This window comes from Musa acuminata, chromosome BXJ2-2 (genome assembly GCF_036884655.1).
Source record: "Musa acuminata AAA Group cultivar baxijiao chromosome BXJ2-2, Cavendish_Baxijiao_AAA, whole genome shotgun sequence".
In the NCBI taxonomy this organism is placed as follows: domain Eukaryota; kingdom Viridiplantae; phylum Streptophyta; class Magnoliopsida; order Zingiberales; family Musaceae; genus Musa; species Musa acuminata.
In genome coordinates, this window is record NC_088339.1 from 1,759,943 (window position 1) to 1,832,031 (window position 72,089).

Here is a 72,089-nt window from a genome sequence, read left to right on the forward strand (position 1 = left end):
GAAAAAGTTCCAAATGAATTGGATCAATATTTAGATATTAGGCTAGATTGAAAAAGGTGGTCAAAGATAATAATAAAAATTGAACCTTCTATCAAAACCAAATTAGAAATACTCTTGTAGTAAGGCTGTTTGTGAATATTGTTATGCTTGAAGTGTTAGCAATGGATACCCTAGCATATATGCTGAAAAGCTGATGATGATTAGATGACAATGGCATAGACTAAGTTTACCGGCAGCCAGAAAGAAAAGGTTAATTATGCACACAGGTAACAAGTAGAAAACCAGCCTGCCTGTACGGCAGTGGCCTGTCCGCACACCAACACATGTGATTAATATTTCTTGACAGAAGGTATCTATCCCTCAACTTCAATGAGAATTCAGTTGTGTGCATTACAATACATCACTTGTGCATGATATAAGCACCAAAAGAAGCATTATGAAAATACAGGCTCAAGACAAGTTTACCCAATGCAAAGTTTTCTGGTCTCTTTAGGTGTTCGATTTTATAGCAATTCGCTGCAGACAAATTAGCAACTAAGGACCTGTTCATCATCAAAAGATGGCATCAGAAAGACAACTACAGCAGATACACATAATGACTTGATAAAACTAAATGTGAAAAGTGAAAAAATGAATGCCGTGCTAGAATCAAGGTGGTCTTGCAATCATCCCAAACTAGACTCTGAAAATTAAAAAAATTACAGGTCACAAATGATAGAAAGATATATGCAGGCAATGCACAACCTTTTGCCATAAAATTCAGCAGCATGTATGCACAAGAAAAAGTATATCATAAAAACACATCCAAATTCCACACTAGAGAAGAATAAGATATGGACACATAATAATCAGTCACCTATCATGCAAGAGATATTCCTTACCATATATGTAGTAAATTTAAATAAGGGGAGAATCATGAACTCACCTCTCACCACCAACAACACAGACTGCACATGTACCAGTGGGGGCAGTTTCATCCTCATAGTAATGAACCTGTGAAATAAAGATTGAAGCAATATTTACTTAAGAATCATACAGAAGAAATACAAACAACAATGGAGGATAACATAAAGGAACAAAGGGTAGACTTACATTAACACCTGCTGCTTTCGAGTTCTTCTTCATTTCCTCTCCAAACTTATCCTTTCCAATGCATCCCATATAACTTGTTGCACCAGGAATTTGAAGCATCCACTATACAAGCATGAAGTAATGAGTTCTTTTCCATAAAGCTATATACAGTGATAACTTGACAATAAAGTATACCTGAGCAACCCTGATTGAATTCTGCGTAGCCCCTGAATAGATACAGTTAAAAAATAACATAGATGTTAACATAATCCTTATGGAAAGAATTGTTATGATTAAACACAATGTATTACCTCCAGCAATATATTCAACATTGTATTTTGTAGATAACTCATCATACCTGGTCCAAACAGGCAAAACTTAGCTCATCATGTTAAACAGCCAAACAGAGAATAAAAGCAAATTTCACATTTTTCTGAAAGCAAAAGGAACCAAAATTAAAAATGAAAAACTAAAAAGTTGCTAGCATCATCATATATACAAAAGTTTAAAAGGAAGAATTTCATGATAATAAACATGACATGTTCCCTGCTATAATAGCTTCAATTCAGTCTAGTATCAAGAAGTTACAGTAATTAATAAGCCCCTTATACAAAGAAAAAAGAAAAAAATAAAATTATTTATGGAAGATAATATGTTATGTGATAAAATATAGAAAGAGTAACAAAGACCTACATTGGCAAATGTTTTTCCTCTGCAAGAATTGCATCATTCAACTTAATGCCAAACCTGAAACATTAAGAAAACATGTCTTCACATCAGATACATCCACAGTATCATATAGTAGAGATGTAAGCTAAACCCACAAATGATCCTTATCAGAGCTGTCTACATAATCATAAAGCAGAAATCTAAGTTACACTCACAAGCAATGGGTTCAACGTCCAGTTTATATGCCAATAAGGCTATGTTTTGGTAAGGCACTGGCCATGGGAACTATTGCAAGCACAAAATATATAAATAATTAGCTGATCAAAAAGAATATCACAATTCAGTTTTGGATGGGGAAAGAAGTGGAAAAGGTGCACTAGAGTATAAGAACCAGATCTTTCAAAAAAAAATAAGCAAAAAAAGTATAAAAATAAATACACTAGCAATATGATCTATGAACTCAGTGCAAAGTAACACAATCTGACCAAACTGAATCTATGATCAGAGCAGAAACATACAATTATAGAACACAACAAAGACAAAATATGTTGACAAACAGTGTTTGGCATGAAAAACGCCCCAAAACCCAAATAAATTATAATGAAAAATTCAATCATCTACGTAAAGATTATATTATGTAACAATGATATACAAACAGAGAAATGGTTGAATCTACAAGTAGGGCAAGGCAGAAACATGTTAACAGTGAAAACCGCATCAAAGTAATGCAAGCATGCCTACATGATTACAGTAGCAATGATCAGATAAAGTAGAAGAAAATAAGTTTTAACTCGCATCAATGAGTCATGTAAATGTCAATCAAGCCATTTCCAAACCCACAATTGGAATGATTTGAACAGTATGAAGTTATTCAAGCTTAATTTCACGATGTAGACCATCGTAAGTTGTAATATAGTGCTACATTTCTAAGGTTGTAGATCTTAAGTTAAAGGTTTTACTGATGATTTCATAACTTGAACAATCTTAAGATTAACAAAAAACCGAAAAATTTTTCTGATTAATTTCATATTAGACACGATCATTTATACACTTAAAAAGTATCAAAAGCACCAAAAGACAGATGCCTTACAGGCTTAATGAGACAGATGCATCACCTAACTTAGTTGATAAGGACCTTGACTCTTAATAGCAAGGTCTTGGAATCAAGCCCTGCCTTCACCACTTACCATTTACCAAAAAAAGAAAAAAGAAGAAATCACATAAAGTACAAATATTCACATGTGAGACAAAAAATTAGGATCTTACTATATAAGGTATTGCGTTATACAAAATAATGAACTTGTCGTTAATAGTATCCAGATACAAAAATCAGTTGTGCGACCGTATAAGGAGGTTTAGATCTGGATTGGGCTTTCCAGGTCGTTAAGATGACAATGAGAAATTTAAGTATTTGCAAAAGTAAAAGAGATTTATGTATTTACGATCAGAAAAAAAAAACCCTTAACAACTCAATGTTAAATTGCAACAAATAATGCATCCAATAACCATGATCTAAAAGCAACACAATACATGTCAAAAGATCTAGGAAGTATTAGCTCTGTACTGCAAACAAAGAGCTAAAATAATCAAGGAAAACATGCTGGGGAATCCAAAACACACGAAATTTCCAGTTTTACGAGGAGAAACAAGGCACAAAACAAACGACGAGGAAACAGCTTCCATCAACAACAAATCACATTCCGAGAAAAGAACGAACCATATCACACAATCTTGCAAAACGGCACGAACATAAAAAAATCCAATCACCTCCACAGAGCAAGATCCAAATATAAGAGTGCTTTCTTACAATACAAAAAACCCCAAACAACAACCCGACAAATGATTCAACATCAAAGACAAGGCAGATCTCACAGAAAGGTTTAAGTTTCACCAGATCCTTGACCAAAGTTAGCTGTCAGATCTCAATACGCTCGAGAACAACAATACTGGAACACAGAACGGCAAGAAGAGTTGGGATCCGCGGGACAATGAGCCAAGATCGGATCAGAGAGCGATATCTATGCTGAACGAAAGGAAAAGGCCAAAAGGCACCACAAAAGAAGAGATCCAATGGAAGGATAGGTTCACCTGCTGAGGAACTCGTCGTCGACGACGGCAGAGATGTCGAGGAGGGGATTCCCCATCCCCAGAAGCACCCCTTCGCAGGCCATTTCCCTGTTCCCAGCAAGCGAACGCGAGCTCGGCAGCGTGCGAAGCGGCGAGGAGCAAAATGGAAGTGTGCGAGGGGGAAGTGTTGTGAGGCTACGATTTATAGAGGAGCCGATGACGGAGAGGGTGATCGTCGACTTTGGATGCTACCCAACCACCCCGGTTCGGGATTAGGTTGGTAGGTGGGTGCGACCCAGACCGGACAGTGTCCGGTTCAATTTCGAACCACAACGCACGTGCCAAACACAACGAGATTGTAACATTTACATACTAAAAATAATAAAATTTTAATAGTGAATTGAGTTCCATATAAATAATATTCTCCAAAGTTTGTGGTTACATATTCATCCCCTTTAATTTTATGTTTAGCGCACATGAAAAACTCAAAAACTTGTAGAGTGACATTTATGATATTGTAACTTAAAATTGACATTAATGTGCTTTCCAAAATGTTATATATCTTTTGATTAATTTTTTTTTTCAATTTTTAGTTTAAATATATAAAAAGTTAAGTGACGTTTGTGATATATCTATCTTATCTAAGACATACTGCCTTTTCAAACTCATGGATAAACAGTGGATATCCCAAGTTTATTGGAAGACACTAATGAGATTGGCATATATGAAGGATTTAAATATTTGAAGGGATATATGTATTAAAGACATACTGCACATTTTTGAACGGATTGAGCTGAATCAAAATCATTTTGTGTATAAATTAACGTAAAGCATATAATGACATGCAAATGCTCTCTAACTAATATGATGATGAATCAAAAGACATATATATTCTTTATAACTTTGCATATTGTTTTAAATAAGATATATATATATAAGTATATATGCATGATAAAATGACCTAAACCCCTTGTGCCACTTGATATTAGTAACAATTATACCAACCAAGATGATGAAAAGTAGGCTAGAATTTGTATCTAACAACTAAAATTTAGAATCTAAACAAAATTTGCAGGTAAATTAATAACACCATAAAGATCATGGGGAGATTGGAGTGGCAAAAGAATACTTCCACAAGAACTTAGATAATATATATGATATCTTAATTTTGTGTAAGGTCAAGTATGTGGCTTTCTTTTTAGGAGTTTAGTGCTAAAGCAAGGATTGGATTCCCTATTTGAATCCAAACAGGGTTCAAGGCCGCACTAAATCTAAACTGAGACGTGGATGGAGATCATGACTTAGTTGATGCTCAAAACACAGGTGCAATAAAAAGCCTTTCCAGTTCCAGTATGCAAATACTGGAACTATGTTGACCATCAAGAAAGTGTGATGATCTTCTATGTTATAACTTGTGTGTTTTCTCGGTAGTCATATATGACCAAAAATGAGGTTTAATATTATAGTTGGAGTCGTCAAAATAATTTTTCTGCGTATAAACACCAGACTATGTTTATCAAAATAAAAATTCAAGTATCGAACAAAGTCATCCAAGGATAGAAAAGAATATTACTTGCAGGATTCTTAAGGTTCGAAGAGATCTAGATTTCTTGCTCCATACAGCCACAGTGACACTAGATAAGGGATTACTTCTACAATTATCTTCTCCTATTTCCCTCGAGAAAATAATTACTGACACACAATGACAGTGTTTACGAGGCTAACTTATGGTTGTGGATCATAATGCCACTGAAATTTGTGTACTATTTGCTTTTTGATTTTATATGCTATTTTAAAACAAAAACTTCTTTTCATTTATGTTTTTAGGAAATCTCAGCACAGTTCCTTCTCATTTTTGTTCAGGCCGCTGTGATTGACTAACTTAAATCAGTATTCCAAAGCTTTAATTCATATATATTCGAAATGGGACCTGTGCTTCAGTGTTGTCCGATTGGTGGCTTCATTTATGGGGCCGGAGCTGGCGGTATAGATCCTCGAGAACGGTGCATGTTCTACTGCCAATACTGATACTAGACGGCAATAACTAGGTTCTTTATGGTTCATGCTTGGGTTAGATGCTGCAAAGTTTAGTATGTGAGCATAAAAACCTTATTATTATATAAAAAAATTTAATATAAAAATTTGACATCAAATAATAATTTATTTAAATTTATAATGTGTATTTTTTATGATTTTTTTTTTCTAATCTATAAATATATCATGCTCTAATCTAAAGGTCACAACGATATCGCTCTATAAAGATAACTAGATGTTTCTTCTTCTTCATCGATGGATTTAGGGATAAAATAGATATTAGAGAATATTTATAATTTCTTATTGATTGATTCGCATGATTAAAGGAAGATAAAAGAATATCTATAATTTCTTAATTATGTCACATATCTATATACTCGTGTATCCGTATATAGTCTTTAGAACGTCATGTCTACAAATATTTATAAACGAGAGAATAAGGTCTAGGATAAATAATTATGAGGGTCCCTCTCATCAAAATCATCTCCTAAATAATTCTATCATAGTTAGACTTCCTTTTCCATTGACTATAACTATAATCAAAACCCATATCATAATATATCTTACTTAATTAGAGAGGGTTACATAATCTAATATTTTTATGTTTGTCTCATTAATTAATAAGATATAAAAGGGTTAAAATTTAAAATATAAATAAAATAAAATTTATTTGAAAATAATTTTACCTAATTAGATTCTAAATTTTAAAAATCATTTATATATGTATAAATTTAAAAAAAATAGGTCAATAAATCTAATAAATATAATAATATCATATTAAGTCTGACTTCTATGTATCACAATACTATTAATCCTTTCTAACATAGTCTAAAATAATCTATATAATTTATCTTATTAAGATAATCATATCATCACATTCAACCATATACATATATAAATATGAACGGATATCATAAATAAATAACTTTAAAAATATAAATAAGAATATCAATTATAATTTTCACTCAAATATGCATCATTATATCTTTTATGCGTTACTCACAAACCCATTTATAAGAATATATTCTTTGTAAGTTTTAAATGAATAACTCAGTAATCAGTATAGTGAAACTCAAGTTAGTAATTAATATTAATTATTTATAAACTTTTTTATCTAATTATTAAGTATTTTATATTATAATGCATAAATCTGTAATGATACTTGTCATTCTTAGATAAGAAAAATATTGTGATATATCACAAAGTATCTTTAGCAACTTGATAATTAAGTTTATTCATACAAAGTCCTGAGATTAAATTTTACGATCATAAAGCTTGATTAGTAGTCTTAAAGTATGTCACAAAATCAACTTCTATTATTAATAATATAATGATGTATTGCTTTATATTTTTCTTGTAAATTACCTCTCAAGTTGATATATATATTAACCGTAAAGTGGACTTTAATAAGGTAATTTTTAAAATTTTTACCTAAAAAATATTATCATTTCAAGCTGATCTAATTTTATACATATGAGCATATAATCCTTCGTCCCTTCCAAATATTTTATTACTTTCTTTACCGTCGTTTAGTTTTCATTCTTGGGTAACTCTAGTATCTACCCAATATTTCAACTAAAATTGATATCTAATTTGGCATAGGTTTAAGCATATAATAAACTTTCAAGCACATAAAGAATATTTTCTTTATTTATTTTTTTCAAGTCATTTTTAAAAAGATTTACTTTGATTAATTTTTTTTATTTTTATCATTTGTTGAATAAGATTGTATACTAAATCTCTTTGAGACTCAGTTAATATATTTATTTTGAGATAAATTTAGAAATTCTTAAGATCTATCCCTAATTATCTCAATACTAATAATATAATATGTCTCATTCATATCAATCATCTTAAAATTATTGGTGAGAGATTTCTTGGTTTAGTATAATAAACTAAGATCACTATTGGTAATTAAATTATTATCTATATATAATTCTAATATAATAAATTTACTCCCATTGATATTTAGATATAAATATTAATTAATAATATTTTTCTTAAACATGAAAGAAGTAATGATATTATCAAACTTTATATACTATTTGTTGGAAGCTTGTTTAAAGTCATAAATGGATTTCTTAAATTTATATACCAAATTTTATATTTTTTTCATTTTCTTTGTGAGTCATTTAAGTTAACACATATAAATCTATATTCCTAATACGAAAATTTATTTTCACACTCTTATGATATAACTCAAAATCATAATGAACCACTAATATAATGATAATTCTTAATGATTTTATTTAAAAAATAAAAAAATATCTCATTATGGTTGGTGCATTCTCTATGAGTAAAATCTTTGATCATAAGTTATAGTCATTATATTATTCGATGTTACCCTTTCAGTAATATTTATATAATAAACTCTTTTATAGTTAGTGGGCAATTTGATGAGTTCTCAAACATTATTCTGGTCATTGATTTTAACTCTTCTTTCATTATATCATAATAATTTTTAGAATCACTATTTTTAATAACTTTATAAAAATAATGAGGAATCCTTTTGATTCTTATATTATAATCTGATTCTCGTAGATATCACATAATAATCAGAAATGATAGGTCTTATTTTTCTTTAAGATATTCTCAAAACTATCGATTATAGTTATTCTAAAAGACCATTAACAGTAGTATCAATATTATATGAGAGTTCATTAATATTATTTTATTATTTGTCTTTACCAAATCAGTTAATGCTTTGGGTAATAATAATCTCTCGAATGATAAAGGAATATCAACTTATATCTTCTCGATATCAATATTAAATTTTAAGATTTTTAATCATATTAATTCAATATTTTCTAAGAATCTTACATTACCAACAATTATCCTCGTACTATGATTAGGATAATAAAATATGTACCCCTTTAAATTTTTTTGGATAAATAATAAAATATCTAAAAATAGTTCTTGAATCCAATTTCTTCAATCTTAAATATGTAAATATCTTCGGTTATGTTTCCTATTAGTAACTCAAAAGAAGTTAATGGAATTGACTTACTATCAACCCTATTCAGAATATATATAATCATCCTTAGAACTTCTCCTCATATAGATTCAGGTATAAAAAAATAACTCATCATGCTCCTAACCAAATTCATAAGAGTATAATTTCATCTTTTAGTGATCCTACTCTATTATAGTACATTTGGTATATTGAGAATTATAATCAGATTCATCATAACTACCATAAAATTTATCACCTTTTATCAAATATGATAATTTTAACTTTTTTTATCTAATTATCTCTTAACTTCATTTATTTACACATAAAGGTGTCAATAGCTCGAGACCTTATATAAATTAGATATATATACATATATATATAGTCATATCTCAATATATTATTTATAAATATGATAAAATATCTCTCTTTACTAAAACAAAAATATGGAGTGTCCCATAAATATAAGCATATACAATTTGAATAAGTTTTTAAAACTATATTTCATCCTAATATTTGATTGTAGGATCATTATAAACTCCATAATCACATTAATTATGTATAGACTATTGAATTCAAAAGTTAACTTTTATTTATTTATACTAATTTTACGACCATCAAGAGAGAGATAATATCCTAACAATTGTATGTAAAGAACATAAATTTCTAAAATTATAAGGACATAACATATATCCTCAATATCTATCAAATGAATCATTTATAGGTATAGGTGATAATTACCAACTATTATTACTTTCGCTTTAAAATGATTGCTTATAATGATAAATATTTTATTATCTTTTAATTTTTATATTAAAATAAATCTTTATTATTGATAACATATATTGAAATATCAAAATTAATCCACTAAGTATTAGAAAATGATTTCTGTAACGTTTAATTTGAAACATACAATGGTCATATTTTTTTTTTTTTCTTTCATACCAAACTTTATAATTCTTCTTCACATGATCTTTCTTGCCATATAAGTAACACTTTACTTTGAATATTTTTTTATAAGTTTATATAGCATTTATAAACTTAGGTGATTTATGTTTTAACTTTATTTTATTGTTACCCATTCTTTGAAACATTATAAATCTTTCATATTTTAATTTTAATTCTTTCTAAACACATATACTTATCAACTCATTTAATTTTTACTTATCCTTAATTTTATTATAGTAAATTTTAAATAAACCAAACTAAGAGAAAACAGAATTAGGAATAAATTATATGAAAAAAAGACTCAAATACATTTATGCCTAAAGTTCTTAACTTATAGCTTTGACAATCATATTGATGATATCATCTTGAATTCTTTAAATATTATCATATTGAATTTGTTAGCCAATGACTTGTCAATAAATTTAAATTAATTTTTAAATATTTCAGTATGCTAATTATATACTATAATGAAGTCTAAATATTATTAGTAATTATCATAAAACTAAGTCTTTTAGACTTTTTTTGATCAATTATCTTAATTATTTATTCCATAAAACTTTCAATAATTAAGTCTAATCAAGGTCTAACACATAGTGTAAATTACATATGCTCAACTCATTTAATCCAAAAAATATATGGACATTTATAAGAATACAATGAAGTACCACTATAATAATATAATATTAATGATTTGAGTTTTTCATGTAATGTTGAACTATTGAAATCATCTCTATTTTACTTCCGGTGAAATATTAACATATCTACTATCCATACAAAATTACTTATAGAGGACTGATATAATCCTTATGGAATAGTATTACTATTTTTGCATATACAATCCTAGACTATAATGATATTCAAAATAATATCATCTTACCCTATCACATAATTATTCGAAGTATATTCTTCTTTGAGATTATCTAAATCTCCTAATTATAAATGTCATTGGGAATATTATTTTTTTGATATTATTTATGATTAATTTCTTAATATAATTTTATAAGTTATTGATCTAGGCCACTTTAGTAGCTATAAGATCAATATGATAATATAATATATAGTTTAAAATATTTAATAAATGATAAGATATTTATTGTAATTCACATCGCACAAGCTTACTATCCTAGACCACTTTGACAACTATCGATCAAATAAACTTTAGAGATATAAGTTACAAATAATATGCACTAATTTTTTAATCTAATTTATGCTAAAATAATTTAATAATAATCATAATAATTATTGAGGATTAATCAACATAAAGAAAAACTCATATGTTAACTATAATCAAAACATAAATCATGACTTTATGTAAAAAATAATTATTATTTTATAATTTTAAATATATATATATATAACCAAAATAAAATCTAAGAATAATAATTAGATTTTTATTTATCATAAGATTTTATCAATAAGTCATTTGAGAAAACTATCAAATAAAATCATATTTTATATTGAGCTACCCATGGGCTTATATATTTGAGCTAACCATTTGTCCAATTAGACCTATTAAAATTAAAAATGATTAAAGTCAATTTTTATTCAAAGTTTCATTTTTCCTCGAATTCGATCTAATTAATCGAATCTGAATATACTTTGTAGTCAAAATATTGATATGATCAAGCTAATCAAAATATTTAATTAACATAAACCAAATTAATCAATTTTAATTTTTAAAGGGTCAAACTATAATTTTAACTTAGGATATATAGGAAATTATTTTAATTTTTGAACATCAAAATTAGAAAGTAAATAAAGGGACACATTATAATTATCTTATTTACGAGGGATAAAACTATCCTTTTGGCAAAAACCATAACTATCCCATTCTGCGCTTGCTACATTAGGTGCAACCACTGCTTACGTGAGGTACCATAGCCATTGTCCATGGTCATTGTGCAAGGCACTACAGCCATTGTCTATGGTGACTTTGTGAGACACGATCGTCGCCATTGTGCACAACCACTGCTTGTGTGCGACCTCTGATGTCTAGTTGACGTTGGCCGCAACCATAAATGCTGTCACAAACGTGCTACTACAACTCCGGTAGGCAACGACAATGCTATTGTAGCCACTGCATGCAATTATTATGTGAAAACCTTTAATGTTAAAATATGAAATCAAATAACAATATATCTAAATTTACGATGTGTACCTTTCGATGGTTAACAGAAACAAAGATTTTAATTTTGAATGATATCGCCTATACCAAGTGGTACGTACCAGTTCGCCAGTAGACTAGTTTGTAGATAGCTCGCTATCCGGGTATCATCGATTGGGACTATTTTTGCCTTGTTATTGCTTGAAATTGGTCGGTAACGGTTAATTTCGACTGTCGTCGCCTACTACTGAGTGATATTAGCCGAGGGGAAAGAAAAAAGAGGGAGAACCTAGAGATTCGATATCACTCTCCCTCGATGATCCCGATCTATCGTCACCCTCCCTCGCCGGATGCCGCATATGAGATGTTGCCTCCTCCTCGTATAAGATAAGGAGGCGTTGGCGTTATCGACGATTTCTCCTCGTTTGCGTAGGAAGAAGAAGAGGCTTCGTTGGGAGAAGCCTTTTAATTTTTAATTATATATATATATACTTGAAAATCTGCACTGTAAAATTTCAACCGCATAGCACTATTTGTTTGATCTTGATACTATATTGTTTCTATCCAAATCTCTACGAAATTTTTATGACAGCTTTGACACTTCCTAATAGTGGATTTTCCTTTGGTTTCATCAAAAAATTCTCAATATAAACCACTGATCTTTTACGTCCAATCTGCTATACATAAAAATCTGTGCTGTAGAAAATTTCAGCCGCATATTGTTGCCTTAACCCATCTATTTGTAATCTTTTTTGAATGAAATTTCTTATATACTTCATAGATCATCTTGGCTTCCATCTAAGATTGATATATTAAGTAATTCATCTCTAAAAACGATTTTATATTGCTGCAAATTTTCGTCGTAGCCTATTGAAAATTTTCGATGAGAATTCTGTAATCGCAATTTGCACCAATTTCCTTGCTGTTATACTGTCGAAATTTTTTTGATTAAATTAGATATCCTTGCTGTCATATAAACTGTGATTTTGCTATCAATTCCCTCCTCAATTCTCTCAAGTTTTTGGTGGAAATTACGTCGAGAAACCGTTGTTTCTTCGACGACAATTCTACCTTTACAAGACAGCACATACTTGCTGCAACTTCCACTTATTTCTATCAAACCTTTGCTATCATCTACCATAGATCCAAAACTTTGATCTACAGTCCTAAAACTCCACCAAACCATACCCTCAAACTGCACCCAAAATAGCTACAAAATAAGCCTAAACCGCAGCCTACATCCACCAATCCACCAACCCTTTCAACCATCACTTCTCTCAACCTATACATGCCTTTAACCCAACAACAAAAGAGAGATTTGGGGGCATATACTATGGCATCTAAGGAGGCAATCAATGCTAAATTCGAAGCCTTGGAGGTGCGAATGGAGGATAAGATTCGGATGCTCTTTACCGAACTCAGATTGGGCCGACCACTAAGCCCGAAGAAATCATATCAAGGAGAGAGCTTTGCCCAATCACACCAAGCCCGAATAGATGACTTCCAAGGGAGGGGAGGCTATATGACTGACCCCAACTATCCATGCATGAGAGTGGACTTCCCTAGATGGGAAGAAGGAGACCCGATTGGTTGGATCTCGTGCGCGGAGCGATATTTTCGGTACCACAAAACCGCGGATGTATCTATGGTGAAAATTGCAGCTATACATCTTGAAGGGGATGCTATACAGTGGTTTGACTGGTTTGAACATACTTATGGAGTCCTTTCATGGCGACAATTCAAAGAAGGACTGTTGATTTGCTTCAGACCAACCGATTACGAGAATATTGACGAACAACTAGCAAAGATCCGACAAACCTCCACCATTCAGGAGTACCAAACCAGGTTTGAAAGGTTATCTAATCAAACTCATGATTGGTCTCAAAAACAGCTATTGAGGGCTTGAAGCCGGAGATCCGAGGAGAAGTTAAAGCGCGACAACTATATACACTTATGGCAGCCATCTCTTTCGCACGACATCAAGAGGAGCAATTGAACCATGAAGCTCGGAGGACTAGGGTCACTCCTCAACCAGTAATATTGAAGCCCTCAGCCCCCCTACTATCGACCAAGTCCCTACACCAAAGAGGTCAACAAGAGAAGAGCTTCGGGAGCGATATGCGAAGGGGTTATGTTGGCATTATGACGAGCCGTGGAGCCATGAGCATCGCTGTAGTAAAGGGAGACTTCTTATGATTGAACCAATAGAAGAAGAGGTCATTGAACATCCAGAAGAGAGCCTTGAACATGAAGAAGAAGATGCAGAAGAAGAGCCACAACCGACTGAAGTTACGGTACATGCACTAGCCGGCTACTCAAACCCGCAAACGATGAAAGTTGGAGGCCTTCTCAAACAACAACTGATCACTGTTCTCATCGACACGGGCAGTTCTAATAACTTTCTAAATAGTAAGGTTACTATCCGGATGGCCTTACCTATTGAGAATTGCAGTAGGTTTGACGTTAAGGTCATCGACGGACGGATTTTGAATTGTGATCGTAGGCGCCCGCAGGAGAAACTATTGTTGCAGGACCAAGAGATAATTGCAGATTTCTTCCTTCTCCCTCTTGATGATCATGAGGCCATGCTCATAATTAAATGGTTGATGACATTATGTGATATTTCTTGGAATTTTATGCAACTAATTATGAAATTTTACAGTAAGGAGAAACAGGTGATACTGAATGGGAAACGTGAGGGCGACATAACGACGATTTGCACACAACAAATGAAGAAGGTTTTACATAAAGCATGCAGCGGCCTTTTGGTACAACTTGAGCAGCAAACTAAGGGAGAGCCAACAAAATTTGAAGATCCAAATCTACTTCCTTTGCTTGCTGAATTTTCAGATATATTTGACGAACCGTGCAACCTACCTCTTACCCGTCGGCATGATCATTGTATAACGATTCTTCCAAGCAAATCTGCAGCAAATGCTCAGCCATATCAGTATCCACATCTCCAGAAGGATGAAATAGAAAGGATTGTAAATGAGATGCTCAAAACAGGAGTTATTCGGCCATGTTGCAGCCCTTACTCTTCACCGGTGCTCCTCATATGAAAGAAGAATGGAATATGCGATTATGTGTTGATTACCGAGCTCTCAATGGCATAACCATCAAGGATAAATATCCTATTCTAGTAGTAGATGAGTTGCTAAGGGAGCACAAATCTTCACAAAGCTGGACCTTCGATCCGGGTATCATCAAATACGACTATGCGAAGAAGACATACCGAAAACCACCTTTTGAACACACAACAACCACTATGAATTTTTGCTTTCTTCAAAAGAAGGTGGAATATCTTGGGCATATCATATCAGAGAAAGGTATGGCAGTAGACCCCTTCAAAATTGGAGCAATGCAAAACTGGCTGACCCCGAGGAACATAAAATTGCTACATGGCTTTCTGGGTTTAACAGGCTACTACTGCAAGTTCATGAAAAACTATGGAGAGATTAGTGCACTAGTTACTTCCTTACTGAAAAAAGATGTCTTCCAATGGTCTGACAGAGCCTCCGCTACCTTCGACAAACTTAAGGCAGCCATGACGACGACGCCGGTGCTAACACTACCAGATTTCAACCGACCCTTCATTATTGAGGCCGACACATCTGGAGTCAGAATTGGAGTCATTCTCATGTAAGATGGTCAACCACTCGCATACACTAGCAAGGCATTATCTCCCTCCTATCAAAATAAGTCAACATATGATAAGGAGATGCTCGCCATTGTGCGCGCAGCAACGCGGTGGAGACCCTACTTGATTGGTCGATGATTTCAAATTAAAACCGACCAAAAAAGCCTTAAGTACTTTTTGGAGCGAAAGATATCATCCCCTAAGCAGCAAAAATGGGTAACAAAACTTCTTAGATTTGATTATGAAACAACTTACAAAAAGGGGAAAGAGAATGTTCTTGCAGATGCGCTTTTGTAGTTACCCGAGCAAGCTGAAGTTTCGGTCATTTCACTTCCGACTAGCGACTTCTTTAAGGATATTAAGATAAAATGGCAGGAAGATTCAGAGACTAGTAAGATTATAAAAAAAAAAAAAAAAAAATGGATGAAGCACCAAGCTCTTGGCTCATTACAATTGGGACTCAAAAGAATTACACTATAAGGGATGCATTATACTTGTGACAAATTTTACTTGCATCTTCACAAGCAGATTTTGGACAAAGTTATTCCATATGCAGGGTATTAAATTGAAAAGGAGTATGGCATATCACCCACAAACCGATGGCCAAATAAAAGTTGTAAATAGGTGCTTGGAGATAGCCCAAAGCCACCTACCAAATATGACTACGCAAGGAGAACTCCAAACCCAACCAAGTGCTATTATTGATCGACGGATTGTGACTCAACGATGACAAACCACTGAAGTGCTAATATAGTGGGCGAACCTATTATCAGAAGATGCCACTTGGGAGAACTATGACGACTTGAAGATCAAATTCCCAGAATTCAAGAATCGTCAGCCTCGAGGACAAGGCTGATTTGAAGAGGGCGGGTCTGTTAGGACTCTAGCTAGGAGAGTCCTAATTGAGAGGGACATTCATGTAAAACCTACCTAAGCCGACCCCTATTAAAGAGGTAAAGAGGTCGGCTAGGGTTAGGAGGTTGTTTCTTAAAGAAGAATTAGGAGTTGTAAAGGAATAGGAGTCTTAAGAATTAGGAGTTGTAAAGGAATAGGAGTCTTAAGTAGGAGTCCTATTAGGAGTTGGTTAGAAGTAGGAGTCTTGAGTAGGAGTCCTATTAGGAGTTAGGGTTTAGAAGCCCTATAAATAGTCATGTATTCCTCCTCTTTTCATAAGCAATAGATGAATCTTTTCTGCAGCCTTTGAGCAGCAACTTGGAGGGAAGAACCCCTATAGAGTTCCAAGGAGGCCGATCCCCTAAAGAGATCAACCCCAAGTTTAGAATCTGCAAAAGTTCTAACACCTGGTATCAGAGCTAATATGCTAGAGTGTACTACTCGGTATGCTCGTACTGTACCGAGCTAAGCTCGATACTTGGGTATGATACAAAATTGTGAACCTTGTTCAGAAAATATTTTCTGATCTACAAGCAAACCATAGTGGAATTCGAAGGCTACAATGATACTGATATATAAAGATAATTAAACTCGTCTTCTCCTCTTTTCCTATCCTTTATAAGACTACTATGAGCGATGGATTTAGAGACAAATGAGATATAAGAGAAGATCTATAATCTCTTATGATTCATGCAGCTAAAGGGAGATGAGAGAAGATATATAATCTTTCAATCATGTCATGTATCTATGGATCAGCGTATCCGTGCATTATGTGTATAGTCTCTAGGAGATTCTGTCTATTTATAGGTGAGAGCAAAAAGTCTAGAATAAATAATTAGAAATCTTTTCTATCAATATCATATAATAAGGAATCCTATCATAATTAAATTTTCTTTGTATTGATCGATAATTATAATCATATTTGTATCTATCAAATGTTCTCATGTTGTTTTCTGAAGCAAACGATAGTCCAATATGTTGAATTGATCCTGTGAATTTTCTGGCATGTACTCTCTGATCTTATGGGAGTTCATAAAGTCAGAAAATGCTCATCTTCACTTTGGCACATTTTTGGAGTAAAATAATTACAAAAGTTCATCATCATAACGTCTCCTGGGCCAGCTTTTCTTGCAGCTGTGTTTCCATCACAAGGCAAAGCATACGTGCAGTGACGCGTCTTTGGAGCACTTGTGCTATTACTTATGGCTGGTTCAAAATCCATTCAATTATGCTGTAGCTCATGCTTGGTTCAGAATCCACCCTACATAGAGGAGTTTGCACGTCAGAAGCCACTTAACTTTTTTCCTCCTATCTTATTCTTGAATTAGTTCTCTCAAATTTTCTTAAATCCTATAACTTAAGAACAAGAACAAAGATGCTGAAAGTAATCCTTGAATTCTCACTTTATCTTGGATTCATAGATCAAATTCTGTTCAAATGAGTTCTTGAATCAATGTTACAAACATGCTCCAAGCTGCTTTGCTTTCTTAAATATATAACGATGGAAACTTTGGAGAAAGGAACAAGCAACAAATTAATGCAGCATTGCAACGTTCACTACACATTTCCCCGCTTCTGCTTAACATACATCGACAGCTATGAGAAGAAGAATTCAAAGAGGAACTAATGCTCCCATCTCTTTCTCAACATATGGGAAGTGGCGCGCCATTCCACTCCTTCAAGCACTCGAGAAGTGGATCGATCAGCGACCCTGCGTTGATGGCCACAAACACCTTGTCGAACTCCTCGCCGGGCGACCTCACCTTCTCGCCGGTGAGGCATGCAGTGCCGAGCTCCTCCCTGACAAACCGGTACAGTGGGTACGATCTGCATTCCTTGATTCGGTTGGCGATGGTCGCGTCGCCGTTCTCGACCTCAGCCCTTGCTCCCTCCGCTGCCTTGGGCAAGACGGCCTTGAGCTCCTCCTCGAACGCGGTGATCTTTTGGAAGATGGAGGTGCTTGCGTCCTTCTCCTTCTCACCGTTGGCCAGGGCATGCTCCACCAGGACCATCCTCAGCTTGGGCATCAGAGCGTACGTGGAGCTGCAGGGGTCGTCGATGTAGCTGAAGACGTGCTCGCGGTCGACGATGGTGATCAGGTCCTTCTCGCAGAACCGCGAGGGTTGGAGCTCGCCGTTGACGTCTGCGGTCAGGACCCTCTTGGCGACTTGGCTCACCGTGTTCTTGACGGCGTTCTTGAGGTTCTCCTCCAGGTGCCTCAGGTCGATGGCTTGGCAGAGCGCGACCAGGTAGGTGGCGGACATGAGCTTCAGGATGTCCACGGCATCCGCCGTCTTCCTGGAAGAGATCAATCCCAAGGAGTTGACGTCTTGGTTGTGCTGCTCGGCGCTCTGGACATGGTTGGTGACCGGGTTGGCGAGGAACTGAAGCTCGGAGCAGTAGGCCGCCATGGCGATCTCGGCGCCCTTGAAGCCGTAGTCCAAGCTCGGGGTGCGCCCGCCGGAGAGGTTCGACGGCAAGCCGTTGTTATAGAAATCGTTGACGAGCTCGGAGAACTGCGCGAACATCAGCTTCCCGATGGCGGCGAGGGCGAGGCGGGTGTTGTCCATGGACACGCCGATGGGTGTGCCCTGGAAGTTGCCGCCGTGGAGGGCCTTGTTCCTGGAGACGTCGATGAGGGGGTTGTCGTTGACGGAGTTGATCTCCCGCTCGATGGACTTGGTGGACGAGCGGATGACCTCGATCTGAGGGCCGAGCCACTGCGGGGAGGTGCGCAAGGCGTAGCGGTCCTGCTTCGGCTTCTGCAAGGGGTCTTGCTCATGGAGCTTCTTCGCTATCTTCATAAACGAGCTTCCGTCGAGGATGTGCTCCATGATGGCGGCGGCCTCGATCTGGCCCGGGTGGTGCTTCAGCTTATGGGTGAGGTGGTCGGTGAACTCCGGCTTCCCCAGCATCACCTCGCAAAAGACCGCCGACAGGACCTCGGCGAGGACGGCGAGGACGTTAGCCTCGTAGAGGACGACCGAGGCGAGGCCGGAGCCGACGGCAGTGCCGTTAACGAGCGCCAGGCCCTCCTTGGGCTGGAGCTCGAAGAAGCCGTGGGGGATGCCGGCGCGGCGGAACGCCTCCGCCGCATCGATGGCCTCCCCGGCGGGGTCGAAAGCCTTCGCGTTGGGGCGGCCAGTGAGCAAGCCGGCGATGTAGGACAAGGGGACGAGGTCGCCGGAGGCGGTGATGGTGCCGCGGAGCGGGAGGCAAGGGGTGATGCCGCAGTTGAGGAGGCCGGCCATGGCCTCCAGGATCTCGAACCGGATGCCGGAGTAGCCCTGGAGGAGGGTGTTGACGCGGACCAGCATCGCGGCCCTGGCCGCCGAGGCCGGCAGCGTGTGGCGAGACTCCCCCCCGGAGCCGAATATTCCGGCATTGAGGAATCTGCAGCAAGGAATCTCGATGGATCAGCTGTCACAGCTCGTGGTTGCCAGTCTCAAGGCAGTGTAGCAGCCATGAGACGAACAAATGATAGGCACAGGGAATATTAAGGATTCATGTACACCACAAAACCTCGAGCCTATCATGCAGTCGCATGCAACATCACAAACATAATGATTCTTGTAGGTAGAATAATAATGGAGGTCAACACCGTTCCAGCTCATAAAATATGAATGCAAACCACATGTTTATTGCCCATGTTAAGCGCCCCACCTACCCCACAAATAATTGATTTCATGATTCCTTCTCCGCCGATTGGGTTGGTCGTGGCAGCATCTACTAATGTGGATCTCATGTATCTTTTTCGTCCTTTGTAGTTGGATCTTGGTCTCTCTCTCTCTCTCTCTCTCTCTCTCTCTCTCTTATTGCATCCGCATGCAACGACAAGGTTGCGTGCAGGGCACTGTGCAAGCGACGAGGACCATGCGACTGTTCCACTGTCTTCCTGGATACAGATTGCACCAGACCATGACAGCTCCTACTCTTCCCTTCTCGACGAATCAGTGGATCAAACAGCCATGGATTCTACCTGTTATGCTTAATGTAACTTGCTCTCCTAGGTATGATGGGAAGAAGGGGTGGGTTACCTGATGAGCTCCTTCTGCAGGGCTCCTCCTTCCTTGGTCCGCCGGTGCGAGGTGGCGCCAAACCCGGTGGTGACGCCGTAGCTGTCGGTCCCTTTGGTCATGCTATCCACCACCCACTGGCTGCTGGCGCGCACCCCGTCCCTCGCCGAGTCCGACAGCTCCACCCGAACCGCTGCCGCCGTAGCGACAGCCGCCACCTGGGAGATCGTGAGCGTCGCGCCCTCCAGCCTCACCAGAGGCCGACGGGACTCCTCCACCATCCGCCTGACCTCGTCGAGGTGGCTCCCTGACAGCGCCTCCGCCGCCGCGGCCCAGTTCAGGGCGTCAGCCTTGATGCACAGCCCATCCGTGGTGCTGTTCGTGTAGTCGCCGTTCTCGACCTCCATTAAGAGAGAGAGAGAGAGAGAGAGAGAGAGAGAGAGAGAGAGAGAGAAAAGTTGCCAGTAGAGATGGAAAGCTTTACTGGGAAAGAGAGAGGTGACAAGAGAAACATTAAATAGAGAGGCAGAGAGGAGGTGGTGGCAATGGCATGGGACAGTTGGGGTGGTTGGAACAGGGGAAGAGTGGGTTAGTTGGCATGGACTGTGGACCGTCGGATTGCGATCGATCGAGATCGTACGGTGAGAAATTAACATTATCATTTCCTCGAAGACGGAGGCGCGAGGCGTTGGTGGGATCGCAAGGGGATGTGTAATCATGCAATCATTTTTCCTCACCATTTCTTCTATCTACTTTGGCTTTTCTTCTATGTTTTTTGTTTTCGTGGTATAATGAATTTTAGAAATAGTATAATTAAAAAAATAATCACCTCTAAAATATAAATAAATAAATAAATAAATAAATATATATATATATATATATATATATATATATATATATATATATATATATATATAACATATAGTATCGTATTGATCGAAGACGATGACACCAATTAACTTAGCCGGTTAACACTCCATGACATGATTTAGGCACTGAATCTCACCCTCACATTTTATCATTCAGATCAAATTTAGATATCCATTGCCATTCCGTTTGCTTAAACTGAATCATGGTCTTTATTAATAAAATTTGATACAGAATTAATAAATAAGTGGATACTTAAATTATTAATTAATAATAAAGTGAAATTAGTTGGGAAAAAAAGGAAAAGGCTCCGAGCATTGTTGAGCTACCACATATGTCATTGTCTACACCAACCTCTCTTTGTCTCTCTTTCCTCTCCATGTAGTAGGTGAGAGATGGCTGCCAAATTGCTTTGGATCGAAGGGGATGTAACAATCAAGACGAGATCCAATTGATGGAGCTAATTATGCTCACATGCTCGTGTGGGGAATGGCATACGTGTCTCATCTTAACCATGCGATTGATTCCATAAGCTCACCGAGTTTTTTATACAGCTCGTTCCTGAATCTTTGGACCGTAGCTTCAGTCTAGTTGTAAGATTAACCTGAATCTTTGACGGTCAAAAGTCACTTAAACAAGGATTGATTGAATTACTCATAGTTCATATGTACCAATTATTGAATTACTCATGATCGTGGTTGAGCTTTCGATCTCGATAAGTTGCGATGACATTTTCATGATTAAGTTATTTTAGTACGATGATGATGATGATGGGTTTGATTCTTGATGGGAGTTCTTTCGAATGATAAATCATCGGTCACCTAATAAAAGATAGTTAGTCGAGAAATTATTGTTCAAAATTGATCTTTTATGCTATCAATCAATAATCATGATCTTTACTAACATCTTCTTCTCATTAGATACTTAGCACGATGATAAGTGCACAACTACGACAAGGTTTCTGCCCCCTCTTTGGGATCTGTCACAATAAAATGGCGATCAACGTTCCATTTGGGATCAGTAACAAAGGAATTCAGACATCCCAATGGAAGATTCTCCTCGTACTTCTTGTTTCTACAGAATAAGAAAAAGGGATTTTAATGTTCATGTTTGGAACGTCTCCGTCATCTGGTTTTGATCCCATCGGACATTGAATTATCGACCACATAGTTATCGATAGTTTTGATGCATGATTTTATTTTCAAGTCAGAAAGTTTAAGCAGCATGCTGCCGAACTTCCTGCCAACTCAAATCTTCTGAATCACATCCCTTTGTTATGCTCAGTACAAATTTCCTCCCATCTTAACTCAAAATATTTATAGTCAAATTAATAGTAATCGATGTTAAAAATAGATAAAAAGAAGAGATAAAACTATTACACAAACATTCTTTACAACTTCAAAGTACTTTACCAAACATATGATTTATATTGTTCCATAGATACATTAATTATATTTAAAATAATTTTTTTTTTTTAAATTCAAGAGTCAATAGTCAATTTGGTTTGTCCTTCTATAAGCATTTAATTTATTTCTCCTCTTGATATAATAAATCTCTCTCAAGTTTAATTTGAATGTTCTCTCCCCTTAAACTTATTCTAGCTAACATACTAAGTTTCTTTCAAAGTTATTGAAATATTTTAAATTTGAGAGGTTTTATAAGTATATCGACCACTTGTTAACTTGTCTTGACATAAAGTAGCTCCACTTTTTTATTTTTGACATGAATCTCTTATAAATGAAATCTTATATTAATATGCTTCGATCTTTCATGATAGACTGGAATTCTTAGCTAAAGCAATAACTAATTTATTATTAACATAATCTTAATTGATTTCTCACATATGAAGTTTTTGGAGTAGTCCTCTTAGTCATATTACATAATAAATATAAAAAAAGCTATTATATATTCTACTTCACAATTTGATATAGCAACAATATGCTTTTTTTTTTTTAAGATTATATGAATGTTTCACCAAAATAAAATATAAATCCAATTGTACTCTTTCGATCATCGTAGCTTCTCGCTCAATTATTATCACTATATCCAATGAGCTTGATTCTTTTAGATGATAAATAAAATATTTTATACTCAATTACTATCTCCTTTGCATAATTTTCTTATGAGATGAAAATTCCTTCATTGTTTTGTATAACTTCAATACCGAGGAAATAAGTCATTAGGCCCAAGTCAGTCATCTCAAACTCCTTCTTCATATAGTGCTTAAAATCTTTAATCATGGAGATATTATTACTTGTAAAAATTAAATCATCTATATATAAGCATACAAATATGATATCTCCAACAAAATTAAATTTCATATAGAGAGCATGTTCATGTGGACATTTAGAAAAATTATTTTGAATAAAATAAATATTTATCTGAGAATTTCATGCTCATGGGGCTTGTTTAAGCCCATAAAGAGCTCTTTTAACTTATATATAATATCTTCTTGTTCATAAGTAATAAAACCATGAGGTTGTTGAACATATATCTATTCTTCAAAATCTTCATTAAAAAATTACTAATTTAATATCCATTTGTAAATTTTTTATTTTATTTGAGTCGCTAGGGAAATAAGAAATCTTATAATCTCCTATCGAATAACTAATGTGAATACTTCTCGATCCCATATTATCATTTGTACTCTTTTGCAACTAATTAGATATTATATTTCTCCGCTTCCCTTTGTTTATTTCTTTTTATTTTAAAAATTTACTTAACACCGACCACTTTGTGATCTTTTGGAAGTGTAGTAAGCTCCTATGTATTATTTTTGTTAATAGCATGAATATTCTCATTCATAGCTTCTTTGAAGGTTAATGAGTCATCTCTTATAAAAAAAAAAAAAAAAAAGTTTATTATTGTTAGTATTAATCCTTTGAGTCACATGCTCCTAAATCATTCTTGTCCTTCTTATAGTTGGATTTCTTGAATCATGTGACCTAATCGATCTAGGTTATGATTTAGACAAAAACTCTTCGATACTTGCTTATATTATATCATCCTTTTCTGAATATATAACTTTCTTATGTGCTCGTTATTTTTCCAATTCCGATTCTGTTATTCATGAAACTCAACATTGACATTATAACTTTACCTGTGATAAGATTACGGAGTTTATAACCAAACAAGACATATTTCTAACTTTTATCCTCAATGTTTGTTCTCTTTTCTTTTGGTATCTTAGCAAATATAACACTTTAAAAAATTCTCAAATGATCGACTCTTCATTTATGTAAGCTTCATATTTCTTCTAGTGTAATATTATCAATTCATCTTATTAAAAATATGTTAAATAAATAAACTGTACAAGAAATAGCATCTCCCCAAAATTCTTTAGGAATTCTTTTTTCCTTTAACATGCATCGGATCATATTAAGTATAGTCATATTTTTTCTTTCTAAGATGTCATTTTATTGAGGTGTGTAGGAATGATGAATTAATGTAAAATTTTATTATTTCTATAAAAGCTTTTAAATTTATTTGATATATATTCACCATTCTATTTTTTCGTAAATATTTAATTTTACAACCATTTTGACTTTTAACCAAATTCTTAAATTCTTTGAATTTGCCTAAAGTTTCTTTATTTTTCTTTAACATATATAAAGCTTCTTTATTTTTCTTTAACATATAAACTTAAGTTTTGTCACTATGATCATTAGTGAATGTAAGAAAATACATGTTTCTTAGTGAATGTAAGAAAATACTAGACTAATATGGCCACAAACATTTAAGTGCACTGGATCAAGTGGATGCTTTATTTTTTTGTGCTTTTGACTTTGAAAGACTTTCTTTCTTACTTACCCATAACATATATTTCATATAATTTTAATGGGGGATCAATTCTTAGCATTTATGTCATCATATTATACTTTTATAAAAGTTTTAAAGCCTTCAAATTTAAATGAGTATATCTAAGATGTCATAAGGTAGAAATATCCTTAATATCAATTTTAAAATAATTTGACTAATCAAAAATACATAAATACAAATGAAACATTTTGTTCTTCCCTATTTTCATATATGAGATTAATGTTTTATTTTTATCATGAATTGAAAGAGTCATATCTTTCATCTTAATAGTCTATACATATCTTTGATTCACCTTTGTATTCAAGAGTAAGCTTGGTTTATAGTGCTTGCTCTATAGATTTTTCTTCTCCTCTTTTTGTAAGTTGAAGAGAACTCATTAGTTGTTTTAAGATATTTGTTCTAAATCTTTAGACTCTTCAATCGCTATAGCAATAAAATCAAACTTTGGATTTAGAAATTTTAGTATTTTTTATTATTTTTTGATTATTTATTTGTTCACCATTTCATCTCATGAACAATAGAAATGATTTTTGAGAAGCAATTAGAAATAGATTCAGAAGTACCTTATTATAATTTTCCAAACACGGCTCGTAAAACTTGTAGACGAAGGTTTCTTACCTTATTCACACTACTAAATATTTTTTGAAGTATTTCCTAAACCTCTTTTGAAGTATTTGATAGAGCGATGATCTCGAATATTGTATCATCCAAGTACTTGGTAGATCGTGAATAAAACATTTTTCTCCTTCCTTTTTCTATCTTTGAGTTGTTTTCTTGCTTTGTATTCATTGCCCTTTCTTCTACTAGATTTGATTCAACAAATCAATTTTTTATAAACTCACATATATTTTGGGAGCCTAGAAGTATCTTCATTTGGATGCATCATATATCATAATTTTTTTTTGTTAATCTAGGAATTTAAAGTTAAATGGTGCGTGGGGAAGAAGTCATACCAAATGTTGAAATAGATAGGAATAAGAGATAGAACTATCATGTAACGGAAGATTAGGAAAAAGCATAATATTCTATTTTTTACTTAAAAGTTTTTACAACTTCAAAAACTCTACATTAGGTTTATATAGTTTTCATAAATTTATTATATTAATTACTTTTTTTTTCTAAAAAATCAATTTGGTTTATCCTTCTCTAAGTATTTAATTTATTTTTCCTCCTGATGTAATAATTCTCTCGAACTTTTTATGATGACTTTAATTCCTCATCTGACCATATAAACCAACCATCTCAATTCGTTTCCAGCTGCATCTTGGTTGTCTTTGCTATTTAAGTTTCTCATTAGCATTAGCTTTGATGTCATTTATCATGATTTGACAATAGAATAGAATAGCTATCCATTGACTTAATAATCCTAAAACTCTACTCCTTTTAAGCCCACATTTCATAAACTTTAGAGTAGTCAAAAGGTGAAAAAAATTGCTTGTGAATAGCATTGCTATGTTTGAGCATTCAAAAGTGCATGTGAATAACATTGCTATCTTTGAACATTCATCATTTGGAAAATTTCCACCAAACGAGCTATCACGATCCAACGTGAAGAGATAATTGACTCGTTAATTTGATGAATCTGAATTAGTGACTCAAAATATTTATCATCAAATTAATAATAATAGATTCATCAAGCCATATAAATCATCTCAAATCCCCTTCAGTAGTTCTTAGACACTTACATCCCTCACCGACGACAATTTTGATGTTATTTATCATATGACCCGACTCAATAAAATAACTGAATTATTAATTTAATAGATCTGAAACACGCATAAAAAAAAAAAATTGAAGTCCAAATTACACAAATCTTGACCTGGTGAAGGGCGAGAGAAATTATCCATGGATAGTATTATTGTGTTAAGAATTCATGCTTTGAAAAATCTTTGTGGCCTTGAGAAATTCCCACCAACCAAGCAATTTAGGTACAGAGTCAAGGTTTGAGAAAGGTTAGCTTCCAATTTCCAAGTGGTAGGAGTTTGGTGTGCAAAGCTGCTCACCAACAGAAGGAAAATAATGGCAGGGACAATTTCTTCTCCCCCACCCCCACCACACTATAAACCTAACAATGGGTCCCTTTGATCCCACCACTTGTAATATAAAATGTTAAACAGGAGTAGTAGACAACTTGTTGGTGATTAGATAACAACCTCCCATTTGTGCCATGAATGAGTTGAGTCTTTGACAATGTGGTTGGTTGGCATGAGGGAAGAAGGAGAGATGGCAGGGAGTGGGAGGAGCTGACTCTCATGGATAAGGTCAGCTCCATTTGCAGTCCAAAAACCAGTGTGCACATGAATGAGGATTGGCAGGTCATTTGCAAATTGGAGAGGAGAAGATGTACATCAAAAAAGAAAGAGATGAGGGGCTACCAAATGCCACAACAAAACTACTTCAGCTTTGCATGCTACAAATAGGAAACTCCAAATGACAATTATAAGTAATTAGCCTTAGATGAGAGATGAGTAATTTTAATAGGAATTAAGAATATTTTGATATATTTTTAAAAATATATATAAGATGATAAAATCTTGATTTTTTTTTTCTCACTTAGCCTTAGACTCGTGTGATATTTGTCTTTATTTATTATGAAATAATGATAATTAGAAAAAAGACGAGTCATGACATGGTTATTGATATGGTTACCAATTTCGTTAGATAGATTTCGATAGAAAATTTTTTTTTATCAGATGATATTTTGGATATTCGAAAAGGATAAAACCTCACTATCAGTATTATTATTTATATAGAGGACGATATTTGTGAAAATTCTAAAATATAAAAATTTTTCTCCTGAAGCCATTTCCTATTATGCAAAACACAAATTTATGTCATGAATCTTACTATATATATATATATATAATATATACATGTATATGTATATATATACATGTATATGTATATATATACATGTATATGTATATATATACATGTATATGTATATATGTATATATATGTATATGTATATATATGTATATGTATATATATATATATGTATATATATGTATATGTATATATATATATATGTATATATATATATATATATATGTATATATATATATATATATATGTATATATATATATATATATATGTATATATATATATATATATATATATATATATATATATATATATTCTTTTTCTTCTTCTTCAAAATGTATTGGGCTTTTAGCTGCTTCTTATGACTGGTTGTTAGCATCTGAGCAAAGCACCGACTGTTAGCTGGAGCGGAATGGTTTGGGAGGTAGTTGGTGCGAGATCAAGATTCATATTTGAGCTGCATGTCATCTGCGTCATTTTGATTCACTTCTTCTTGTAGCCTCTGATGGATCCACCATCTCCTGCTCCTTTTGATCCCGAGGTGCCATTCCTCCCACCTGCACCACCACCACCACCACCACCAGCAGGCATTCTGGATTCATGGTGAGTATTATTGTACCACACTACCAGTCGCTCTTCATCTTTCTGGCATACCATGTGGACATTTTGCTCATTTGGTTGGTCTCTTCCTCCAAAAACAAAAAACAAAAAATTGCAGCCTGTGGTGTCTTTGCTGCTGTGGATTGTTTACGAGTTGCTGCCCACCACTGTTTCAGCCTGGACCCCCTCCTCCACTCTGAATCCATGATGTGGAGAAATCGGATGGATGCTTTTTAGTGTGTGTCTCCTCCACCTGTGATCGAAAAGAGGGATTGGAATGGGATGTTTTGATATGATTAGAACCGCGACTTAATTTTTCCTTCATTTGTGGCCAAAAGTGGACTCTTCATGTTCTTCCAATCCACTCCATGCTTTGCGTTTCTATCAGCAGCGAAGCTCCGAGCTTCTTATCTCCGATACGATAAACAAGGTTTTGTGCAGAGGGATACGATACGATAAACAAAGGGTGTGTAATGTTGTTCGTTTGTCTGTACAACATACATTATGACACACGTCCTGAATATAATGCAACTCAATAACAGTGGTCTTTCCTGTGATACAATGACCATTTAACAAACAATTTCAACGCTTTTATCCTTTTTCTCTGTTGTCAATTAATGTTACCATAATAAGCCATTCCAAAATCCAACTGACCGCCTCTTATAATTGACCATTATTCTGCCTGACGATGTGATAGATAACACAACCTAATTTGCTTCATGCAAATCCAATTTGTCGGCCATCTCTAGGAAACAATACCAAATCTGTGTTGCCATGAAAGTATTATTTGTCACTTCAGACTACTCATGCTACCTTATCGAGAACAATCTGCCATCACTCTCCGAGGAATGACGGACAAAACTGCGATTTCCATGAACATTAAAGAGTATCATCATGCAAGTCATCAGCAGATGCACCGGGGTGGTGATGAAGAATCTGCATCATAACAAATCATCATTAAAAAAATATATATATAATCGGCATCCATAGCAAATCATCATTTTGATCTCTGAGTCCACTCTCATCTACTGTATTCAACACAGTACATTAAAAAAAAAGATTCAGCACATTAAAAGTTTGTTTTATCTTCTAGCCAGCCCCAAAGCAAGCTAACAGTTCCAGACATCCTTCTCTTACCGTACAAACTTATCAGTACCTGATAATATGCACTACATGACATGCCATTCCCTCATTGAATCTCAGATCCTCACTTGGGATTCCTGAGTACAATGATGACAGAGTCCCCTCGAAGGAACATCTTACTGATGAATCTATCCTTGTTGACTGGAAGTGCTTTCTTCTTTCCCTTGCCTGTCTTGGGTATCTGCAATGATTAAAAAAAAAAGTTATAGAAAATGCTGGAATGAGACGACTGGTGAAATTATTTAGTAAGTTACCTCGGTCCACATTTCCCTAACATTTTCAAGAACCATGTTACAGTGGCGATCAAAAGCTCTTACACGGCCAAGTAGCTTCTTGTTGTTCCTGCAATTGATAAGCACCTGTTGCAGCAAAGTTTCAGTATAGCTGCCTAATTACATGCTAAATTCTAAAATAAGATATTATTCATGACAAGCATTCGATGCCAACTGAAGACGTTCTGTAACTAAAAGTCAGTAAACAAAATAAAAAAGGATGATATTTTGGTTGTCTTGCATTTAAACAATTGCCAAATAATGTGCCCCATCATTTGCCATCATCTGCAACCAAACTTTTCCTAGAAAGGTAATGCTGTCAAGATATCCGCAAATTCTTTCTACATAATCTTGTACAATGCAGAAGAATAACTCAATTATGCATCAATTTAAATAGCCTCATCTATGAAACAAGTTACCAACATACACTAATACAAGTGATCTATAATTACAAAAATAGTTCTCTTCCCTACCCCCACATTAACAAAAATAGTTCTCCTCGTACCTGTGTATTATTTTTGACACTCATCATCAGAACAGAGAGAGGTCCTGTGTTGAATTCCTCCTCTTCTTTCTTGGCCTGAACATATAAGTTTAAAATGTTAAAATAACTAATCAAACACCTTTGCCAGTGAAAAGATGTAATTTATTAGCAAGCAAACTTAAAGACCATCTATGAATGACATCATAGTTTCAAAACTCTGGTTCTGGAATGTGAAAGATCATGCAAGAGACACAGCTTGTCAATTCCAGCTATACTAGTCGAGGGGAGGAAATTGATGTAGGAAGTCACAAAAAAATCACTAGTCAGTCCTACAAGCTTTTAAGCTGTAATCACATTTTACGGTGACCTGTATCAACAAAATGCATGAATTATGTGATTTTTCAACATCAATGATATTTGAGCTCAATAGATTAGAAGCTGTGTTGCCATTTGCCTAAAAACACACATAAAGACCATTTACCCTCTGTATTCCCTGCATCATGCTCATCTTAAGGAAATGATACTGCAGATAATATTCACAAATGAATCATAAATCACGCTGCTGGATCTAGCAATTTTTGATGTCATCTTATTCAGACAAGCAAACGAAGTTGAAAACACATAAAAGATCCCTGACTAGCTGCATTTACAAAAGTACCTATATCATTTCTGTAATTGGTAAAATATTGCCTAGACCTTCCACCTAGACCTGCATTTATTAGCAAATTCACTCTGAACCAAGCATACTGTTGTAGGCATAGTAATACTAGCATACAAGAGGACACGTTGTCACGGACTTAGCTGGAATTGCCTAAGTCGTAAGGCACCCTTGCGGCAAAGATACGAACTTAGCTTGCGTTGCCTAAGTTGCGAGGCACCCTTGCGGCAAAGACGCGAACTTAGCTTGCGTTGCCTAAGTCGTGCTTCGCCCTTACGATTTGTGTCCGCAAAGATCAACCCACTTGCAACCTCTTGCAGGTCTTGAAGGACCTGTAAAAGAAAAAGTTGATTAGTTCAAAGAACGAGCAACAGACAAGTCCCAACGTCTCGCGAAAAAGGGAAGCTTTACAAGCAATTCAGCGAGCACCTTACGTGCACAAGAGAAAAGAGGGAGAGGAGGAAAACAAGGACTTTAGAGGGTTGAACGAACAGCTGCAAGTCCTCAAACAGCTGCTCACCGGGTGCCGGGCGCGACAACAAGTTCCCGTCAAGGTAACGTGCGAACTTGCGAAAGATTGTTCAACGCCCGACACTATACAAAAGCCCCATCCCCCATGGTGCCACCCGGGTGGTTCCAGGGTGCTGAGATGGCTGACGTTTCGCGTGAAGCAGCAGGCAGCAGAAAACAGCATGTGGCACGCGAAAACGGAGCTGTTTTGGGCTGTTTTGCTCGGTTCGGTGAGCGATCGCACTGTAGCGCTGCAACTTATTCGAACTTACATTTTTACAAGCAAAAGGACTTAAAACCAAGCCAAAACATGCTGCTAAGCAGCTGTACATATAGATGAGAGCGACGAACGGTTCGTTGAACGGAGTTGTTGTGGGTGCACGATGACCGTTCGTGACATTCTCCCCCACTCAAACTGTCGGCGCCCTCGTCGATGCTTGTTGATAGTTGTTGACGATTGCTTCTTCATGTCGTAGGGTGTCTTCAGGCTCCCAACCGGCTTCAGTTCGGGGAAGCTTTCGCCACTTCACCAAGTACTTGGTCTGCTCAGCTCCAGTGGGTAGCTTTATCTTGCGGTCCGCCAAAATGGTTTCAACTCGCTTCTCGCAGGAGGCTGTGGTGGGGGGTAACCGAGTTGGAACACTTCGGGAAGCATCTTGCGGATCCGAGTGGTAGGCTTTCAAGTTGCTGGCGTGAAGAACATTGTGAATTTTGAACCACGCCGGCAGTTACAACTGCCGACATGGTTGAAGCTTGACCAACACCAAATCGCCGATTTTGAACTCTTCAGGTCGCCTTCCCAAGTCTGCCCACTTCTTCATTCTTTTTGCCGCTTTCTCCAAGTAAGCCCGCGCAATATCTGCATTTCGGTGCCACTCCCTTGCAAAGTGGTAGGCTGACGGACTACTCCCAGTATACCCAATTACCATGGTGTAAGGAGTTGACGGTTGTTGCTCTGTAATGATCTCGAAGGGGCTTTTATTGGATGCAAAGCTCCGCTGCAAGTTGTAGGAGAATTGGGCAATGTCCAACAACTTCACCCAATCTCGTTGGTTGGCACTCACGTGATGCCGAAGATATTGCTCTAGGAGCGAATTTATCCTTTCTGTCTGGCCATCCGTCTGGGGGTGGAGGCTGGTGAAGAAGTATAGCTTCGACCCCAACAATTTGAATAGCTCGGTCCAGAATCGTCCTAGGAACCGAGCGTCTCGATCACTAATGATATTGTGCGGGACTCCCCAATACTTCACCACATTCTTCATCATCAGCTTGGCCGCTTCCTCTGCTGAGCGGTGTAGGGGAGCAGCAATGAAAGTTGCATACTTCGAAAATCGATCGACCACCACGAGTATCGATCTGAGTCCCCCTACTGCGGGCAAGCTTGATATGAAGTTCAAGGAAATGCTCTCCCGCGGCTTTTCTGGTATGGGCAACGGCTCCAAAAGTCCCACAGGCTTCCGTTGCTCCACCTTGTCTTGTTGGCAAGTGAGGCACGTTCGAATATATTCCTCCACATCAGTCCCCATCTTCGACCAATAGAAGGCCCTCTCCACGAGAGCCAAGGTTCTATGAATGCCTGGGTGTCTAGCCCAAAGGGAATCGTGACACTCTCTTAAGAGTTCATGTCTCAGATTGTCCACTCGAGGAACATAGACTCTATTCCCTTTGGTGTAAACGAGTTCCTCCTGGACCCAAAACCGTCGTGTCTTGCCTTCTTTAATGAGCTGTATCAGGGCTTCTGTCTGGAGATCACTGTAAAGTCCATCCCTGATCCTGGAAAGGAAGTTGGAGTGCAACTGACTTGCTTGGCCTCTGCCCTCCAATTGTACGATATTCATACGCTTCACTTTCCGACTCAATGCATCGGCCACGACATTCGCCTTTTCGGGCTTATACTCCATTGCCATATCAAACTCAATCAGGAAGTCCTGCCATTGTGCCTGCTTTGGGGAGAGTTTCTTCTGAGTTTGGAAATAGCTCAAAGCGATGTTGTTTGTCCTTAGTACAAATCGCGATCCAAGAAGGTAGTGTCGCCAAACTCGTAGGTAGTGGATCACCGTTGTCATCTCGTTCTCGTGCACCGGATACCGCTGCTCGGTCTCATTGAGTTTGCGGCTCTCATAGGCCACCGGATGACCCTCCTGCATGAGTACTCCCCCAATAGCGAAATCTGAAGCATATGTATGGACTTCGAAGGGCTCCCCATAGTCTGACAATTTGAGCACTAGTTCTTCCAACACAGCAGCCTTCAGATCTTGAAATGCAATTTCACATTTATCAAACCACCTCCAAGGCTACTCATTCAGGAACTCCGTCAGTGGAGTTGCACGCTTCGTATACCCCGCTATGAAGCGTCGATAGTAGTTGACGAAACCAAGGAAGGATCTCAACTCTGGCACCTTCTTTGGAGTTTGCCATTCCGCAACCGCTTGTACCTTCGATTTGTCCATCCGAATAGAGCAATCACCGATTTGATGCCCTAAGAATAAGATCACCGTTTGAGCAAAGTAGCATTTCTCCCTTTTCACGAACAAAGTGTTCTCCCTGAGAACCTTGAAGATTGTCCGAAGGTGCTTGACATCCTCCTCGAGCGTTTAACTGTAGACGACGATATCGTCTAAGTAGACACTACGAACTTATCCAAATACTCCTTGAATAGCTGGTTCATGAGAGTGCAGAACGTGGTTAGAGCGTTGGTTAAGCCGAAAGGCATCACCAAGAACTCAAACGCTCCATACTTGGTCACGCAGGTAGTCTTCGCTTCGTCGCCTTTAGCAATGCGCACCTGCCAATACCCCGACCGAAGGTCGAGTTTTGAGAAATACTTAGCTTTACCCAACTGGTCGAACAAGTCTGCGATGAGCGGGATGGGATACTTGTTCTTTACTGTCACTTTGTTGAGAGCCTGGTAATCAACAAATAGTCGGAGGCTCCCATCTTGTTTCTTCTGGAAGAGAACTGGAACTCTGAATGGTGCTTTAGAACTGCGGATGAGACCACCACTTAGCAGTTCACCTAACTGCTTTATGAGTTCTGCCAACCCTGGCTGGGGCATGCGGTAGAGTGGTCTCGCTGGAGGCTTCACTCCCGGCTCCAGCTCGATATTGTGATCCACGCCTCTGCATGGCAAAAGAGTCTTTGGCAACTCGGGTGGCATAACGTCATTGAATTCTTTCAGGATGTTCGCCACCACAGCAAGTTCATGAATGGCCTTCTCGTCGAGTGGCTCTAGCTCCATAGCAGCCACGAATGTTAATTCATCTTTTCGCACCCCTTTCTTCAATTGTAATGCCGATATATGTTGGGGTTCCCTGGCTCCTCTCCGAGAGATGGGAACCACACAGGGATCGTCACCTCCCATCACACATAGGGAGTTAAGGAACGACATTGGCACCAACTTCGCCGCGTGCATAAATTACATTCCAAGAATCACTTGGAAGTCATCTAGTGGCACCGCCATCATGTTTGTGCTCCTGCTCCATGTTCCGATCTTGATGGGAACTCCCTTTGCCAACCCGAAGATTTGCTTGGCCTCCGAGTTCGGTTGTTTGGCCATTGAGCTTGATGTCTACGTACATCAGCTCACCACTTCCTGCTTTTTGTAGCCTTGTCTTCGTGTTCTCCCCCACTTGACCCCGCATGACATTCAACAAACGCATTGCTCCCATCCGGAGTCTTTGTGACTCCTCACCGTCGTTGCTGGATTCAGAACTACTTGAATAAAGAGCGACAGCCTTGCCCTTGTCCGATCTGGGGGGTGGATGAAAGCTGTTAAAGCATCGAGTGCCTGTTTTTGTGGGCACTCCCTTACCATGTGCGGCCCTCCGCATAAGAAGCATCCACCAGGTTTTGGGGCCTTGTCTTTCAGGCTTAGTCCTTTGTGGGACCTCTTCTTCCTTTGTTCGCCCCCGAGCTCATTCTCTCGAGAATATTTTGGAGGGCGATTGCTCGAAGATTGTTTCCTTTTTCCCGGGTCTTCAGAGGAAACAAAGTCGGTGAGCCTTTCTACGGCAGCAATTGCCCCGATCACATCGGCGACATTCCTTCAATGTAGTTCTTGTTGAGCCCATGACTTCAAACCATCGAGGAAGCTGAACAGCTTATCCTTCTCGGACATGTCCTGTATGTCCAGCATTAGCGCAGAAAATTGCTTCACGTAGTCTCGAATGAAAGTACTCTGGCGGAGCTGTCTCAACTTCCTTCTTGCGACAAACTCTATGTCCTCTGGTAGGAACTGAGTTCTCAACTCCCGTTTCAAGTCCTCCCATGTGTCAACTCGACACCGACCTTGTTGGATCTCCTACCAACGGGTTCGCCACCAAAGTTTTGCATCTCCGTTTAGATACATTGTTGCTATAAAAACCTTGGTTTCTTCAGAATCAGGCCTCGTAGCTCGAAGTATTGTTCCATGTCGAACAGAAAATTCTCGAGCTCTTTGGCATCTCTGGCCCCTCCATAACCATGAGGCTCAGGTGCCCTCAAGTTTTGTGGCGACGCAACGCGGGTGTTGCTTCCTCCCGCATTTAGTGCTCTTGTGAGCATGGTCACCCTTGAAGTGAGTTCTGCCACAACTTCCTGCAGGTGTTGCACGGAGTCTTTGGCGTCATCTGACAATCGATCGACTAGGGCCTCAACCTTATCAATCCTGGACTCCGCTTCTTCTTGCGAGCTTTCTACCCCAATAAGCCTTCGTTGGCCATAGTAGAGTTCCTCCAAGCTCGCTTCAAAAACATCCAAGCGGGGGTTTCCGCCGTTGTGAGTCTCTCGTTATGACTCTTTTTCCCGGTTGGCGCTCCAGATTGCGCTTCCTCCGCTCGCGGAGAGCAGCCAACTTCTCGCTCATTATGTTCGCTGCCGCGCTCCTCCTGAGCGGCTCCAACAGCATGAGAGCGAGTGTGCACTTGCAGCCCACCTACGGCTGCTTGGGGCAAGGGTCCGATTTGCCCCGTCTTGCTTGATTCACTACGATGCTTTGCCATGGCGAAATTGCGAAGTTCCTTCGCTGCTCGCTCGAAGTGCTTGCCCGCTCTGATACCACAATGTCACGGACTTAGCTAGAATTGCCTAAGTCGTGAAGCACCCTTGTAGCAAAGACGCGAACTTAGCTTGCGTTGCCTAAGTCGCAAGGCACCCTTGTAGCAAAGACGCGAACTTAGCTTGCGTTGCCTAAGTCGCGCTTCGCCCTTGCGATTTACATCCGCAAAGATCAGCCCACTTGCAACCTCTCGCAGGTCCCGAAGGACCTGTAAAAGAGAAAGTTGATTAGTTCGAAGAACGAGCGACGGACAAGTCCCGACGTCTCGTGAAAAGAAGAAGCTTTACAAGCAATTCAACGAGCACCTTGCATGCATAAGAGAAAAGAGGGAGAGGAGAAAAACAAGGACTTTAGAGGGTTGAACGAATAGCTCCAAGTCCACAAACAACTGCTCACCGGATGCCGGGCGCGACAACAAGTCCCGTCAATATAACGTACGAACTTGTGAAAGATTGTTCAACGCCCGACACTATACCGAAGCCCCATCCCCCATGGTGTCACCCGAGTGGTTCCAGGGTGCTGAGATGGCTGACGTTTCGCGTGCAGCAACGGGCTACATAAAACAGCCCGTGGCACGCGAAAACGGGGCTGTTTTGCTCGGTTCGGTGAGCGGTTGCACTGTAGCGCTGCAACTTGTTCGAACTTATATTTTTACAAGCAAAAGGACTTAAAACCAAGCCAAAACATTCTGCCAAGCAACTGTACATGTAGATGAGAGCGACGAACGGTTCGTTGAACGGAGTTGTTGTGGGTGCACAACGACCGTTCGTGACAACGCGGAACATAAAATATTCTCAACACATTCAACTGAATTTAGAGCCAAAACATGCCAGACCTTGAAACACATATATTAAGTTAAATTACATTGGTTCACCGCAGATGGATAATAGCTTAGGATCATATACTTGGAATAACTAATTCTAAAGATGAGCATAAGTATTCTATGTTTCAACCATGGAATTTGCCATCAAACAAAAGAATATTCTACATACTTAGAAGAAGTAATAGACAAAATCATGTATGCAAATTCTATCATATATCTATTATTTGAAGCTCTTCAAAATATCTTAGTTATTATGCAAATTTATAGATAGCATGAAGACTATCATCTCCCAGCTCAATATTCAAATGCCCTAAAACAAAATGAGTAATATCAAACTTTGATAAGCCTTAGATAACATAAAACAACGATAAGTTCGGGAAGATGCCATGCTGTATAAATATCCATGCAAGAAAAGACAAAGTGCAGAAACTTCAGAATAGAAAACATACATTAGTTTCATCCTCCATTGGCCTACTGCAAAATGAAACAGGAAGGGCAAATCAAAACAAATAAAAGAAGATTAACTAATAATTTGCAGCAGTATAATAACAATTAAAAGCTTGATCTTCATGAATAGGGAACTTACATAAAACATTAAATAAAAACCCCAAACGAATTTTAAAAGATAAACTTAAAACAGAATGAATCAATTGTAGACCTAAGATTTAACTTGAACTAACTGAAACCCAAGAGGACCTATCTGCACTTAAAATTATGCAAAAATTTCCTCAAAACATTCTTGAGGTACTTAAGAAGCTAAATCTGAGATAGAAAAGGAGGCCGGGTTTCAGGTGAAAATGAAATAGTCTGGAACAACTTGATCCATTTCGACTGAAATTGATTGATATTAATCAGAATTGACCAAAATTCGACAAATAGTCTTCGAGAGTTTGCTACTTATAGGATTTTGAAATTTTCAAGCAAATGGCAATTTGAGAAGATTTGACATATATTCAGTGGTTTCAGCTATTGAGTGAAATAACGAATACATGGCTATAATACTATTACATATTTGGGGATTTAGTACAGATTTTTTGGTTATTCACTTACATATAATAGGTTACATGACTACTTAAAGCACTTCTACATCCATATAATTTTTTTTTTAAAAAGAAAAGTTATTGATATTCTAATCCTATCAAAAAAGTAGAAACAGAACATTGCACAGACCATTTAAAGTTTTAAAGTTTGAGTTATCCGAGTGACTAGCATAAATATGGAACTTGTGGTTGTATGGCATTAATTTTTAAAGCAATCTAAATGAAAAACATAGATAAGATAAGGTATGTTCTTCACATACAATATGGGTAAATCAGTTCAAAAGCTAATTACGACTCTGGTTCTTGTTCATATTTTCTGCCTCAAACAACCAGATATGTTTTCTAAACAATGGAGTGTATCACTTCCTTCCACTCACTTTTTTTCGTCTCACTAGTTTTACATGTTTCATAAGGCTAATTACATTTTTGGTTTAAACAGATTAATATCATGATCAGGTTCAGGTTTCGATTCTCAATTTTTCTGTGCATGTTTACAAAGGATCACCAGAATAGATAACTTTAGATTATTTGAAACACATGTCACAGAATAAGACCATGCACCTGTTTGAATCTCAAAATGCTTACAGGATTAACTTAGCATAAGTAACTTTGAATTCTTCAAATCACATGCACAGCAGTCACAATGTAGAAAAGGCTGCCAAACCTATTTAGTGTTCAAGTAAGTTTAATACCTTAGATGAAAGTAAAAGTAAAAAAAAATTCCAATGAAGTAGTTGGATCAAGTTTTCATGTCTTTTGAGCTTCATGAATTATTACCGTACTTTTTCTGTAAGTTAAAATATAAATTGTTCAGATAATAGAAACACTGGAGTTCACAATCATGATATGATCAAATGTATGTCTTTCATAATAAAGTTAAATGCAAGAAAGCTAATAAATTCAAAAAAGTATTCAGAAATTAAGTTTTGGTGGACACCGACCAACAAATTTCCCAGAAAAAAACCCCAAAAAGTGAGATAGAAATTCTAAGCAATGTAACTTCTAGTTTAGAAGCATATCCTGAACTGTTTTTGTTTTTTATCAGTTAGGACATATAGACCAAAGTTCATTCAAACTAGACAATTTAGAAACCAACCAAGATTATAGGTTACAATGGATCAGGTTTCTTTTCCAAGTACTTAGGCCTATCCGACTCGCTAAATCCGGCTTTGGTTAACCTTTAATTAGGTGGTGATGGACTTGAGTCGCAGGGTACCTGAGTCTTGATTTAGATATTTGACAAGTTAGTTGATCAGGTTTAATTCCAGGTGCCAACGTAGCTGGATTCAAGAATTAATAGTGTAAAATTTGTTGGCACCTTATACGTTGTCACTCTACTGTTAAAAAACAATGGCAGCAGATATGTGATGGGAGAATGACCCGCTTAAACTGGAGAATGACCACCCTTCAGTCAAGTTCCAAAAGGTTTGGATTAAAATATATGTGATTGTTTCAGATTCAGGTAACTCGTAGTTGGTTAAATCAGGTGAAATCATACCTTGCCCATTATTATCATTCCTAACCAAGATCAACTAAACCAAAAAAGTCTTTGGTAAATATGCACTCCAAAAACCAATGATATTGCTGATCTAAAACAGTCAACATCCATTGTAAAGAACGATAAAGTTTTTATTAGAAAAAAAGTACAACTTTGGGTTTGGTAGAAGAGGATACTTAAGAACACCTTTTTACACCAACAACACTCCTAGTTGGTCTATATCTGATCCACATGGTCACAATATCTACTCTAATGTCCTAATCAAATCCAACTGATCGCAGGTGACATAAGATTACGCTACAAGATCTATTTCGAATCATATACTCTTGAAGCACATTAAAGGAACATAAAGTCCTTATGTGCATCCCATCGATAAGGCAATCAAAATAATGTTTCCACGTGCACAATTTTTACGGCTCAAATTTCATGTCTTGGGGGAACAGAAAGACGCCGAGACATTCCTGGCTCATTTGATAGCTTCACCTCCCGAATAAACCTTACGCATCTTGCGTCTTCATGCAAGTCTCACTCCCAACTCATCAATCAGCAAAAACGACCGCCCGGGAGTACTTAGCCGAACGAACGGGAAGATCAATTGACACGCAAAAGAAGTATCCTATACACTCCACCGCGAACAAATGCAAAAGAATCAGCAGTTCAGCAAAGAATCCAGAATAAGAGTGTGCCGATCGCACAATGCAAGAGAACGTAAGGTACACAAAGATCCAATCTTCGGGAATAAAAAGCAAAAAATACCACAGCGGGAAGAGTAAAACGTCAGGGTACTCGAACCTTAAAACCCTAACTCCTAAACAGTTAGAAAAAGCCGCGAGTTTTCCACAATAAAAGTGTGCCAATCGCACAATGCAGAAGAACATAAAGATCCGATCTTCAAGAAGAAAACAGAGAGAATAAAACCTCAGGCAGTTCGAATCGCGCTTCGGGTTCTGTCGACTCTCGCTGACTCTTCCCGACGAAACCCTAGAGTGAGAAAGAGAGAACAGGACGCGCTGAGAGCTTCCACTTGAGCCAAGTCCGGGCCGGGGGTTCGGCCGCTTTTGTATCAGTCGGCCCGTCACGGTTCTGTATCGGTCGAGTTAAGACGAACCACCCGATACCGATATTTGGATTGACTACATCGGGAACAAATGACATTAATTATCCATCATAAAACCTTCACGCACAATTTTGCATAAAAAATCCAAATCATAATGTATATATATATATATATATATATATATATATATATATATATATATAGAAAATAGAAGGGCCCAAGCGGGACCCATTGGTGAGGCCATTTCTTATATCTAATTTAATAAAATACCTCCAATCGATTTGAATTTTAGATAAATATATAAATACTTAAAACGATATAATTTGATAATCGAAATCTTATTTGAGTAAGTTGCTAATGTAAAATTTTATACACCCGATTGACTTATTGTTCTTTATTGTGAGTGGATAGAGAGAGGGCCCACGTGGGACCCACTGGTAAGGCCCATCTCCAGCTCCAAATCATTATGGGGGTAAGCGAGATAAGTATTCTATGAGTATACAAAAAAGGTACTTTTGTTCAAAGTTATTTGGCGTGTTTTCTATATAATATATATATAAATATATAGTAATTGATCTAATTTTCTATACTAAAATATAAATTATTGAACCACATTATAATCTAATGTAAAATTTCTTACAACTGATTTATCTAACGTTGTTTATTGATATTGGGACTATGCAATCTATTTTAGTTTGGGAAGAGATATAAAAAAGAAAGATCACATTTCATGGTCTCTCTTATGCTCCCATTGCTAAAGGAATAAGATAAGATGTTTCTTATTAATTCGTTTTTTTTTTCTGCGAATTATGTATCGTATGATACACGTTAAATTTATTTTTTGTATGGCGAATGAGCATACCACTACAAAGATAGCATTTGACATTTTATATAGCTTATAACACAACACAATTCAGTACTCAATATTTTTTGCAATTAAGCATACTAATTTACACTAGGATAGATTCTTGAGAGATAATAATTCATAGGAAAAACATTTGGATGTGAATTTTTTTCTCATTTGCTTGTTCTGCTGATCAGATTATGACTCCAGTGATAGTTTTCCAAAAAAAAAAAAAAAAAAGGTCTTGTTCTCTGTCGTCCCTTTTTTGAAATATTATATTTTTGGAGAGAAATAATCTTAGTTCTAAAACCAATTTTATAAAATACTTACCAAAGTTTATTCATTTACGATCTATAGATCAAGATTCTAGTCACAAAAATAATCTGTTTAGTAAAATTGTATATATTATCTCTCTATATTCAATATCGATCGGAGCCTCTCGTGTATTTGATGCACGAAACATACCCTTTTTTATCAAAAATAAATAATATCATATTTAAGAAAAAAAATAACCTGATAAAATAACAGGGCACACAATAAAATAAATATGGGCCTAAAACTACAGGTAGGAAGAAGTGAGCCATTGACTTTGATGTTGTAAGAATCTAAGGAGGAAGAGGACCACACGTTATCATACTAATAACAAGAATTCATTCCCAAATATGGGAGCTAACCTTTTGGTCAATGATTTAGCACCTACCACTTTGCTATTTTTGACCGAGGAGACCAGCTCATTAGTGTCCCTCGTTACCCATTCCCTGATATTTATTGCCTAAATAAACTCAAAGACTTTTTCCACCACTAAAATTTAGTGATCAAAATGTAGCAGTACATTGCATTGCACAGCAAACAAATGATCCATCAAGGATGATTCGATTTCGTCTTTTAACACACAACACCCATGTAAGCCTTCATGTATTGATTGCGACAAGAAAGAGGAAGCAGAGTACATGTCTTCCGACTCTAGAATCTAGTAGTGTGTCAGAATGTTACCAGTACAAAGAAGCCATTTATTTATTTATACACAAAATTAAGGATAGAAAAGATTTTAGTGGAAGGAGATTCATCGGAAGATCCACGAAGAGGACTTTTAGACTGGTCTAAGTTTGATAGAATTTTTGTGGAAGGTCAGATGAAACAATAAAGTCATGTTATTTTTTGAAAATTTAGAAGCAACACGAGTATTTTCAAGTAAAAAAGTCAAAAGAGTTTTATTGCATCACATAGTACACATATTCCTAAGAAGAAAAGAGCCCATGTCAACTTTGAAGGTTGAGAGGCTGCTGAGAGAGATAAAAAATGTAGCTACCTGTTTGAGTTATAATTGAAGAACATAAAAAGAAGAGCAATTCTAGGATGGATGCTGAATCCTGTTCATCCAAATGGTGGGACATTGCAGTCTTGATTTGATATTGTCACAGTTAATATGCCAAATAAAAGCAATAGTCGTATGAGGATGGCACCACGGCCAACTCATGGTTTGCCTCAGGAGCTCCTACAATTGTGTGGCTTTTTTTGAAGCAGACAGAGGAGGACAACAAGTTTAGAGAGAGAGAGAGAGAGAGAGAGAGAGAGAGAGAGAGAGAGAGAGAGAGAGAGAGAGAGAGAAGGAGAATTGGTTGTATTGCTTTGAGCAATTCAAGGAAGGGAGGAGGAGAGGAGCTTAAGAAGGGTTGGTGGTGGTGTAGGAAGTGGTGGAGGTGGTGGGAATTTGGAGTTAATTGGGCCTCCTCTGAGTCCCCTCTCTCGTTCTCTGAGACGAGGGGAAAGGTGGCGTCAGACATCACCGACATATATATACTACTACTACTGCTACTACAACGACACCTCCCGCCCTCCTTCCCTCTTTGTAATTCTTACAAGATTACATGTTTATCACAACCACCACCGGCAAGGCGGAAACACATATTGTAATCGAACATTGATTCGCTTCCCGCAGCTGCCAACTTCAACATTTACTACGGTCGCTGCTGCTGCTAAGGATTTGCTACCTCCTACATCTTCCTCGGCGGTAGGAGAATATAAAAAAGGTCGCACCTTTCTGAGGCATTTGAGCTCGGAAAGAGAGAGAGAGAGAGAGGGAGGGATTTCCAAGGTGTATCTTTAAGAGGGACGAAGGGGATCGAAACATGGAGGGGTGGCTGCAGCTCGTCCGGTGCAATCGTCTGGGACTGCATTACACCCGGAAAAGATACTTCGTCCTCGAAGGTAACGCCCTCAATTGCTACAAAGGCGTGCCGGCGTCCGACAGAGAGGTACTCGGGACCCCTCCCCCTCGCATCTCCCCACTGATTTCTTGGTTTGTCTTGTCGTACTCGTTCCGTCCATTTCGTTCAAGAAAAGAAAGAAACATGCGTTTTTGCTTGTTTCGTTTGGATAAAGAACGAGAAAGAAAGATTTTTTAGCTGTTGGTTTGTTTGTTAGGGAAAAAGATGGGATCTTTTAATCTTTTCTTCGATTGGTTGAATACGAAGCGTTGGGTCTGTTGGAAAGAGAGATGTTTGGGGCACTGCTCTTCTTTCTATGATGGACATTTTTGTTTCTTCTTGTTCTTTGTCGGAGTTCTGTTTGATTTCTGATTGTGTTGAATTTAATGTCGCCGAATGGAAAACGGCATTTGCCGGCATTCAAAGGAACATGTGCTCTAAATCCATACGATTGAACAACCAATTCAGAGACAAAGATGCTTTTTTTGTTCTCTAGTAAGTGCCTCTTGATTAATTTCTTGGTTGAATGATATTTAAAGCAAAAGATAACAAGAGGAAGAAGCGCTGTGAAGTCGGAGTTTTGACAATGTTGTTAGAAGTTCAAGTTTGATTATTACTGGTAGCGGAAGTAAGTGTTAGGGTCAGTGTGTTATTGCATGAATCTCTTTTCTAGACTCTTTTCTATCATGTGAAGTTTCCATTTGGATACTGCATAGGCTCATAACTGTTTGACTATTAAGCATTGTATTCATGAAAAGGCATAATGATCATGCTAAAATTCTCATCAGTTCTCATTATGTGCATCTGTTGTACTCTCAGGTTCCTCTAAGAAGTGTATTGATTTGTTCCAGCACGCGTATCACAGACAATGGTCGAGAGAGCATACAGAGAAATGTAAAGGCGATCCCTGATTATCTTTACTTGCAGAACATACTTTTACCTTTTCCAGTTCATTTCACAATTTCAAAATTTTACAAAGCTTGTTTCTTGGTTGTAAATGTTATTGGTTGTTGCCAGGTCTTATATATATTTACCATCTGTAGCACTTCCAATCCCAGCAATCAATTAAAGGTACATGAGTTTGTGCCTAGAGCGACAAGTACCAGTAGTTGGTTCTTGGTTTCTGGTTCTGATTTTGGTCATTTGGCAATGGTCTGAGATTATTTTAATACTGCAGTTGGGCGCAAGGAGCTCTGAAGAAGCAGCTAGGTGGATCAGAAACATAATTGAAGCTGCATTTATGGTTTGGTGCCTTCTCTGGTTGCTTTGATATTTGTTAACATATATATCATAACATATTTTGGTGTTTGCAGGAGAACCCAAACAAAGAAGAAAACAATGTGGCTTGTACAAAGAGAAGACGACAATCCTTTAGGTCATACGTCACTATTTCTTTACATTTAGCTAGTTTCATGTTGGACAATAGTAGTTCAATTTTGACAAGCGTGCTAATCTTATTGGTTCATTGTGGTCATATAAACATTGCTCTCTTGTCGCATGGTCGAAGCTACAGTTTTTTTAGGTTACATGCCCAATTTGTCTAGCATTTAGCAGTCCCTATGATGCTCTACATGCTACAAGTGGCTATTAGATCAGCATCATCATGAAATTTATGAGATTATACAGGAAGAGGAAGAAAATAAGGGGGAAGAGACAATGTTGTGTGCGTTTGGCCTTGTGACTGCATTAGCCTAACTTCCTAAGTAGTGCCTAGACTGTCAAGGAGACCAGCCAATGGACTTTAGGTGGCACATCTAAAAAGTTCAAAAAAAATATCTCAATGACAAAATAACCACCTTATTTTCTTATTTTCTTATTTTCATTCATGTAGTTGACCAAACAAAAAAGGTGCAAAAGCGAGGCCAGATTGTTGTAGCTGTGCCAATAGATGTTACTTCATTAAGAAAACAAAAATGCAATTGCTTGACTATCTATGAAAAATATAATAATTAGGAAGCAGTATCTCTTAAGTCTCAAGTGCAAAAAAGAAAACAGGAAAAGAACAAATAAAAAAATTATTATGTAATTGCACAAAAAGAGAAAGATATGAGAAAGTGACATCAATTATATGACTCAGAAAACAAGAGGATGCAATAATATGCCATGATACAGAAACAGTAACAGCACAACTAAAAGAAATGAGAAGCACTTAAGCACCAGCAGCAGAATTAGTAGCAAATCATGATAAAACACATAAAATAATAGAAATCATTTCAGTGGTAGAAGCAAACGGAAAGGAAAAGAAGAAGTATAGCCTAAAACAAAAAAAACTGAATTTTAAAAAATAAAAGTGAAATGGTGAGACAAAAGATATTGAAATTAAATGAAAATATTGATGGTAGGTAGCAACAAATATAGTTTAACAATAGCAGGAGCAATAGGTCAAGAGATAACTGAAAGGAAAACAAAAAACAAAATAAAGTGAACTTTGATGACAACATGGGTCCAGACCAAAATGCACTGCATAAGGAGAAGGAACAAGAAAATGGAGGAAATAAAAAAGGACAGAAGCTAGACAATGTTTGCATATCATGCTTTCAAGGTTCAACAATATCAATCATGATAAATTATACAGGCTGACATGAGCCAGTTATTTGGTTTTTCGGTCTTCCGTAAGTTTAACAACTGTGAGTGTAGATATGGAAGAAGCATTACATTAACAATATTGAAGTGATGGAAAAAGATTTTTCACAGACTTCAGTCAAATTGGTTATATTTCAGCGTCAAGTTAGATATGTTTATATACATATATATTGTGTCAGATTAAATTATGGATATACAAAACTTTATCCAATATGAAGTTGAAAGTTAAGCTGCTTTGCTTTATGGTTGACAAAATAAATTTAAAATCGGAAGGCTACTTAGTGGGGAATGCCATATGTTATATAAGGGTGGTTTTTAGTAACTTGAAGGTTCTCTGTGTTGAGTGATAGCCAATTCTGATTTATATAAGCTTCAGTTTTCACGTTGAATTGTCCGGAAGGACTAGGATAAAATGAGTTTCGCATAGATCGACAAAAGATTCTCAACCAACATGGGGCTACTTGTTTGGTTTCCTTTAGTTGTTATTTATTGGTTCATATTTATTATTAAGATAGATCTAGTACCTGGACTGTTAAACTTTGATGATCTTTTGTCAAAACAAATGAAACAAATTTTTATTCATTTCTCTCTAGGTCTCCTTTTGTGTTATAAACAGGGTAACAGATCATTATGGCCTTTATCCTTCCATGAGTTGGAATTATTTTGTAGTGGCTACATGAAAGAAATGTTCCATAGATGAAGGTTTGTGGCAGTACTTGTGATCTTAATCTAGGTTGTCTTCCAGACCAGTCTCTGTTAAAAGTTTCAAGATCCTTATGGTGCCAAATATTACGTAGGCTAGAACTGTGCACTCCAGGACATGTGCATACATGGTTCTTTTGTGTCTCATGAAGCATGATGGTTGACTCTAACCTTTGCTTCCTAATGTTATAAGTCAGCTTTTTGTTTTAGGATATATGCTGCTAAAGCATTTGTTTATGCAGTTCTCATTGACTAGTATCATAATATCCAGGTTGAACCACAGGAATGTGAGGAGTCGCATGCACTCCATAGGTAAGCCTGGTTTTATTGGCTTGGTCCGATCTATTTTTCACACAAAATAGTTCATATTATTTTGTCAATCCCTTAGCAGGTTTTATTGGCTTGATCCAATCTCTTTCTACCTAGTTGTTATACTTTCTTACCTTGTTCAAACTCTCTAGATTGGACAGTTCACTCATGTATCCATGCTGATCCACTGATATTTGATGCCATCTCTCCTTCCATGTGGATGATAATTGGCTGTAAAAATGGTAATATCTTGGAATTTTCTTTTATTTTTCTAATTGAAGTTCTAGAAGACATAAATATTTTTTTTCATATAGGCTTACGGCTGTTTAAAGAAGAAAAAGATGTTGGTTCTCCTACCAAGGTATCTATATCACTCCAAAAGAGGCATGATCATGGGTTTCTTGGTGAACTAAAAAAAATTCTACATTCCTCAGCATAGGGATGATCATCCAGGTATGATGGCAGTCGGTGTCATTGATGCATCTTCTGAGGCCATTTTCCAGACAGTGATGTCTCTTGGACAGTCAAGATCAGAGTAAGATTGCAACTTTCTAACTGTCCAGAGCTTTATGTCATATGACATCATGTGTGCTCTTTTATTCGTGCCATGGTGATTTACTATTTGATTCAAGTAAAACACTGGACAGAAAAATTTGCAATTCGACAAAATCATTGCCCTCTGTGATAATATAATCAGAGGATTCTTTAGTCCACAGGTATACAATGCAAACCACAGTTATGTATAACAGGCAGATTTAGAGCAATCTGGTACCAGGTCTTCAAAATTTAAGAAAGCTATGTGACTGTCAGTCAAAGAGGGACGAATAACGGAAATCAAATTCATAATTGAGTCATGCAATTTACTAAACATAGGTTTTACTGTACTTTTTCTAATAAACGAAGCATTTAAATATCTTGCAGATGGGATTTTTGCCTGTTGGAGGGTAATGTGGTTGAGAGCTTGGATGAACACACTGATATTATCCACAAGAAGCTGCGTGGTGATTGGCTACCATGGTTAGATATGGTTTCCAATATTTTTAAAGATTGAGTTGTCTGCTAGTAACCGATCACCTCTTGCTCAATACTATTGGATTGATTTTTCAGGGGAATGAAAAGAAGGGATTTAATATTAAAGCGTTCCTGGAGGAAGGAAGATGATGGAACATATGGTATTGCAATTTATTAATTCTTGAAAAATTTCATGACCAGAGTTTTACCATGGACTAATTATTACTTTTTTAAAATTTTGAACAGTTATCCTATATCACTCAGTGATCCACTATAAATGCCAACCTGAAAGAGGCTATGTCCGTGCTTGTCTTAAAAGTAACGTATGCTTACTATTTAGCAATGAAACTTTGGTGAAGACTGGGTTAAATTGCCATAAGTATGCAAGATTAATTATAGTCAATATTTGAGGTTGTTCTTTGTTCTGCCTGTTGTAGGTGGAGGCTACGAAATATCTCCCGTGAACCAAGGAAAACAATCAGTTGTGAAGCATATGCTTGCAATTGATTGGAAATTTTGGAAATCAAATATGTTTACCTCATATGCAAGTATTACAATGAAGATGCTAGGAAGGGTTGCAGGTATTGTTTTTATCATGAGAAATACTTTTGTGATTTTCCAATAACATATCCTCTATCTTATGATTTCTGATTGTGTGTTGAATGTGAATTTCAATTATGTACTGAGCAGCTCTTCGAGAATTCTTCCGTGCAAAACTTGGTAACTGTGCATTCTCAGATTTCACATTAGATGGTCTGACAAGAGAGATTATATTGCCACAGATTGAGGAACAAATTAAACTAGACATGCAAACAGTGGATGAGAATAGTAAAATTGAAAACTTCGTAGAAGAGTCACAAATGTCTCCTCCCAGACATACTGGAAATGGATCATCAAATCAACTGAATGATGCAGCTGATGAATTCTTTGATGTTCTTACTGAATCAGAGTATGATCAAACAGAAAACTATTGTCCTTCTGATGAAGGCATGCAATCCCAGGTTAGACTTTTGTCATGTGATGTTTTTTTGCTGGAAAGCAGATAATGCTTCTCTACCATTCTATTTTTGTTCCTCGTCCACCTCTCTGGGAATTAGTAAATATTGAGATTTTCTGATTTCCTTCTCAAACAGATTAATTGTTCGATCCATTTAAACCTAGCATCTATGTCCCTAGTAATTGTTCGTACTTTGTAGTTTCTTTTTGGGCTTGGCTGTAGTTTAATTTGCTGACCAGAAGTAATGAAAGAAATCCAAATCAGCCGTGATGAAGATAATGATGTAGTTATTGATTTAGTGATTACTAGCACAGGTATGGTGATAACTAGGAGGTGCTTCATGCCATCCATATGCTATCCATACAATGACACAGTGAGTTCTGTGCTTCATATCTTCATGCCACATCATGCTGTTGCTCATATGAATTTCATAGATATATCCATAGTGATACCCTTCCCATGTTCTGGTTTCATGCTAAAATAATAAATTCCATGTTAATTATTATTGACTGCCATGGTCATATTTTATATACTTGAACATGTTGAATGCAACTTATCATGAATCTCATCGAGTACTTAAAGGAATTGAGCTGCTATTGACTGGTAGCCTTGGACCATTCCAAAAACTGACAGTGTTCACTGAAGATCTAATATGATATGTAAAGTATATTGCATTAGTGACCTAGAGAAGTCTGATAGAAAGATGAATGCCTCGTGGTTCTCATGTATGTAACTGCACTTTAATCTTTGATTGTAAAAAAGTCCAGTTTATTCAGTATTGAAATGATTCACTTGCAAAACTTAATGGCTATATAATTCCTGATCACATGTGGTACATGTTTTGTGGGCATTCACAAGCATCATGTACTTGAAGATCAACCAAGTAAGATAAGTTAATTGTACATTTATGTTATTAGACTGCACATATCTTAAACCATGATGGCTGAAATAACAATGTTATATACTCCAGAAAATTATGAAGTTGCACAAACATGTTTTCTTGGTTCATGCTGCTCTCTTCTTGGGAAATCATGTTATTTATAGCATGATATTTTTTTTCTCAGTTAATTCAGGACCAATGCCAAGACAAGTTACCTACAACTGCAGTTTTCATAAAGAAGTTGCATGATATCACAGGTTCCACACTATTATTTTAGATTTTTATGAGACTGATATCATTGTTTTATCCTAATAGTTGCTGTTGCATTTTATGTAATTTACTTGTTATTTCTATGCTGAATTAGAAGATGAATCTATTGGAGATAGCATGCCATGTAGCTATGGGACCACTCTTCCAAAAGATCCAAGTTGTAGAATGGCTTGTAGTTGGGCAATGGCAGATCCTTCTACATTCGCAATTCGTGGTGAATCTTACTTGCACGACCATCAAAAGGTGCCTATTTAGTTACATGTTCATATTGTTTCACTTAAAACTGAAGAAATGACATGTTCTTTGCTTAAAATTGCTAGGCAATTGGCGAAACTTAGTGCATGATCATCACATGCTTAAGACTACATTTTCCTAGCATCAGTTGGGAAATAACTTAAGGAATTCTAAATCTTCTGCAGATTCCTTTAAATCTTAGGTTTGTGGTTATTCTAATCAAAGCAGTATCATATAAATTAAGTACCATCATCCTTAGTGATCATAAATTGAGAGGATACCATTGTTTTATTTTCTGTTTGATAGTCAATTACATTAGTCAAGATCATATTTCCTTGGGAAACAGAAAATCCAAGTAATGTGCTTGAAAATTTGTTTCCTTCAAACAAATATTTGGACAAGATGAGAAAGCACTCAAAACTTTTGGGCTAAAGATATCAAAGTAATGCTTACCTGTAAAATATTGGCCACCCAACTTTTCCTGCTTATCAGCATATGCCCCTTCTTTGTTCACATGCTATGATTCAGTGATGATCCCTTCTTTCAGAACACTATTTTGGAACTCAGTACTGTCAGTAGCTGTCAGCTACCTGTCCTCAACAAGGTCTGAAATATATGATCATTAGCTAAGCAGCTGGAGGCTTAGGGGATTATCTAGACTGTCTTACAGTTTAGGCAGTGATTTAGATCATCTATTCTACACACACGATAACTTATGTGCACTCATGTGTTTACCAGTTCTTTTACACATCAAATTGCCATTATCAAAGCCTCCTCAACTTTAGACTCATAACAGAACTTCCAAATAATGCACATGATACCACTTATCATCACACACATTAAACAACAAGAAGGCTTTCCTCTCTGCATGCTCAAAGCATTCAATCACATCCTACAGCAAGCACCACTAGTGTGCACTATCATCATTGAATTGTGACAGTTCTTCTAGATTCGTCTAATATAACATGCTGAAACTTGTTATCACGTATGTTTTATGAATTTGATTTGTTGCAAGAGTATTTATCAATTTAACTTTTATGTAGGTAAAAGCCAATACTACCTTGATGCAGATGGTAGCTGCTGATTGGCTGAAATCAGACAAGCGTGAAGATAATCTTGGTAATCGAACCGGGGGGATTGTTCAGGTATCTCTAGATATCACTTATAATACACAATAGTTATACTCTTATTGGAATTTCTTTGTCATAAAAGCTAAACTTTAAATCTTGCAGAAATATGCAGCACAAGGTGGCAGCGAGTTTTTCTTTGTTGTGCACATGCAGGTATGTTACTTGATTTTTCTAAATTCATGGAGGTGATACCAGTCTCCTGTGCCAAAAAGTAAATCCTTAATATCCATGTTTCTGATCATAGTCTATGCAAATAGGTCCCAGGTTTGACCACATACAGTCTAGCTTTATATTATATGATGGACACTCCATTGGAAAATGTTCCCTTTCTTAAAAATTTTGTGAGAGGAGATGATTCATATAGGAACTCAAGGTTTAAACTAATCCCATGTATATCAAAGGTATGCACGCATGCTATCATCTGTTTGGTTATTATAATTATACATAATTTTTTTCTTATATGTTTGATTTTTTTTTTGGTGCTTCAGGGTTCATGGTTAGTGAAGCAAAGTGTCGGTAAGAAAGCATGTCTAATCGGTCAAGCGCTTGAAATCAATTATTTTCACGGGAGCAACTACATTGAGGTAAGCTTACATATGCTGCTAGCTACATCAAAGTTTCGCACAATGCCAATTAGAGCTTTTTGCATTAGGTAATTCCCTTTTGACACTAGGGAAACATCAAGGTGTTTACAACTGGTACTATTGAGTTATAAATGAGAATATGATATCATTAATGCATATATTTGTTGACAACTTCTGCATATGTTGTGTTATGAGTGACTCTAGCAATCATCCATGGAGTGTTTGTTGATTCATTATACTCGCTGGGCATGATTCCCATTGCAATTTAAATCATCAATTCCCATTTCAAAAATTAATGATTAAGATCAACAAATGCAATTTCAGGTACTGATCAAAATCCATGAATGTAATTTCAGATATCAAACCTATGCCGGTCCATGGTCGGACTAGTATAAGTTTGGTCCAATCTAGTGTATCTACACATGGTATTCTAGAATATACCATGATAACGAATGCTGAGGAGGAGGGAAAAAGAAGAACGGAGATAAAGGAAGAAGGGAGGCGGTGGAGGAAGAGGAGGAGAAAGTGTACCTGCAAAGAGGTCCATGGGAGGCAGTAAGTGTGTTGGTGGCAGTGAATGAGAGCTGGCGCGATGCTTTGTGCATTGAAATGGAGTGGAGGGCTCATGATTTTGATGCTCCAAACATCGAAATGGAGAGGATATATATATATATATATATATATATATATATATATATATATATATATATTAATTGGACCGAACCGAATGGCCTGAAATGGGAGTGGTCCATGTACTGGATAATTATCGGTACCAATTTGTTTGGGCAAAATCGCAAACCATGATTAAGAATTTCTTGGATCTATTCAAATATTAGCAACAGAAAGGTTACTTGGATAAACTTTATTGCCAAAAGCATAAGCTTTAACCGTCAAGTCTAGATGAAAACCAAACTTAACTGTTCAAAATTCTTGGAAAATAGCTATATTTAGTAATATGTGTGGGTATTTAACCTATTGCTAAGTTTAATTCTCTTGGATGGTTGGAAACTAAAATTCTTGGAGCCAAAGGTAATATTGCTACTCAAAGATGGTGTGGGAATAGTGGGTGCATCCAATTTAGGTTACATGATGTAATGCAGTATGACCTGCAATAATCTTTGCCAATATGTGGTAGAAATGTTTTTCCTACCTTATTAAACAATCTAAGACGACATCCATGCATGTACTGTAAAACTGGTTAAAAATGTCGTCTATCTAAGCATGCCTCTTTTTTCTTCAAATGATCATCACCTTGAGAATATGTTACAAATCCTCTGAGATGGGATGACTTGATGCACATTTTAAAGGTACTCCATCTTGGATTATTATTTCTAGGAGCTTATACTTTGTATAAATGTGAATATCCAGCTCGCGATCGATGTTGGTTCATCATCAATCGCCAAGGGTGTTGTCAGTCTCGTTGTTGGTTACTTGAATAGTTTGGTGATCGAAATGGCATTCCTGATTCAGGTATGCATTCTTTCTTATCAAATTGCCTGGATCAGGTTATATATGTTAATTTGGCACCAATGTCAGATCATGTCTATGACCAAAGAAACAAGCAACAAAACAATCAAAAGTTTAATTTGAATATGATGAAACTAATATTCTTCAAGGCATGTGAGGAGAAAAATAATTTTCTTTTGCATCAAAAACCTTTTCATGTTGGTAACATGCAGGGTGATACACAAGAAGAGCTTCCAGAGGTCCTTCTTGGAACTTGTCGGTTGAACCATCTTGATATCTCCCAAGCTGTTCAGATTAGTTCATGGTGATATTAAGATGAACTTGTTGCCTAATTTTGATTTTTTATGAGATTTTATTCCATCAAAAACTTGGCTAGGTATGTTTATTCTCATCGTTTTGTTGATTGGCAGATCAATTTCATTGGATGATTCTTCCTAACGGTGTCAAATCAATGTATAATTTCCTTTAGAATCGTGGGGGGGAAAGACAATGTTGAATACGGAACCCAAGGATTTTTGATGTTCTAACTTCACTGAAAAGCAAATGATGAAAAAAGCTTAAAGTTCTCGAGCAAGCAGGAGAACTACATTAATCCTGTGCTTGTGAAGAAACGTGATGTTCTGCAGCTGCTGGCCACAACTTGTCTATCTGACAATGTTCTCCATCCTCATCTCCGCAAGGTCTGTTGTGTGTTTACACCAAGACCCAGTTGTGAACTTGGAGCATGTGATTAGTTTGTCATACAATGCATGCTTGATCTCTTCCTGCTATGTTTGACATCATCAGGAAGTCATTCACATATATGAATCTCTATCTTCAATAGCTGTTCAACTGTGCCTCTGGTTGTTGGCACACATCTGCCAGCCATTTTGCTAAAACCTCAGAGATTGGATTCATCTGTGTTGTTTGCAAACTGAAGTTTTCAGAATCCCTGCTTGCAAAAACTTGTCCTTTGGAGGAAGATTAAATTGGTCTTCGGTGCCGGTCTCAGATTAGATTACATTATGAAGATTGCACTAAATGCCTCTCCTCGATGCTGTTATTTATTTATTTCTCGTAAGTTCACATACTTTTTCAAGTCAAAGTCAAGTTCCAAAAAGTCTCAAGAACTTGACCCCCATTGGTTTCAGCCACTCCACTGAATGGCCAAAAGCACACTCTATACGGTTGTATCACCCCCTTCATCAGTCTTTAGTATAGGTTCTATTAACTTCGTTAAATTTAAATTCTTAATTTAAAATGTTTATGCTAACAGTATATTCATCGGTATCCTTATAACTAAATAAATTGGTATAATATTGTTAAATCTCGGATTTTGATGATGAAATCAATTGATGTGTTTGTGATCTAATGAGCGTTTTGAGTAACCCAGGGCTAACGTCGATCAGAAAAGATAAATTGATTAAAGCAGGAGAAATCGAACATTGGGCCGAAGCAAATATGTCAGAAGATTGGACGTCGGGTCGGAGGAACGGTCGACGTATTGGCAGAAGGCTTCGAGCTGTGAATTCGGGTATCGAGCCAAGAAGATCAGACATTGCGCCAAGAAGATTGGATGTTGCGAGAAGACAATATGCCGATTAGGCAATACACCAAATGAGAGGATGATGCGCCAAAGGATCGGACAGCGCCGGATGAACTAATGAAATGTCGGATAACAAGAATTCGCTTATAATCGATTATATCTAGATCGAGTTAGTTTAGAGTCTAATTGAGTTGGTTTAGAATATAATTAAACCAACTCAATTAGGGGCAAACTAAGTGTTGGGCCAAATAAAAGGCTCAAATAGTGACCAAATATGTGAAACTGTCATAGCATAGTCTCCGAGACTATGTCAGGCGGTGATACCGCCAGTTTAGGCGATGGTACCGCCCAGACACAGTCTCCGGGAGACTATCAAGCGGTGGTACCACTAGACTGGGCAATGGTATCGCCCAATGTTAGGTTGCAGGCGGTGGTACCGCCCGTACCCCGAAATCTCAGGGATTTAAATCTTGGCTCCAAGTTTTGAAGCCATTATGGGTCTATAAATACCCCAGTTATTCCTGCATGGAGTAGGAAGAAAGATTGAGCAAAACTCTATTGTAAACCCTATTAGAAAGTTGAGTTCCCTCATCCTAAAGCTTAGAGAGAGTTCTAAGGGAGGTGTGTGAGGGATACCTTATAAAAGAGGATGGTAAAAGGTTGTCTCCTGTGAAAAGGAGAAGAGGGGTATAAAAGGGTAGTTGGTCTTTGCCCATCGAAGGAAGATTGCTAGTGGATGCTGGTGGCCTCTACAGAAGAGGAATTGGTGGAGTGGATGCAGGTCACAACGACCGAACCACTATAAAAATCTGGTTTGCATTTCTTTTGAGCAATTTACTTTAAATTGCAAACTGCCTTACTTATTTACTTTCTTATTACACTCTTCCGTACGCTTTTAAAGTTTAGCATTTCTGATATTGGTTTTTATCGAACGTACGAAAATTTCAGAATCGATGTAATTTTATCCGCTGCACTAATTCCCCCCCCCTTTTAGTGCCGACTCGTTCCTAACAATTGGTATCGGAGCCTTATTTTTCTCATTTGGTTTAACACCAAAGAGAAATGACTCTTTTCGGCTTTCAAGAGACTCACTCTCTCATTCGTCTTCCCATGTTCAATGGGACGGACTACACATATTGCAAAATTCGAATGAGAGTTTTCTTGCTTTTGTTGAATCTCGATTTATAGAATATAGTCGAATTTGGTTTTCAAATATCTTCTCTTCCAATGAACAATTGGAATGACTTGGAGAAGAAGACTTTTTCTTTAAACAAAATAGGCTATGAATGCCTTATTTTGTGCCTTAGACAAAAATAAATTTAATCGGGTTTCTATTTGTAAAGCAGCTTTTAACATTTGATATATACTTAAAATCACACACGAAAGCACTAGTAAAGTTAAAGATTCGAAAATCAATTTTTTTATACATGATTTTGAATTGTTTCAGATGGAACCAAGCGAAACTATTATTGACATGTATACCCATTTTATGGATATTGTCAATAGTTTTAAAGCACTTGGTAAAAGTTTTTTGAATTTCAAACTTGTTAATAAAGTTTTACGTTCACTTTCTAAAAATTGGGATTAAAAAATAATGACAATACAAGAATCAAAGAACTTGAACTATTTTTTGATCGAAGAACTTATTGAGTCTTTAATGACCTATGAAATGAATCGTATGGTACAAAATGAACTTGAAAACAACATTCAAAAGAATAGAAAGAATTTTGTACTTAGAACAAAAAGGGACCACTCAAGCGAAAGCTCAAGTAATGATGAACTTGAACTTCTCATAATCAAGCTTAAAAAGTTTTTAAAATAAGAATTAAAAAACAAAAATAAACTTAAAAAGAACGTAACTACTTGCTATGAACACAAGAAGAAGGGAGCACTTTGGGTTGAATCGAGCTCATCCGATGATGAGGAGCAAACTGATGAAGATGAAACGACGAACTTCGTCTCAACGGCTCTAGACGATGAGGTAAATGACTCACCCGAAACCCCCTTAATTTATTTTGAAATTACTTGATGCATTTCATATGTTATTTTTAAATTAGTATATAAAATATAAAAAAATAAATAAATAAAAGGGGATCATGCTTTTCTTTTTCTAGCTAATTTTTAAAATAATAATAAAAATTACATATTTTATGATAAAGGAACAAAATGTTAGATTTAAATCTAATGATTAATCCTATGTATATTTTTAAGAAAAAATAATGTGTATCTAAATTGATGATTTTCGATTGTGATTAAAAATGCTTCATGTTTAATGAAATCATGCTTGATGATTTAATGATGTAATGAAAATATTAAATGTTTTGATACCATGATTGATAATTTTATTCTATGCATGAGATTTTGAAGTTATATATGATGATTTTTGTGATTTTTTGGTCTTGATGATTTTTATGACATAATTTATTTTTCGATCCTGAACGTTAATGCATGTTTTTATTTGACATAAAAAGAAAAAGGCATGTTTGTATGAAACAAACAACTTAAAATAAAACACATAAAAAAAGAATACATTTTCCATCTCTATCTTATTAATTTTTCAATAAAAGACTAATGAATCCATGTATATTATGTTTTTGTGAATCTCTTGGACTATGAAAATGAATTTGAATGAGTTTTATCGAAATCATAATTTCTTATGATTTATAATATGAAATCTTTTATGAATCAAGATCTCTTATTTGATCTCTTATGTTTCTCTTTGCCATTTGCTAAAGAGAAAAATAATCCAATTCATGATCTTGATTTCTCGATATTTGATACTTAAAATCTTTCTATGAATTAAGATCATTTTCTCCTTATTTCTTTTTGTAATTCACCAAAAAAAAAGGAGACTTATCCTAACAAACCATGATATGCTACTTGATATCTTGAAAATTTATGACAGTTTTGTTATGTATTTCTTCCCTTCTTCGTTCTTGTTTACAATGACAAAAGAGAGAAAGAAAATCGCTAGCATCTCAAGAGATTGATAAATCAATTAATATCATTTTGAATCTCTTATGATTTTAATGATTTGATGATTTGAATCTAAATGAGATTTTTCCAATCGAATCATGAACCTTCTCTTGACTTCTTAACTTAAGATTTTCTTTTATGAATCAAGATTTCTTACTCTTTATTTTCATATGATTTTTGCATTTTGAGAAAATTTTCTATATGAATCATGTCTCTTGGTATTCATATAATCTTATCTTTCATGTTATGATTTTTATGTATAATTAATTGTATTCATGACGTGTTTATCTCATCATTTAATTAATTTTTTTTGATATTCTTCATGTGATTTTTTGAAATGATGCATGAAATACTCATGAATTTATATCGATACATACAAATGAGAAGTTATGATCATGCATCGTAGGATGTAATGTAATTTGATATTTTGATACTATAATGATTTGAATTATTTATGATTTGAAATGATGCATGCAATACTATGATTTGTTACTAAAATAATATATCATGAATGCTTGAGTATCATCTATGATCTAGCCATAGTGATGATTTATCTTTGGTATCATGCATAAAGTAAGGATGATATGTAAGCTTTTAAAATTGTATATATTTTAATTTAAAACTATAATGATATACAAATGTATTGAAATAAGATTGATACTTTACCTTTGTCATAATTTAAAAATTATTATAAAGGGAAAAAAATTACAAAATTATATTCTTCCCTCCTTTTTGACAATGACAAAGGGGGAGAAAAATTGATAACTTGTTATCATGAACATCTCAAAATTTTGCTAGCTTGCATATTCGAAAATAATGTAAAACTTGCCAAAGTTGCTAGCTTGCATGTTGCAATATTTGTAAAATTTTGCTAGCTTACGCTTTCCAAAGGAAGCAAAAAAATCATATTTCTCAAAAGAAAAGAAAGAAATTGTTATCTTAAACATCACTAAAAATTGCTAGCTTGCCTATCTTAAGAAGCAAAAATATAAACTTGCAAAATTTACAATCTTGCAAATCTTTAAAATTAATGATGATTTGGTGATTATGCATGTTGTAAAGTAATGAAAAAATTTGCTAGCTTGTATGATAAAAACTTACATATTGTAAAAATTGCTAGCTTGTAATCGAAAGAGGAGCAAAAAGTAAGTTGGTATCTCAAGAAAAGCAAACATGCTAAACTTGCACATCTCTAATCGTTGCTAGCTTGCATGATGATAAAACTTGATATTATATGAAACTTGCTAAATGCACTTCTCCTTTTTGTTGATGTTAAAGGGGTAGAAGTTATGATAATGATCATGCATGGAATGATTTATTGTAACCTTGATTATGAATGATTTTATGATGCATGCAATGATATGATAAATTGGTAATTTCAATACTCACGTTGCATGCAATGTTGAAATACTAAGATTTCAAAGTTTCTATCAATATGACATAATGATAGGGGGAGTTTATTTAAACTCCAGGAGTTTATTTAAACTCCAGGAGTTTATTTAAACTCCGTCATCAATTGGTTGTCATCATAAAAAAGGGGAAGATTATTGAATCTCGGATTTTGATTATGAAATCAATTGATGTGTTTGTGATCTAGTGAGTGTTTTGAGTAACGCATCGCTAACATCGATCAGAAAAGATAAATTGATTAAAGCAGGAGGAATCGAATGTTGGGCCGAAGCAAACATGTCAGAAGATTGGACGTCGGGCTAGAGGAACGGTCGATGTATCAGCAAAAGGCTTCAGGCCATGAATTCGGGCATCAGACCAAGAAGATCAGACATTGTGCTAAGAAGATTAGATGTTGCAAGAAGACAATATGCCGATTGAGCAATACACCGAAGGAGAGGACGATGCGTCGAAAGATTGCACGAAGCGTCGGAGGATCGGACGAAGCATCGGATAAACCAATGATATATCGGACAATATGGATTTGCTTGTAATTGATTATGTCTAGATCGAGTTAGTTTAGAGTCTAATTGAGTTAGTTTAGAATGTAATTAAGCTAACTCAATTAGGGGCCAACTGGGCCCAAGTTTGGGCTATGTTGGGCCAAGTGGAAGGCCCAAACAGTGACCAAACAGATGAAACCGTCATGGCACAGTCTTCGAGACTGTGTCATGTGGTGGTACCAACCAAACACAGTCTCCGAGAGACTATCAGGTAGTGGTACCGCCCAGTGTCAGGTTGCAGGCGATGGTACCGCCCGTACCCTGAAATCTCAGGGATTTGAATTCTGGCTCCAAGTTTTGAAGCCATTTGAGGTCTATAAATACCCCAGCAATTCCTGTATGGAGTAGGAAGAAAGATTGAGCAAAACTCTGTTGTAAACCCTATTAGAAAGTTGAGTTCCCTCCTCCTAAAGCTTAGAGAGAGTTCTAAGAGAGGTGTGTGAGGGATATCTTGTAAAAGAGGGTTGTAAAAGGTTGTCTCCTAAACCCGTGAAAAGGAGAAGAGGGGTGTAAAAGGATAGTTAGTCTTCGTTCATTAAAGGAAGACCGCTAGTAGATGCTAGTGGTCTCTATGGAAGGGGAATCGGTGGAATGGATGTAGGTTACGATGACCGAACCACTATAAAAATCTGATTTATATTTTTTTGAGTAATTTACTTGAAACGGTAAACTGTCTTACTTGTTTACTTTCTTATTACACTCTTCCATATGCTTTCAAAGTTTAGCATTTCTGATATTAGTTTTCATCGAATGTACGAAAATTTTAAAATCGACGTAATTTTATCCGTTGTACTAATTCACCCCCTCTCTTAGTGCCGACTCGTTCCTAATAGTTGGTATCAAAGCTTTTTTTTTCTCATTTGGTTTAACACCCAAGAGAAATGACTCTTTTCGGCTTTCAAGTGGGTCACTCTTTCATTCGTCCTCTTATATTCAATGGGGCAGACTACACATATTGAAAAACTCGAATGAGAGTTTTCTTGCTTTCGTTGAATCTCGATTTATAGAATATAGTCGAATTTGGTTTTCAAAGGTCTTCTCTTTCAATGAACAACTCGAATGATTTGGAGAAGAGGACTTTTTCTTTAAATGCAAAGGCTATAAATGCCTTATTTTGCACCTTAGATAAAAATGAATTCAATCGGGTTTCTATTTGTGAAACAACTTTTGACATTTGGCATACACTTTAAATCACACACGAAGGCACTAGTAAAGTTAAAGATTCGAAAATTAATTTTTTGATACATGGTTTTGAATTGTTTTGGATGGAACCAAGCGAAACTATTATTGACATGTACACCCGTTTTACGGATGTTATCAATATTTTAAAAGCTCTTGGTAAAAGTTTTTCGAATTTCGAACTTGTTAATAAAGTTTTACGTTCATTTTCTAAAATTTGGGATTAAAAAATAACGGCAATACAAAAATCAAAGAACTTGAACTATTTCCCAATCGAAGAAATTATTGGGTCTTTAATGACCTATGAAATGAATTGTATGGCACAAAACAAACTTGAGAACCGCCTTTCAAAAAATAGGAAGGATTTTGCACTTATAACAAAAAGAGACCACTCGAGCTAAAGCTTAAGTGATGTTGAACTTAAACTTCTCACAATCAAGCTTAAAAAGTTTTTAAAACAAGAATCAAAGAATAAAAATAAACTTAAAAAGAATGCAACTACTTGCTATGAACACCAGAAGAAGGAAGTACTTTGGATTGAATTGAGCTCATCCAATGACAAGGAGCAAACCAATGAAGACGAAATGACAAACTTCGCCTTAACGACTCTAGACGATGAGGTAAATGACTCACCCGAAACCCCATTAATTTATTTTGAAATTACTTGATTCATTTCATATGTTGTTTTTAAATTAGTATATAAAATACAAAAAATAAATAAATAAAAGGGGATCATGCTTTTCTTTTTTAGCTAAATTTTAAAATGATAATAAAAATTACATGTTTTATAATAAAGGAAAAAAATACTAGATTTAAATATAATGATTAATCCTATGTATGTTTTTAAGAAAAAATAATGTTTATCTAAATTGATGATTTCCGATTGTGATTAAAAATGCTTCACGTTTAATGAAATCATGCTTGATGATTTAACGATGTAATGAAAATATTAAATATTTTGATACCATGATTGATGATTTTATTCTATGTATGAGATTTTGAAATTATATATGATGATTTTTGTGATTTTTTGGTCTTGATGGTTTTTACGACAAAATTTATTTTTCGATCCTAAACGTTGATGCATATTTTTATTTGGCATAAAAAGAAAAAGGCATGCTTGTATGAAACAAACAACTTAAAATAAAACATATAAAAAAGGAATACATTTTCCATCTCTTTCTTATTGATTTTTCGATAAAAGACTAATGAATCCATGTATATTATGCTTTTGTGAATCTCTTGGACTATGAAAATGAATTTGAATGAGTTTTATCAAAATCATAATTTCTTGAGATTTATAACATGAAATCTTTTATGAATAAAGATCTCTTATTTGATCTCTTATGTTTCTCTTTGCCATTTGCTAAATAGGAAAATAATCCAACTCATGATCTTAATTTCTCGATATTTGATACTAAAAATCTTTCTATGAATTAAGATCATTTTCTCCTTGTTTCTTTTTGCTATTCGCGACAAAAAAGGAGACTTATCCTAACAAACCATGATATGCTACTTACATCTTGAAAATTGATGACTTGAGTTTTGTTATGCATTTCTTCCTTCTTCCTTCTTGTTTACAATGACAAAAGGGAGAAAGAAAATTGCTAGCATATCAAGAGATTGATAAATCATTTAATGTCATTTTGAATCGCTTATGATTTTAATGATTTGATGATTTGAATCTAAATGAGATTTAATCATGAACCTTCTCTTGATTTCTTAACTTGAGATTTTTTTTTATGAACCAAGATTTCTTACTCTTTATTTTCATATGATTCTTACATTTTAAGAAAGTTTTCTATATGAATCATGTCTCTTTGTATTCACATGATCTTATCTTTCATGTTATAATTTTTATGTATAATTCAGTGTATTCATGAAGTGTTTATCTCTTCATTCAATTAATTTTTCCTGATATTCTTCATGTGATGTTTTGAAATGATGAATGAAATTCTCATGAATTTATGTTGATGCATATAAATAAGAAGTTATGATCATGCATAGTAGGATGTAATGTAATTTGATACCATAATAATTTGAATTATTTATAATTTAAAATTATGCATGAAATACTATGATTTTTTGCTAAAATAATGTATCATGAATGCTTGAGTATCATGTATGATATATCGATAGTTATGATTTATCTTTGGTATCATGCATAAAGTAAGGATGATATGGAAGGTTTTGAAATTGTATATATATTAATTTAAAACTATAAGGATGCACAAACATATTGAAATAAGATTGATACTTTACCTTTGTCATAATTTAAAAATTATTGTGAAGGGAAAAAAATATAAAATTATATATTTTTTTTCTTTTTGACAATGACAAAGGGGGAGAAAAATTGATAACTTGTTATCATGAACATCTCAAAAATTTGCTAGCTTGTATATTCGAAAATAATGTAAAACTTACTAAAGTTACTAGCTTGCAGTTGCAATATTTGTAAAATTTTGTTAGCTTACGCTTTGCAAAGGAAGCAAAAAAATCATACTTCTCAAAAGAGAAGAAAAAACTTGCTATATTGAATATCACCAAAAATTACTAGCTTACTTATCTTAGGAAGCAAAAATGCAAACTTGTAAAATTTGTAATCTTGCAAATTTGTAAAATTAATGATGATTTGATGATTATACATGTTGTAAAGTAATTAAAAAATTTGCTAGGCTATATATTGTTAAACTTGCATATTGTAAAAATTGCTAGCTTGTAATCGAAAAAGAAGCAAAAAGTAAGTTGGTATCTCAAGAAAAGCAAACATGCTAAACTTGCACATCTCTAATCATTGCTAGCTTGCATGATGATAAAAATTGATATTATATGAAACATGCTAAATGCACTTCTCCTTTTTGTTGATGACAAAGGGGGAGAAGTTATGATAATGATCATGCATGGAATGATGTATTGTAACCTTGATTATGAATGATTTTATGATGTATGCAATGATGTGATAAATTGGTTATTTCAATACTCATGTTGCATGCAATGTTGAAATACTATGATTTCTAAGTTTCTATCAATATGGCATATTGATAGGGGGAGTTTGTTTAAACTTCGGGAGTATATTTAAACTCTATCGTGAATTGGTTATCATCATCAAAAAGGGGGAGATTGTTGAATCTCAGATTTTGATTATGAAATCAATTGATGTGTTTGTGATCTAATGAGCGTTTTGAGTAACGTAGGGCTAACGTCGATCAGAAAAGTAAAATTGATTAAAGCAAGAGGAATCGTACGTTGAGCCGGAGCACACATATCAGAAGATTAGATATCAGGCCGGAGGAATGATCGACGTATCGGAAGAAAGCTTCGGACCGTGAATTCGGGCATCGAGCCAAGATGATCGGACATTGCACCATGAAGATCGAATGTTGCGAGAAGACAACATGTCAATTGGGTAATACACCGAAGGAGAAGACGATATGCCGAAGGATCGGACAACGCCAGATGAACCAATGACATACCGGACAACAAGGATTCGCTTGTAATCGATTATGTCTAAATCGAGTTAGTTTAGAATGTAATTAAGCCGACTCAATTAGGGTCAACTAGGCCTAAGTTTGGGTTGTGTTGAGCCAAATAAAAGGCCCAAATAGTGACTAAACATGTGAAACTGTCGTGGCACAATCTCTAAGACTATGTCAAGCAGTGGTACCGCCAATATAGGGTGTGGTACCGCTAGTCTGAGTGATGGTACCGCCCAGACATAGTATCTGAGAGACTGTCAAGTGGTGGTACCGCTAGACTGAGCGGTGGTACCGCCTAATGCAGGTGGTGGTACCGCCCTGTACCTCGAAATCTCGTGGATTTGAATTTTGGCTCTAAGTTTTGAAGCCATTTGGGGTCTATAAATACCCCAACTATTCCTGCATGGAGTAGGAAGAAAGATTGAGCAAAACTCTATTGTAAACCCTATTAGAAAGTTGAGTTCCCTCCTCTTAAAGCTTAGAGAGAGTTCTAATGGAGATGTGTGAGGGATACCTTGTAAAAGAGGGTTGTAAAAGGTTGTCTCCTAAACCTGTGAAAAGGAGAAGAGGGGTGTAAAAGGGTAATTGGTCTTCACCCATTGAAGGAAGACCATTAGTGGATGCTGGTGGCCTCTATGGAAGAGGAATCGGTAGAGTGGATGTAGGCCACGATGACTGAACTACTATAAAAATCTGGTTTGCATTTCTTTTGTGCAATTTACTTTAACCTGCAAACTGCCTTACTTGTTTACTTTCTTATTATACTCTTCAGTACGCTTTCAAAGTTTAGCATTTCCAATATTGGTTTTCATCGAATGTACGAAAATTTTAGAATCGACGTAATTTTATCCACTGCATTAATTCACCCCCCTCTCTTAGTGCCGACTAATTCCTAACAATTATTTTTTTATCCATATTTTCTAACAAATGTTTAGTTTTCTGAGGATTAATTTGAACATGTTCAAGTCGATATAAAAAAAGCTACACTTGTCCTACCTGTGTCCAAAACAAAATCCGACACAATCTATGTGGCCTCATCTAAGCTTACGTTTACGTAGCGTGCTAAATTCTCAACTTGCACAATGTCTATGTTTTTTTTAAAAAAATATGATATACTTATGTTATCGATTTTAATGTTAAAATATATATTTATATTATACATAAAATTCTTTAAAATTTTAATTAAAATATATAAAAATATTAATATCTATGTTAAGTATATTTTATAATGAAAATGCATAGTCCTTCGACTTAATAAGCTTAAGTGTGCTAAGATTAAGTCATGATAATAAATATATATACGGTGATTATAAATGATATTTGAATTGTGACAAATCTTAGGTGATTCATAAGGCTTGAATAAGTTTAATCATACCTAAAGTATCTTAAGTAAATTTGAGGTTTAAACATCATATATATATGAAAAATAATGGAAGAAGTAATAGATAATTAAGAGGAGAGAAAATAAAAAATATTAAGATACATCAATAAGATTGAAGTATGAATTTATATTAAAATATTATTTTTATCAAATCAAATTAGACTTAATTAAAGTTATTGCATTACTAAAATTATATTGGTAAAAAAAGAATACAAAAATTGAAATTAGGCTTGTCGTAAAAAAAAACTTGAAATAAACCATAAATCTCAAGACAACCTCTTAAGCACCTCTATCCAATTTTGGTCTCATCCTCCTGTTGAATCTCGGATTTTGATGATGAAACTAATTGATTGTGTTTAGATGTTTAAAAGCATTTTGAGTGATGCAGGTCTACTCGATCAGGATTAGACATTTGACGCAGGAGGAATTGACGTTGCACCAAAGGAGATCACGTCGGATATTGGACGGTAGAAGGCTTCGGACGTTGGGCATCGGGCCAAGGAGAGCGGAATTGCACCAAGGATATTGGGGTTACGGAGGTCAACCACCGATTGGGCAACAAGCCGCAAGAGAGGACGATGCGCTGAAGAATCGGACGAAGCACCAACCAATGACGTGCCGGGCAACAGAATGTCAATTCGCGTTGTAATAATTGTCTAGATCAGAGTAGAGTTTTAGCTTGTGTGTGCAGGATTAACTATGATAACGATGAAGACATAAAGCGAAACAAAGTGTCGGAGTCAAGCGCGAAGGATTCGTTGCGAGTTCGAGAGTTCGACGGAAGTCCGAAGGTTCGTCGGGAATGCTGTCGGAACTAGCCGAGAATGAGTAGGGAGCTTGCCGAAGGGTTTTTCGGAAGCTCGCCGAAAGGTTCGTTGGAAGTTCGCGGAGCTCGCCGAGAAAGATCAGAGCTTGCCGAAGAAGCTCGTTGGAACTCGTCAAGATCAAATCGTGAAGTCCAGGAGCTTGCCGAGAGTCCGCAGAATGGTTTCCGAGAGTTTCTCGGAAGAACGCCGGAAGTTCGCCGGAAGCTCGCCGAAAGAAGTCTTGACTTACGGACTTTGTAATAGCTTAGAAAATGTCTTTAAATTCATAGTTAGCATGTTAATTAGGGTTAGGATTAGGTGTTAATCCTATAACCCAAGTAGGGGCCAATTAGGCTCGAGTTCGGACTGGTTTGGGCCAAGTTTAAAGCCCAACCAGTGAGCTGAAATAGTGTAGGCGGTGGCACCGCCCAGAACCCGAGAACTGAGGGTGGCACCGCCAGATTTGGCGGTGGCACCGCCCAGCACCCGAGAGGTCCAACGGTGGCACCGTCGGACTGGGCGGTGGCACCGCCAGTACACTGTCAATGTCAGACACTAACAGGCGGTGGCACCGCCAGCCTCGGAAACCCAAGAGAATTCAAAATTTGGAGCCCAAATTTGAATCCTCTTGGGGCCTATAAATACCCCTCAATTCTCAGTTGAGAACACAACCTTTGGGAAGTTAGAAATTGAGAAAAGCTTTAGCAAAAGTCTTGTTTTCAATAACTTAAGTGTTCACCTCCCTCTTTCTCTTTGAAAAATTCATAAGAGAGTGAACCACTTGTAAAAGGTTGTAAGAGGGGTATTTGTCCTTCCCCTTCAAAGTGATTTGCTAGTGGAAGTTAGGAGCCTCATCGAAGAAGGCTTCGCAAGTGGATGTAGGTCGCATGACTGAACCACTATAAATCGGTTTGTATTTATCTTATTGTCATTTATATTACTGCAAACCATCTTCACTTTGATGCTCTACTTCTTTATCTCCTTCTTACATATGCCTTCAAGTTAAAACGCAATCGAAACGGTTTCAAACAAAACATTACTTTTATCGTATGAAGTTTCCATAAGTGTTTAAATCGTAGAAAGTTTATCGTACTTTACCGCTGCACTAATTCACCCCCCCCCTCTTAGTGCCGCTCCGGTCCTAACAATTGATATCAGAGCCCGGTATTTCTCATTTCGGATTTATACCCGAGAGAAATGGCTCTTCATGGCTTTCAAGAGGGCTTTTCGATTGTTTGTCCACCGTTGTTTAACGGATTGGACTACACTTATTGGAAAACTCGAATGAGAGTTTTCTTGATTTCTATGAATTTGAATTTATGGAATATTATTAAAAATGATTTTCAACTTCCCTCTAAACCGATGAACGAATGGTCGGATTTGGAGAAGAAGTATTTTTCTTTAAACGTAAAGGCTATGAATGCCTTATTTTGCGCTTTGGACAAAAATGAGTTCAATCGGGTTTCTTTGTGCGAAACGGCTTTCGACATATGGTATACTCTTGAAATCACACACGAAGGCACTTCTAGAGTCAAAGATTCGAAAATCAACATTTTAATGCATGATTTCGAGCTTTTTCGAATGAAGCCGAGCGAAACTATTGTTGACATGTACACCCGTTTTACGGATGTCGTCAATGGTTTACAAGCTCTTGTTAAATGTTTCTTGAATTTTGAACTTGTTAGTGAAGTTTTACGATCACTTTCTAAAGCTTAGGAATCAAAAGTAACGACAATACAAGAAACAAAAGATTTAAATATTTTTCCACTTGAAGAGCTTATCGACTCATTGATGACATATGAAATGGTACGCAATGCATATGATGAACACAACGAACACTTGAACCACCTTCCAAAGAATAGGAAGGATTTGGAACTCCGGACAAATGAATACCACTTGAGCGATGACTCAAGTGATGAGGACAATGATAAACTTGAACTTCGAACTCTAGCTCTTAATAAGTTCATTAAACAAAAATCTAAAATAAACAATGAACTTGAACGGAGGAAGAGGCCAAGGAAGAGGAAGGCAACCAAGGATGAATAAAAAACTTCCAAAGGTGAAACGACAAATTGGGCTTTGACGAGCTTCGACTACAAGGTAAGTAACTCAACTCTCTTGAATTATTTTGAAATTACTTGAAGTCTTTCATGAGTGCTTAATTTAGATAGTAGGAATAGGAAATAAAAAAAAATATTTTTCAAAAATTATATCATGTTTTTCTTTTTAGCATCTTTGAAAAATTAAAAATTTGATTATGAAAAGTATATTGCTAAGGTTTCATGCATGTTATGTTTTGAAATGTTGAATGATGTATACAACATTAGGGATGATAATTATATGATATGTGATAGTGCTTAGGATTAATCCATGCATGTGTATATTGATGATTTTACACTATTACATGTCTTAATAACATGTTGGAGATTATGTGTTTTGGATACAAAAATTTTCAAGATCATAAGCATGTTTTAACTTCATGATTGAATTTGAAAATCTATAGCAAAACCATGTCCGAATGCATGAAAGTGTTAAATTTCATTTTCAGATTTTCTTGATCCTAACAATTCATTTTTGAGAATTTATTGATCTTGATGGTCTTATGACAAAATTCATTTTTCGATTCTAAACGTTGATGCATGTTTTTATTTAACATAAATGAAAAAGCATGCTAACATAAAATCAATCACTTAAAATGAAATACTTAAAAAAGAAAAAATATATTATCAATGAAATCATGAATCTACTTATGTTACGGATTTTGTGAACCATAAAAATGATTTTGGTGATTTGAATTTGAGATGAGTTTTATCAAAATCATGATCTTGATTTCTTGGAATAACATGAGACTTCCCTTGATGATCATCTCGATTATTTAAAAGGAGATTTGTCGAAATGATTTATGGAAATTTCGATTCATGACTTGATCCTTCATTTGTTTATGAGATGGTTGAAATCTTTGTACCTTTGAATTCTTCCCTTCTCCCTTCGATTTTTGAATTTATGCATGTTATATGTTGAAGATTTGAAACCATGTTTTGATATCATGTATACTCAAGAAATGTTGATTTGACAAAATGAATGATGATTTTTCTCTTGAATATAACTTGTGATATGTTTTTTTTTAATCATCATCTTGATTTCTTGATATTCAATACATGAAATTTTATTATGAATCAAGATTTTTTGTTTAATCGATCTCCTAAGATTTTCTTTCGATTATTTATGAGGAGGTTTTTCAAAACGAAATCATGTCTTTTGGTATTCACATGTTAAAATTTTCATGATATGATCTTTATGCAATTCCTTGTATTCATGAAATGTTTTCTCATCACCCAACTAATTCTTCTTGATATTCTTTATGTGATGATATGAATGCATGAAATATTCATAAATTTGTAATAATGCATGCAATACTTATGATAATGATGTACATGATGTATTGCATATGATATGTATCATGAATGCTTTAAATGATGAATGTTTGATATCATGATCAACATATTGATAAATGCTTAAAAATTTTAATGCCTGAATATCATGTATGATATGCTTATAATGATGATTGATTTATTTATATCATGCATGAAAAATGAAATGTATGGTTTTGAAAATGTGCATGTTTTAATTTGAAAATATAATGATAAGATTGATACTTACCTTTGTCATGATTTAGAAATTGATGCAAAGGGTCTTCCCTTCTTTTTGACATTGACAAAGGGGGAGAAATATCGCTAGCTTATATTGCAAAATTTAAAAACATACATTTTGCAAAGGAAGCAAAAATGACACTTCTCAAAAGAGAAGAAAGAGCTTGCTTTCTTGAACATCTTTAATTTGCTAGCTTGTATGTAGTAAAACTTGCATATCGTAAAAATTACTAGCTTGTAGAGAAGCAAATAGTTGCTATATCAAGAAAAGCAAAAATGCTAAACTTGCACATCTTTAATTGCTACATTGCATGATGATAAAACTTGATATTATATTTTTTTTTCATACAATGTATTGAACTTTTTATCTCTAAACACTTGATACTTGGAATATTTTAAAATGTGATCTTGATAAGAATGTTTCAAGTTGCTCTTTGTGCTATATCTTTTCAAATGAATCATGAGCCTTGATATCGTATATTTCATAATATAGAAATAACAAGATTTCTTTGCCTTGTATGCCGTATGTGATGATTGTACATCAATTTGCTTTATTATGAATTATATGAATCTTGATCGTGAACTTGTTAAGAAGAATTTTAATGAACCATGAATCATATCTTTGATATTCATGAATTGATCCTTATTGATATATTTTATGAATTCTTTGCATATTTAGCTTGTTGAATGGTTGAAATTTTTAGCTATTGAGTCCTCCCTTTCTTTTTGACTTTGATAAAGGGGGAGAAGGTTTTGCTAGCTTGTGCATTGAAAATGAAAGTAAACTTCCTAGCATGCTAAGGAAGTAAAACTTGCAAGCTTGCACTTCTCAAAAAGAAAGATCTTGCCTATCGAAAGAAGCAAAAAGTGCAAAACTTAGGAAACTTGCAACAAAATTGCTCT

The 72,089-nt window shown here is 35.9% G+C and overlaps 4 protein-coding genes and 1 long non-coding RNA gene across 6 annotated transcripts in view; 2 read left to right on the top strand and 3 right to left on the bottom strand.

Moving 5' to 3' along the window:
* The window catches only part of LOC135605119 (adenosine kinase 2), a 7,862-nt gene extending 3,875 nt beyond the window's left edge, over positions 1-3,987 (bottom strand). Inside the window, exons 1-7 of the mRNA XM_065094837.1 lie at positions 3,829-3,987; positions 1,765-1,818; positions 1,383-1,429; positions 1,267-1,298; positions 1,093-1,194; positions 926-993; positions 466-542 (exon numbers count right to left, since the gene is read on the bottom strand). Of these exons, the coding sequence (XP_064950909.1) occupies positions 466-542; positions 926-993; positions 1,093-1,194; positions 1,267-1,298; positions 1,383-1,429; positions 1,765-1,818; positions 3,829-3,911 (463 nt within the window). The 5' untranslated portion in view covers positions 3,912-3,987. The remainder of the gene's footprint in view (positions 1-465; positions 543-925; positions 994-1,092; positions 1,195-1,266; positions 1,299-1,382; positions 1,430-1,764; positions 1,819-3,828) is intronic.
* A 13,769-nt stretch (positions 3,988-17,756) lies between these two features.
* Positions 17,757-20,873, bottom strand: LOC104000863 (phenylalanine ammonia-lyase). Its single transcript, XM_009423007.3, has 2 exons — positions 20,415-20,873; positions 17,757-19,770 (listed from the first exon to the last, which is right to left on the bottom strand). Exons 1-2 carry the CDS (start codon positions 20,798-20,800, stop codon positions 18,021-18,023), a joined length of 2,136 nt encoding a protein of 711 aa, XP_009421282.2. The 5' UTR covers positions 20,801-20,873; the 3' UTR covers positions 17,757-18,020.
* Positions 20,874-28,379: 7,506 nt separating this feature from the next.
* LOC104000871 (uncharacterized) lies at positions 28,380-28,827 on the top strand. The gene is made up of 2 exons (XR_672879.3): positions 28,380-28,506; positions 28,622-28,827. It is a non-coding gene; the product is annotated as an uncharacterized LOC104000871 (long non-coding RNA).
* Positions 28,828-29,071: 244 nt separating this feature from the next.
* Positions 29,072-41,009, bottom strand: LOC104000878 (uncharacterized). Of its 2 annotated transcripts, XR_010484319.1 has the most exons (6): positions 40,885-41,009; positions 37,878-37,902; positions 30,424-30,498; positions 29,901-30,005; positions 29,660-29,827; positions 29,072-29,439 (listed from the first exon to the last, which is right to left on the bottom strand). XR_010484319.1 is itself a non-coding variant. In XM_009423025.3 (5 exons), exons 2-5 carry the CDS (start codon positions 37,893-37,895, stop codon positions 29,711-29,713), a joined length of 315 nt encoding a protein of 104 aa, XP_009421300.1. In that variant the 5' UTR covers positions 37,896-37,902; positions 40,885-41,009; the 3' UTR covers positions 29,530-29,710. The 2 variants fall into 2 exon arrangements, 1 of the variants encoding a protein (XP_009421300.1); XM_009423025.3 differs by lacking the exon at positions 29,072-29,439 and having other exon boundaries at positions 29,530-29,827.
* A 2,482-nt stretch (positions 41,010-43,491) lies between these two features.
* Positions 43,492-54,701, top strand: LOC135604883 (protein ENHANCED DISEASE RESISTANCE 2-like). The gene is made up of 22 exons (XM_065094536.1): positions 43,492-44,122; positions 44,894-44,968; positions 45,092-45,145; positions 45,252-45,317; positions 45,391-45,449; positions 47,631-47,671; positions 47,821-47,910; positions 47,983-48,029; positions 48,103-48,203; positions 48,590-48,685; positions 48,776-48,840; positions 48,926-48,997; positions 49,117-49,260; positions 49,370-49,680; positions 50,741-50,813; positions 50,894-51,069; positions 52,104-52,205; positions 52,293-52,343; positions 52,448-52,591; positions 52,679-52,774; positions 54,143-54,244; positions 54,454-54,701. The coding sequence occupies exons 1-22, from the start codon at positions 43,997-43,999 to the stop codon at positions 54,547-54,549; spliced, it is 2,187 nt and encodes a 728-aa protein (XP_064950608.1). The 5' UTR covers positions 43,492-43,996; the 3' UTR covers positions 54,550-54,701.
* Positions 54,702-72,089: the final 17,388 nt, after the last annotated feature.

Coding starts and splice junctions, on each gene's coding strand:
- LOC104000863 (XM_009423007.3), bottom strand. CDS start 20,800: ATGGAGGTCGAGAACGGCGACTACACGAACAGCACCACGGATGGGCTG. Junction 19,771..20,414: donor CTGCAGAAGGAGCTCATCAG/GTAACCCACCCC, acceptor TCCTTGCTGCAG/ATTCCTCAATGCCGGAATAT.
- LOC135604883 (XM_065094536.1), top strand. CDS start 43,997: ATGGAGGGGTGGCTGCAGCTCGTCCGGTGCAATCGTCTGGGACTGCAT. Junction 49,681..50,740: donor ATGAAGGCATGCAATCCCAG/GTTAGACTTTTG, acceptor TTTTTTTCTCAG/TTAATTCAGGACCAATGCCA. Junction 50,814..50,893: donor GAAGTTGCATGATATCACAG/GTTCCACACTAT, acceptor ATTTTATGTAAT/TTACTTGTTATTTCTATGCT.
- LOC104000878 (XM_009423025.3), bottom strand. Junction 30,006..30,423: donor GTGTCAAAAATAATACACAG/GTACGAGGAGAA, acceptor TTGCTGCAACAG/GTGCTTATCAATTGCAGGAA. Junction 29,828..29,900: donor TTAGGGAAATGTGGACCGAG/GTAACTTACTAA, acceptor TAATCATTGCAG/ATACCCAAGACAGGCAAGGG.